The sequence below is a fragment of the Cyphomyrmex costatus genome, unplaced genomic scaffold, assembly GCF_001594065.2.
Source record: "Cyphomyrmex costatus isolate MS0001 unplaced genomic scaffold, Ccosl1.0 scaffold18, whole genome shotgun sequence".
Classification (NCBI taxonomy): domain Eukaryota; kingdom Metazoa; phylum Arthropoda; class Insecta; order Hymenoptera; family Formicidae; genus Cyphomyrmex; species Cyphomyrmex costatus.
The window spans coordinates 1637290-1709378 of NW_017275824.1; the positions used below are offsets into that span (position 1 = coordinate 1637290).

The 72089-nt window shown below is 28.3% G+C and overlaps 4 protein-coding genes across 5 annotated transcripts in view; 2 read left to right on the forward strand and 2 right to left on the reverse strand.

The window, feature by feature from the left end:
* Positions 1-441: 441 nt before the first annotated feature.
* On the reverse strand, positions 442-16301 carry LOC108772112 (uncharacterized). Its single transcript, XM_018537566.1, has 27 exons — positions 16100-16301; positions 15247-15685; positions 14987-15134; positions 14606-14879; positions 14083-14253; positions 13921-14018; positions 13691-13825; positions 13316-13614; positions 13169-13254; positions 12960-13084; positions 11939-12151; positions 11622-11856; positions 11400-11532; positions 10942-11316; positions 5351-5595; positions 4081-4516; positions 3802-3949; positions 3434-3707; positions 2966-3063; positions 2741-2875; positions 2349-2647; positions 2201-2286; positions 1987-2111; positions 1596-1808; positions 1291-1525; positions 1071-1203; positions 442-964 (listed from the first exon to the last, which is right to left on the reverse strand). The coding sequence occupies exons 1-27, from the start codon at positions 16299-16301 to the stop codon at positions 580-582; spliced, it is 5745 nt and encodes a 1914-aa protein (XP_018393068.1). The 3' UTR covers positions 442-579.
* An 8663-nt stretch (positions 16302-24964) lies between these two features.
* Positions 24965-27383, reverse strand: LOC108772119 (acyl-CoA Delta(11) desaturase). The gene is made up of 5 exons (XM_018537574.1): positions 27131-27383; positions 26768-26898; positions 26188-26393; positions 25828-26010; positions 24965-25328 (listed from the first exon to the last, which is right to left on the reverse strand). Exons 1-5 carry the CDS (start codon positions 27381-27383, stop codon positions 24965-24967), a joined length of 1137 nt encoding a protein of 378 aa, XP_018393076.1.
* A 19592-nt stretch (positions 27384-46975) lies between these two features.
* LOC108772208 (acyl-CoA Delta(11) desaturase) lies at positions 46976-67626 on the forward strand. Of its 2 annotated transcripts, none has more exons than XM_018537698.1 (6): positions 46976-46988; positions 60581-61119; positions 63148-63278; positions 65083-65288; positions 66714-66899; positions 67172-67626. In XM_018537698.1, exons 2-6 carry the CDS (start codon positions 60843-60845, stop codon positions 67485-67487), a joined length of 1116 nt encoding a protein of 371 aa, XP_018393200.1. In that variant the 5' UTR covers positions 46976-46988; positions 60581-60842; the 3' UTR covers positions 67488-67626. The 2 variants fall into 2 exon arrangements, with proteins under 2 accessions (XP_018393200.1, XP_018393199.1); XM_018537697.1 differs by lacking the exon at positions 46976-46988 and adding an exon at positions 47088-47166.
* Positions 67627-69767: 2141 nt separating this feature from the next.
* Positions 69768-72089, forward strand: part of LOC108772188 (acyl-CoA Delta(11) desaturase) — a 3147-nt gene continuing 825 nt past the window's right edge. The window contains exons 1-4 of the mRNA XM_018537678.1: positions 69768-69978; positions 70385-70515; positions 71093-71298; positions 71567-71752. Coding sequence (XP_018393180.1) covers positions 69804-69978; positions 70385-70515; positions 71093-71298; positions 71567-71752 — 698 coding nt within the window. The 5' untranslated portion in view covers positions 69768-69803. The remainder of the gene's footprint in view (positions 69979-70384; positions 70516-71092; positions 71299-71566; positions 71753-72089) is intronic.

The following is a 72089-nucleotide window of genomic DNA, read 5'->3' on the forward strand; positions in this document are numbered from 1 at the left end:
TGGTCAATTTTTAAAAGTGCATTTGTATACGTTTATGCAATTGTAGAATGTGCTTTTCATGACAATCAAAAATTTATATAACTGGGGAAAAAATCACTTGTTAACAATATAAACGTGCTATATTTATAATCGCAAAATTATATTTCTATAAAATTGTATATATTTCAGTATCAAGATTTATAAATGCGTTGCATAAAAGGCATATGCTTCGCATAAATGCATATTGGTACTTCATATTTAACATATCTGATAACTTTTTTCACAATTACTAATTACATGACAGAATAAATTTGATCACACACAATGCAATTTTAGCGTATTAAATACAGTTTTCTTGTTCACTGTACTTTGCAGGAAAATTTGATGTTTTTATTTGTAATAGTTTCATTTTCTTTATAGTAATTAACATACAAAAATCACAATTAGTTATTTTCAGGCTGTCATGATTTTCAGCAGTTGATGCATCGAGTATTAAAATTAAAAAAGTTGTCTTCATGCATAACTGTTAAAAATCGGTGTGTATTAAGTCTTCCTTCCTTTTTAACTATCTTGTATATCAAAATACTTTTGTTGGTACGTTTAACGGGTTTTATTAAATGGCCAGTTTTCTGAAAACCATTTATCAAATTTTTTGATATTTTTAGCAAGCCACCTGATATTCTTCGAGACTGTCTCGAGAGTTTTAGCTCGACCGTCCGCACCGGCACCGGCTTCAGGATATTTTTCAAAGAAAGCTTTTATCTCGTCTAGTTTCGTTTGTGTAGCGAAGGAACTTGTAATGGATGGTATAAGATCACCAAGATATCGATCATTCAACGTGTATCTGTTCACTAAGAATTCCCAGTTCTCGCGCACCCAATCCCATACTAACAATGTACCGTCGGGATTTTTGGAAATCATAATCAAGCATTTCAAGAAATCTTGAGCACGGACAAATCTTTCATCAGTTGCTCTGATAATATACCTAAAAAAAAAATTATATTGTATTTTGGTTTTTTTTTAAATTATATTATTTGACTTTTAATAAAAAATGTGTTATAAAAATTGTTGTAAGTAAATTTAATACTCACTCCTTTAAAACGTCGGTGGATTTTATTCCTGCTAATCCTGCCATTATTTTATTTTTCTCGCCAGGATCAGTCTCGTCTTTAAATCTTTCAAACATGATACTCCATTCGCTTGCATCAGAATGATAGCGCATACCTAATAAAAGATTTTGCGCATTCCATTAAAATTTCTTAACACTCAAATAATATATAGGAAATGAATGATTCTATTAGATAGACTAACCATAGTAATAAACCAATTCGCGAACATCAGGATGCTGCGGCTTCTCCTCTATCAGCCATTCCTTAAAAAGCTCTCCGGCTCTTTTCAAGCATTCAGATGAACCCATTGCACAAGCCAATTCAATTACTGTTGGTCGCACTCTATTATCAATGTGCGATACGTCTTCTTCAATTGTGTCATCAACGTCCCAAGTTACATCCTTGTAAATGGTGTCTACCAATATCGAGACGAAGTACTAAAATGAATTATATAAAAATAATATTTGCAACGGCACAGTAATTTTTAACGCTTTTGATTGACATTACCTTAAACGTGTTCGCAATAAATGGCTCAGTCGAGGAAGTTAACAGAATATACATCGTTATCAGTTTCGACTTTGCAACCGCCCATGGAAGAGAATGATACTCCTCGGTGAGATACATACTTATATTCAACACGGTATCGTATTCGATCTCACCGGCCTCAGCTAAACTAAACATATCATCCAAAAGATTTGCTCGATCCAACATTGATATTCTCTGTAATACAAAGAAAAGAAAAGTATATGTAATAAAAAAACTTTCGAAGATATTAAAAATAATTTGTTAATTTGTAAGTCATAGTTTTTATTTAACGTTTGCATTAAATTATAACATTATATATATATATTGAATAATATATATTATATAATAACATAAAAATTACATAATGCTTTACCGTATGGTGGGACCGAAGTAGTTCACTGAATGTTTCCCATTCTTCGTTATAATTAATTCGATAGAAACCAACTTGACCAGCATTTAATTTACACCACTTCGTACGTTCGTCGACTTCGATCATCACTGTAAAATATAAAATTTTACAAGAGAAAATAAGGAAATGATAATAATTCGTGCAAAAAGATTGTAAATTATGTGATTAAAATTCAAACCTTCATTTGCATCCTTATCAAACCATACAAGAGTAGGTACTTCGTTTCTATTAGTGATATAAACAATAGGTATGGTCCATCGATATCTGAAAGATGTAACATAATTTTGAAATAAGATAGTCGATTAGTATTTCCAAGATAAACTCACCCATAAGTAGATTTTGAAGGATCGGATTTGGCATCTTGATCGTCTAAAAATCGTTTCTGGGTTAATACATATTTGTTTTCAAACTTTTTCACATTAATAACAGGGAAGCCTTCTTGTCGAGTCCAAGTATCCATTATAGCTGTTACATTTAATTTGTTTCCAACCGCATCTTGTAAAACCTCAAAGAGATCAGCTGTCTCTGCGTTCTCATAGGCAAACTTATTCAAATAGGTACTAATAGCACTGAAGAAGACATCAGATCCGAAAAAATTTTCCATCATACGGATTATAGATGCTCCCTACAATAGATAGTTTGAGTACATAAATGAAACAATATGAAATTAATAAAAAATGCAAAAATGATTATCAAACAATGTACTGTACTCACGTACCTTTTTATAAGATATTCCATCAAAGAATGATGTAATATCATCTGCATTTTGGACATTATGAACTATAGGATGAGAGCTCAATTTTGAGTCAGGAACGAAGACATTCTGCATTACCTCAACAGGAAATGCTTCCATCTAAAAACAGCATTAGATATTATACATACGTGTAATATCATATTTTAAACATTTATGTCAATCATTTAATTAGATTATTAAAAAACTAACATATCCCTGATTTGGTAGAATCGCATCTGAACATTTAGATGCCATGAATGTAGCAAAACCTTCGTTGAGCCATAAATCATTCCACCACTTCATGGTGACTAAAAAAAGAAACTTACGTTTTCTTACGTATTTATTAATCCACAGTTGATTGGTATAAAATATTTACCGAGATTTCCAAACCACATATGTGCTAATTCGTGACAGATTACATTAATGACATCGCGCTTATCATAAATGGAGTTACTACTGTTATCATAAAGCATTCTTGTTTCCCTATAAGTCACTAAACCCCAATTCTCCATAGCGCCGGATATAAAATCGGGAATGCCAGCCATATCTGTATAAATAAATAAATAGATAAAGTTTATATATAGAATAAATCTATCCAGATCATTAAACATATATGATAAATTTAATTTTATTTCAATCACTTATTCGTTTTTTTGTATATCATTCTTGCATATTTACCGAGTTTTGGTAATGGATAATCAATTTTGAATAAGTTTATGTAATATTCGACAGCTTTCACGCCAATATCCAAAGCAAAATCTCTTTTCTCCTTCGATTGCAGTCTTGTGGTATAGACAGTGATCGGAAATTTTCGATCATTTAAGCCGTTTGCCATTCTACTTGTGCCAACAAAGTCACTGATAATAAAACAAGCCAAATATGTGGACATAGGTACAGTTTTTGCGAAAGTCACTGTTGCTAGATCATGTTCCGGTGTATGTAATTGTGTACTCTACAAAAAATGAATTCTCGATAAACTCTTTAATAGTTTTATAGTATTTCGAAAGAAATAGCAATTATTATACAGCAAAAAATTATTTGAATACCTTTATATTCATATTGGATAAGGCACTGTAGCAGTCATTCATAGGATGAACCAGTTTTATCGAAAATTCCGCCTTAAAATTGGGTTCATCGAAACATGGAAAAGCTTGTCTAGCATAAGTTGGCTCAAATTTGGTAGTCGCAATGTACCTAATGATTTAAAAAATGTACGGAATACATGTATTATAATTTATTTTACTATATTAGCGAATAGAAAAATTAATCAATTTTATTACAAAGTTTGTGTATTTCTTATTAGTAGAATAAAAAATTTATATTACCTAGTTTCTTTAATTTTATCATTTTTATATTGATATTTGCTATTATAAAATCCGACTATTTTGTCCTTGAGACTTCCATCAAATTCTAGGCTCAGATTATATAATCCGGATTTAATATCGTTTTCAGTTGTTATGATAAATATTTCATATTTAGTAGGCTTGCTGACGGAAGAAATATTAATTTCATAGTCTTCATCTAGTCCGTACGTTATTAATTTTACAGATGTAATATTGAGATCTTTTTGATGTAGAGCTATGGACGTTCTGTTGTTGTCTTGCTTAACATCAATGAGGATGGTCACCTTTCCGGAAAATGTGCCTTCTTTAACCTTCGGATGCAAGTACAGGTCATAATGGATAGGTACGACTTCTTTTGGCAATCTGAAGTTTTCATCGGGATTAAACATTGTTGTATATGCCTCTGGTCTATTCGAATCTACAAACAAAATTAATATCTGTAACTTTAGTTATCTTTAGTTATCTATAAATAATTATAATTTATCGTTGTACACAGATAAATCCTAAAGCAGCAGTCTTTACTCTGACAGATATCGCATTTGATTGATCTTACATGATGATGTAAGCAATAAGGGAATAAAATACTGGCTACTATTCCGTAATATAGGTTGAAAATAAAATTTAGCTACTGTTCGATTCAGCCCAAAACTTTAAGGAGAGCTATAACCAAGTCGAAGCGAAAATTAATCCGAACAAAATATTTTTGGAAAGTGATGTGTTATTTTTAATGGGCAATAATATAGTAAAATAATATTTGCATTATACTGCAAATATTATTTTAAATAAAATATTATTAATAAAATTTACTATTATTATTTTTTAAAGAAGTATATAAACAAATCTATCTTCAGTAATAAAGCAATTTCTTTATTTTTCAAAAATAGACTTCAACAAATTTTAAAATATTGGAAAATGCTCTATTTTGCTGTATCTCAAGAGAACATTATCTATAAAGGAACTTTTAAATCTACCGCCAAGCAATCATGAAACTCGTGTCAGACAGAAGCTTGTCACTTTGCCGACTGTGTTGACAAAATGATAACTCATTGATTAAATTTTCATTAAATGTACAAATATATATTCCAATTTGTATTTCGCGTTTTGTCTTTTTCTCATGATACAATTTTTTTTAGAAACTGTGGATCTGAGACGTGATTAATACACATTATTACGTATAATACAAGAGCAATTTTTGATCGTGGAAACTATTCCACTGTGTCACTAATATTAGTTGAATTTTTCGTTCTCTCACTGTGTCGACTGTTGCTCGCTGCCTCGACAGTCTGGTCCAGCAGAACGACTAATATTGCCAGACAAGTGCAGATTAAACTCAAGATAAAGCAGGCACCGCAGGTAAAACAGAGGAGAGCGGAAATGGTATTGTTATTACAAAGTGGCTCCGATATCTTTGCTGGTGTTGAATTGAGACGAAGAGCGCCGCCTTTCGGTCGGCTTTCGACTTTGTTGTTGCCCATTATTGAGAGACATACAACGAAGGAAAACCGAATAATTTAATTTAGTATCCTTCAGAAGTTCCTTACACAAGATGTAAAGATGATCAAATATCTATAAAAAAAAATTTGATAATTGTAAAATAAACAAGTTGAAAATAGCTGTTCATAATATAAAAAATGAACATAAAGTTTTTATATTTTTTAAAATGGATAAAAAATCAAACGAAAATACATTTAACTAATATTAATGTAAAATATTAAATAAATATTTGAAAATTATTTTTTAGTTATTGTCCTATGTCCTATTGTTTACGTAAAGTTGCCCTGTGTCACGACGATGATACTACCTGTTAACATTTGTACTACGACGCTCGAGTAAGAAGATAGTATAGTATGTACAACATTCTGGGTTTTTATCATTTGAAATACAATTACTAATAATTAATATTCAGCAGCCCGCATGTGCAATTGACTTTTGAAATTTACGATATGTAAGTGTATTGAGGCGACAACAAAATGATATATTGTGAAGCAAACATTTCGTATTACTTATTCATTTTAAACAGAATACAAGAATTATCTATAATATTATCTATTTTTAAATCACTATTTATTACAATAAAACTCATTTTCTTAACTTGGTGTTTAGAATTCAATAAATCTCGCATTGTGCATTATAAATTTAAATTTAATTTACCTTTGTAATTTACCTTTTTTAAATGATTTTTTCATTAGCAGAACTGGTGCGCATTCGGTGTTGTTTAAAAATCGTTGTGTGTAAATCGATAATATACACTACTCAAAAGAATTAAAGGATCACTCGTTCCACCCTACAAAAATAGGCAAATTTCGAGATTGTTCGATTTCGAGAAGTTATTCTATCTCAAAATTTATCTATTTTTGCAGGGTGGAACAAGTGATCCTTCTTTGAGTAGTGTTGAATTAAACCGCGAAATTCTTAGTACATTTTATTGTTATTTGATACAATATACATTACGCATTTTATCAGTTGAGACATCTCACTTTTATATATTCAGATTACATTTATTATCCCTGTACTAGAGACTCTACTAAAAAATTCCTAACATCTATCTTCATCTATCGAGTAAATGCCAAACCATTACGCGCATAATTACCCCACTTTCCCCATTTATAGCGAGTAGGATCCATTCTGTAATTGTAAAAGTAACAATAAAACTAACCGATTAAATATTTTTTCCATATACATGATTGATAAACACGTATGCTACAATTCAACAATCAAATTTTCTCCGAAATGTCATAATACATTAGAACGGTTGCAACATTTTCTTTCGATGAGTTTCAAAATGGAGATTGCTTGCCGAGCGATTGGTTCTTACTTACGAGTATAGATTTAACATTTACGTAAATCCTGTCCAAAAGCAAGGTTGAGTTTTAAAATTCATTTTAAAAAAAGTTTTGCAACCGTTCTGTTCACAACAGTACATATATCGAAGATTTTTTTCGTATAATGATGCCATCATCAAAATTTGTGTATTAGGATATATTGGAGTAAAATAGGCTAAAAGTTATTCCAATTTATTATGTTCTACTTTACTTTAAAAATTCTAATGTACTTACATATACAAATTCCGACGACATCATATTCAGCATAAATCTCCCTAGTACTATGTACTAGTATAATACATACACTTTTCAAAAAGAAAAAAATTATTTTTTTCATTAAACTGTATAATTATATAAAGTAATTCAAAATTCAAAAAATTAGTCGTGCAATTCTAAATTAAAATTTATTAAAAAATTCTTGACTTATATTTTATATGCTGTAGACTTGTAGACTATAAAAATAAGGTCTTGTTATGCCGTAAAAATATTGAAAATGGTTACAAATATTTCACCTCAATTTATTCAATATTCTGGCGTGCTACGAAAATTTTACCAACATTGTATTTAGTACGATAAAGATCTTTGGGGAATGGTATTTTGAAGGGAAAAAAGTGACTTTTTGTCGAACACGATGTAACTGATCAAAATGGGTCTTTGTGCTCCAATTTTACGTGACGTAGGCAGCATCTATATGAGCTTAATGTGGGTAATAAATGACGATACAAACTCTCTCGGTGACTTGTTAGAAATAAATTATTGCAGTTAAAAGGTACATGCGCCACAGTCCACTGCACTCGGTATGTGAGATAAATTAATATGTGGCGCACTATCTATAGAATGCACACGTGTTCTGTCGCGCATATAAACTTCAATTATGAAATATAAGATTTGTTGAATCATTTCTTCATAATACTATTACGAATTAGTTGAAAATTTGAATTTTATATAAATAATAAGTGTACAATTTTATTACAAAAAAATATATTATTATTATTATTAATGTAGCAGAATTTATAAGTGAAAATTTTATTCAATCGAAGTCAGGGTATTGCACTACTGTGTTTTATATTTAATTATATATAATTATATAAAATTAAATATAATTACATATAAAAATAATATATTTTATATATATAAAATTATATATATATATATATATAATTTTCATTGGGTAGTTCAAAACAAATTGTATTCTGAAGATAGTAATATTGTCTAACAGTATAAATAAAACTGCGAAATATAATAAAACTCACCTTGCTCGTTCTAGGACACTTTCTAGGACACGTAACTTTCGTATTCGGATTAATTCATCAACACGTTACCCGCATATCGAGTGACAAGCTGATTACTATATGAAATACAAATGAGAATATGCAATCCCTCGTAGAGTTTTTATAGCAAATGTTTTTATCTCTGTGCGTCTGGAAAATTTCCATGCTACATAAAATTTTCCAATCTACCCGATTGACAATAATCCTGTTGCTTTTAGTAGCATTATTTCTATTAACTCTCTTTCGTTTTTGTTCTTTGATTTCACGTCTCTTTCGACAAAGTCAAGGTAATCACAATTTGTTGTGTTGATATTATAAAAATTTTAATAGAATTCTGAAAAGTAAAATATGTTACAGTCATATAGTTATTTATAAAAAGTAATCAGTTTTACTTTTCAGTTATTTTTCTATTAATTTTTAGAAATTTTTTTTGCATTGCTATTTTAAGAATCTATACAAGAATCTTATATATTTATAGAATTACTAAATTATTTTACAGAGTGTGATGATTATCAGGAATAAATATTTTTAAATATGTTAAAAATTATTGTAAAATTTCTTAGTAATTTGTTTATTTCAAAAATTACTGTCAAAAATACTCAAAAATATTTCTCTAAAAGAAGTAATTCTTTTTTCTATACAAATAAATTACAAGAAGAAATGTAATTCTATCAATTGATAATATTTTCTAAAAAATATTTATTCCCTCTTTACAACAATGCGATACGTTCTATCACAAATGTCTCTGAGAGTTCTTTCGACTTTAACGATTTCATTTTCACATATCCTACTTATTTAAAAATAAAAGCACAGGAAAATACTCAGAATTCTCTATTCTCTCATTATTAATTATTATTTATTATTTGAAAATTATAAATATAATTATTTTTTTGGACAAATCATACATACTTTGTTTTCGTGTATATATTTGCTTCTCATAAGCTTTTTTGATGGACGTAAATTAAAATACAAGAAACACTACGCGAAGTACAAGAAATACGATAAAAAGTACTTAAACACAATACGAAGGAGACTCATAAATTAAACATTTTGTGGAACCGTATCTTAGTTAATCTATCATTCAATTTCACTTCTCGATCTCCTTCTTGCTCGATTATCCGAGAGAAACTGCGCGTTTAAGTGCTGTTGGTGACGATATGCAAGAGCCGAACCTCTGACGAAAATCGTTCTTAATTGGATATTACACAATGTCGGTGACAGCCGACTTGCATTCAAATTCGCTAGCAAAATTGACTTGAATTAACCGTTGCGTACACATAAGCGTTCATTAACATTCGTCGAAATTGATGTAATTAACGACTCCCACCCTTCTGCTTACGAGGCGAAGCTAATAAGTAGAGCGTATTCATATCGTATTTTTGAAAGTATAATTAGGAACGCTTTCATTCATATCGTCGCATATAAGATTAATTTATATAGATATGTGTGAATGATTTCTAGTACAATTAAAATATATTTTTAATTTTTTCATTGTAGTCTTCTATAATACTTCTTAATATTATAAAATATGTTTATATAAATTTATAGAAACATGTAAAGCAAGAACTCTTAAAGTTGGACGTTATTCTTGAATTCTTATAATCTAAGTACATTAAAAATATTAATTTAAAAATAATAGTTATGTAATACAAACGGACTAGTAAAATCTTTGTTCACTAAACGATTTTATCTTGTCCAGAATGTTCATCACATCTTTTTTCTTCAAAATAGCGCTTTTACCGTATATATTTATTTTGCGTTTTAGAATATAATAAGATAGATTTTTGATATATAAGTTTTGTACATCTGAAGAGAATTGAATTATATAGCTGAAACATGTGATATTAATTTGTAGATTTGGTAAAATAAAGTTTATTTTTTGATTATATCATAGTATCTTAGTACTTTTATTTAAATATTTGATAAAATGTTCCTATTTATCTGACTCTTACTAGTCCTTTTGTATTACATAACTGTTATTATTAAAAATATAATTTAATTTATGCATCAAGTTTTGTGATTGGCTCTTATATATCTTGTACTATCTTTATTTATTTCAAATTCGTAGTGTCATATTTATTATTATCGTTTAGTATTATAAATTTTAAAGTCACCATGTTTTAGAAATATTTTAATTTTTAAACTATATAAGCAATAAAAATCTAATTTTTATCACAAAACTTATTCAAATATTGTATTTAATTTTTTCAAAATAAACAAGTTTAAAAAATACATCATATTCTTCTCCATAATGTTTTATTGATTACCAGCCATTTGAAAAATGCGATTAATCTTAAAATAGATCCAATGTTTACGAATTTTCAAACCTTGCGTGTTGTGTGAGACAAAAAATTTACATTTAAAGATAATAATCACTGATTAACAATAAAATGTAATATATATGATCAAAACTGCCTTTATATATATTTAGCATATTTGCAGGTAATTATTAATATGATAATTGTGTGACTAGATCAAAAGATCGCAGTGTAATTTTAACGTTTTGAATAATTTCCTTGAAGACCATATTTTGTAAAAATGATGTTTCTTTTGTGACAATGTTTTTTGTAATAACATACAAAATCACGATTATCTTCAGGCTATTAGTTAACTTTCAATAATTGAAGCATATCATATCAAAATTTAAGAAAAATTTGTCTTTAAGTATATAATTGTTAAAAATTAATGTGTTAAGTCTTTTATCTTTTTCAACTGTCTTATATACTGTTTTTTTGTACATTTAATAGAACTTATTAATCGGCCAGTTTTTTAAGAACCACTTATCAATTATTTTAGCATTTTTAGCGATCCATTTGATATTTTTTGATACTATCTCGAGAGTTCTGGCTCGACTGGCAGCACCGGCACCAGCTTCAGAATATTTCTCGAAGAAGGCTTTTATCTCATCTAGTCTACTTTGTGTAGCGAAAGAACGTGTAATAGATGGTATAAGTTGACCAAGATAACGATCATTTAGACTGTATCTGTTCACCAAAAATTCCCAGTTTTCGCGTACCCAGTCCCATACTAACGATGTACCATCGGGATTTCTGGAAATCACAATCAAGCAATTCAAGAAATCTTGAGTGCGAACATATTTCTCATCAACTGCTCTGGAAATATATCTAAAAAAGAATAGATATTATCATTTAATTTTTATTAAAAAATGTATTTTAAGAATTGTCGATTCACTGGATTCAATACTAACTCCTGTAGGACCTTAGTAGAGTTTATGCCTGCTAACCCCATCATTATTTTATTCTTTTCACTGGGATCGATCTCGTCTTTAAATTTTTCAAACATAACATTCCAATCATTCTCATCTGAATGATAACGCATACCTAATGAAAGATTTTGCGTTCTATTAAAACTTCTTGATAATTAAATGATTTTAGGGGGGGGAATGAATATTTATATTAGATAGACCAACCATAGTAATAAATCAATTCGCGAATATCAGGATGTTGCGGCTTATCTTCTATTAGCCATTCCTTAAAAAGCTCTCCGACTCTTTTCAGGCAGTCAGGCGAACCCATTGCGCAAGTCAATTCGATCACCATCGATCGCAGTGTTCTGTCCATGTGTGTTAATGGCATAACTTCAGTCATATTATCAATCCAAATGACATTTTTGTAAGCGGTGTCTAGCAATATTAATATGAAAGACTGAAAAATGTATTATATACATTCAAAAAATAATATTCATAACGGTATTAAAAAATTTTTAACGATTTAATTAATATATTGCCTGAAATTTGTCTGCAATATTTGGTTCAGATGAAGAAGTTAATAGAGTATACATTGTCATCAATTTTGATTTCGCAACCGCCCATGGAAGAGCGTGATTTTCCTTGATAAGATATACACTTATATCCATTACAGTGTTATATTCAATCTCCCCCGCATCAGCTAAACTAAACATGTCACTCAAAAGATTCGCTCGATCCAATGAGGATATTCTCTGCAATAAAAAAAAGAGTAGGTATAATACACTGCTCAACAAAATTAAAGTATCATCTGTTCCACCCTGCAAAAATAGGCAAATTTAGAGATAGAATAATTTCATAAAAAATCATCGTATCGAGATATTTTTAAAGCTTGAAATCTTTACTTTTCAGAACAGTTATTTAAGAAACAGTCTTGCCGATATTTCATGAAGTTACACAAACAAAAATGAAGATGCATCAAATCTTGAAATTTTATACAAAATTTGTGAGATTGCACGGCGCGAATTAAAAATTGTGTACAAATAATGCGATTTATTTTCGAAAAATTGAATCTTTACCTTTAACTTGCTTTTTTCTGACTTTTGTGAGATTTTTTTCATTGAGTTATTCAATGTTAAAATAAAAATGACCTTTTTTGTTTCAAACCGCATTTGCGAACAATTTTTAGTTCGCGCCGTAGAATTTCTCAAATTTTGTAAAAAATTTTGCCGTTTAACGCATTTTTATTTATGTTTATGTAACTTCACGAAATATCAGTAAAATTGTTTTTTTTTTTTAAGTATCGGTTTGAAAAGTAAAATTTTCAAGCTTTAAGATACTTTTTCAAACATTTTGATACAATGATTTTTGACGAAGTTATTTTATCTAGAAATTTGCCTCCTTTTTTTGCAAGATGAAACAGGTGATGCTTTAATTTTGTTGAATAGTGTAAGTAAATTTTTAAGAAGAATATTAATTAAGAAGTGAGAATAATGTATTAATCGATAAAGTAATAATTTTTTGGTTATAATACTTGCGTTAACGCAAAAATTGCAATTTTACCGTGTGATGAGAATGAAGCAGGTCCTTGAAAGTTTTCCATTCCTTTTTGTAATTAACTTGATAAAAGCCAACTTGACCTGCATTTAATTTAATCCATTTGGTACGTCTGTTGACCTTAATCACCACTGTAAAATATAAAGTTTTACAAAAAAGAGTAAAATAAACGTAAAAACAATTCGTAAAAATTATTGTAAATTATGAAATCAAACCTTTGTTTGAATTCCTGTCAAACCATACAAGAGTAGGTTTCTTGTTTCTGTTAGTGATATAAGTGATGGGTATGGTCCATCGATATCTGAAAGATGTGATAATTTTGAAATAAGTTTTATCGATTAATACGAAATAAAGTAACTTACCCATAATTTGATTTTGAAGGATCAGATTTGGCATCTGGATCGTCCAAAAATCGTTTCTGGGTTAATACAAATTTATTTGCAGACTTTTTTACATTAATAACTGGGAAGCCTTCTTGTCGAGTCCAAGTGTCCATTACGTCTGTTACGTTTAATTTGTTTCCAACGGCATCTTGCAAAACGTCGAAGAGGTTTTCGGTCTCTGCATTTTCATAGGCATACTTATTCAAATAGGTATTAATTGCACTAAAGAAAACATCAGATCCAAAGAAATTTTCCATCATGCGGATTACAGATGCACCCTAAAATAGATAGTGGTTTAAGTATATCAATGAAATAAAACAATTATTACAAAAACAAGGTATTAAATTTGCGTACTTTTTGATAAGATATATCATCAAAGAATGATGCAATATCATCTGTATTTTGAATATTATTAATGATAGGATGAGAGCTTAATTTTGAATCGGAAACAAATACATTCTGCATTACTTGAACAGGGAATTCCTCCATCTAAAAATAATATTTATATATTATTAAAATATATTTATCATATATTCAATTGTTACATTAATGTATGATTATATCATTATTAGGAATTAACTAACATATCCCTGGTTTGGTACAATCGCGTCTGAACATTTATAAGCCATGAATGTAGCGAAACCTTCATTAAGCCATATATCGTTCCACCAATTTACAGTAACTGAAAAAAGTATATCTTGCGTTTTCATGAATCCACACTTAATTGACATATGATATATATTTACCGAGATTTCCAAACCACATGTGTGCTATTTCGTGGCAGATTACGTTAATTACTGCGCGCTTATCATAAATGGAGTTATTACGGTCATTATAAATCAACCGTGTTTCTCTGTAAGTCACTAAGCCCCAATTTTCCATAGCACCGGACTTAAAATCGGGAATCCCAACCATATCTGCATAACAGATAAAGTTTTATATGTATTTATATGTATTTAAGAATTTAATAAATTTATTGAGAATTTTAAACTTATATAACAAATTTTATCTGTATTTCAATTAATAATTTTTTTTGTTATCTATTAGGTGTACAAATTAGTTCGGTCTGATTTTTGTGTTCAAAAATACATTTATTTCAAAACAAAATGAATGAACAAATTAATTATTGTCCATCGCTGGTTACTACTTTTTCCCATCTCTCAGGAAATTTCGAATTCCATCTCGAAAAAATGACTCGTCTTTGGAGGCGATCATCTTTTGGAAAACGGACCGAACTAATTTGTACTCCCAATATTGTTGTATATTTACCGAGTTTTGGTAATGGATAATCAATTTTGAATAAGTTTATATAATATTCGAAAGCTTTCACGCCAATATCCACTGCGAAATCTCTGTTCTCCTTTGACTGAAGTCTTGTGGTATAAACACTAATTGGAAATTCTCGCCCATCTAAGTTCTTCACCATTTTACTTGTACTGACAAAGTCACTAATAATAAAAGCAACTAGGTATGTGGACATACGTACAGTTTTTGCAAAGGTTACTGTTGCTAAATTACGTTCTGGTGTATGCTCCTGCGTATTCTAAAACAAAAAATAATTCCTCAATAAACTGTTCAATAGTTTAATTGTTTAATATAAATTTTCGGAAGAAACGATAATTTTTTAATTGCCGAAAATTATCCGCATACTTTTATATTCATATTGGACAAAACATGGTAGCCATCATCCATAGGACAAACTAGTTTTATCGAAAATGTTGCCTTGAAATGGGGTTCATCGAAACACGGGAAAGCTTTTCTAGCATAAGTTGGCTGAAACTGAGTAGTTCCAATGTATCTGTTGATTAAAAAACGTACAAACTTATAATTTTGCCACGGAATAAAAAATATATTAAATTTATCACAAAATTTGTGTATTATTTATTTGTAAAATAGTTAATTTATATTACCTGATTTCATTAATTTCATCACTTATATACTGATATGTGCTGGAATAAAATCCGTCTATTTTGTCTTTTAGACTTCCGTCAAATTCTAGGCTCAAGTTATATAATCCAGATTTAATATCGTTTTCAGTTGTTATGATAAATATTTCATATTTAGTAGGCTTGCTGACGGAAGAAATATTAATTTCATAGTCTTCATTCAAATCGTACATTATTAATTTTGCAGATTTGACGTTAAGATTCTTTTGATGGAGAGCTATGAATTTCTTGTTGTAGTCCTGTGTGACATTAATGAGAATGGTCACCTTTCCGGAAAATGTACCCTCTTTAAGCTTTGGATACAAATAAATATCGTAATGGAGAGGTATGACTTCTTTCGGTAATATAAAGCTTTCATCGGGATCAAACAATGTTGAGTATGCATCATCTGGTCTATTCGAATCTGCAAACAAAATTATAATCTACAATTAATAATTATCTATAATTATCTAAATTATCTATATATTATATAATAATTATCTATACATATATTATATAAAAAATGTTTAAATCTACCGCCAAAAAATCACGAAAATTCGTGTGATATACTCAAGAAGCTTGTCACGTTGCCGGCTGCGTTGACAAAGTGCAAAACATGTGGAGTAATAAACTTTCGTTAAACGCACTATAAATGCATCCTGATTTATATTTTAGAAGCGATTTTATAATTTCTTTTGCGAAATAATCTCTTTTTTTTCCAAACTTATGGATTTACGACGTAATCAGTAAACATGGCACATTATTAATGCAGGAGCAATTTTTGACTAATTACTCCACTTGATACTGACAACAATTGAAGTTTTACATATGTTCTTACCATGTTGATCGCAACTTGTTGCCTCGACGATAGTTTGATTTAGTAGTACGATTAATGTTGCCAGATAGATGCAAATTAAACTCAAGTTAATGCAGGCGCTGTAAGAGTTGCTACATCGAAGTGACTCCAATTTCGTTGCTGATGCTGCATCGAAGTAAGGTGCGCCGCCTTTCGGTCGGCTTTCGACTTTGATGTTGCCCATTGTTAAGGTGCATACAACGAGGGAACCCGCGTAATTTAATTTACTATCCTCTGTAAGTTCTCAAATACTTCAAGTAAAACGTAAAGAATACGAATATCTGTAAAAGGAAAAGTCGATAAATTGCAAAATCAACGATGCTTCTTGTAAAGTTTTTAAATTTTTTAGAAATATGTTTCAAAAACAAACGACAATATGTGTAATTTTTTTTTAATTACAGCTTTAAAATGAAGTATAATATTTATAGTTGTGCAATTATTTATTTTATTACAAGTTGGGACTACTCTGTACATTTTGTTATTTATTTCATTTTAATTAAAATTACATTTAAAATAGTCGATCTGTAATCATAAAAACAACAATATCTACAATTATCTATATAGCACACTTTATTTCAGAGATTTTCCTGGAAACAGAGGAAAGTTCTCAGGACACTAGAATGCCTTTAAAACATCCTGCAGAACATTCCTTGGAGATCTGTGCTATACAAATATTCGATTGAATACTCTTTATTTTCTAATTTATTTACCTAATTTATTTGACACGCATAATTGGTAAATATGTGTATGATGAATCGAACGATCTGATCTTTGTGTTTCAATTTTACATGAGATTGCATCTATATGAGCTGAATATGCAATAAATATACGACAATACAAACTCTCTTGTCAAGAGACTCTTGATGATTTCTTTGAAATTAATTATTAAAGTTAATTATTAAAATTAAAAATTATTAGAAAATGTTCCACGCCACATTATGAAGTAGCGAATAAAGCCTACCTTGGCACGCTACCTCGTTTACGCTTTCTAAGACATGTAACTTTTATCTTTGGATTACTTCATCGACACGATTATTTTATCTACGCATATCAACAAGTTGTTCAACTCAGTTAAAGTACCAAATCTAATTGTGAGAATATGTAATTGCGGTATTTATAACAGATGTTCTTATCTCTGTGCGGATGAAAAATTTCCGTTCTACACAGAGAATTTCTCAATCTACTTGATTAACAAAAATCGACTACTTTTAACATCTGTTTCAACTCTATTATCCATCGGAATCATTTTTAACTAGGTCGATGTAATCATAATTTAATGCGATGATGCCGCAGACTTTTTAATTAGACTAATGATAATCAAATAATATTATGGGAGATAAGAAACATTCTTTTAGAGAGTCAATAAAGATACATTATGTATATTTCGGGTGTTTCAAATTATCCGTATCATCCTTTTATCTTCGCAGAATAACGTTCAATCAGAAAAGTGGTCGGACAAAAATTGTAGGATTTAAAAAGATCTATTTACTGATCTCCTATCAGTTTGACTTTGGGTGGCGTTACCAAGTCAAAGTTACGACAATTTTTTAAAATGGAAATCCCCATTAACGATCACCAGTCACAAGGCGAGGTTAATAAATAGAGATCTCCTACATCGTATTTTTGAAATTAGAAGCGCTTGATTCACTTATATTATCAAATTATGAGATTAAACAATATGGTCAATTTCATGTAAAATTAGAATTTTTTTACAATTTCTCCTTTTATATAATATATATTTATATAAATTTTTATTGTTTTAATTTATGATCATTGTTATCAAAGATTTTAATTTATACAATTCCAAAAGTAATCTCATATTATGGACTTTTAATATTAAAACCAAAAATAGAAACCAACAGGGTAAATAAGAGAAGAGTGCAGTATATAAAATAATGAAGCATAAAAAATTTTTTACAAAATAATTAAAAAAATTTTTACTTCTTTATTCCCCAAAATTTACGATATTATCGGTCATCCAAACAATTTGTACGTTATCACTATGGGGTTCTGTTTGTTGAAATACAAATTAGTGTGTGTATATCATCTGCTTGTCAAAATTGAGTTATCAATAAATTGTCAGATTGCACAGCATAAATCTGTTAACAATATATAAATTGTTAGTACTCAATAATAACTAAAATAATTTAAAATAGAAGAGTGACTTACTCTGACAAACACAGACACAGTCTTAAAGCTTTGGATCACAATTAATAAACATTGAAAACAAACAACATCGCAAACGTAATATAACCAAAAATATATATGTTGCGTTAGGGTGTTATATACATAACTGATCAATTTAATGGGGGATGCCCCATATCGGTCAACAGGATAAATATTTCAAAGAGAAATATAACCAAACATAAACAAAACACTTAAGAACCAATATAAATAAAATACTTAAAAACAGTTAAGTTAAATGATAGATACAGAAAATATAATTATGCGATAAAACCTATTTTACATCCATTAAAAGTAAATAAGTACAATGTAAGCCTTTAGTGTCAGAACGCAGGTTAAAATTATTTTTTTTCATATAAAATAAAAAATTTCATTATTGTTTTCGATCGCCACATTAATTCTACCATTTTGATAAACAATATTTAGCTTATTTTTTTATTCAACGTTTATATCGAAAAATTCGACCCACAGTGTAGTTGTGCTGGGTCGCGTACAAGAGTAAAGTATATTAAAGCAATTAATTAACGGGATCATTTTGGTCTCAAAATGTTTCTAGAATTATTTGCTCTAAGAATATCCAGAATCCGATATTTTGCTCATTGTTTAAGTCGAAAAATTCGACCCACAGTGTGGCTGTGCTGGGTCACGAACAAGAGTAAAGTACATTAAAGCAATCAATTGCCGGGATTATTTTGGTCTCAAAATGTTTCTAGAATTATTTGCTCTAAAAATATCCAGAATCCGATATTTTGCTCATCGTTTACGTCGAAAAATTCGTCCCACAGTGTGGCTGTGCTGGGTCGCGTACAAGAGTAAAGTATATTAAAGCAATCAATTGCCGGGATCATTTTGGTCTCAAAATGTTTCTAGAATTATTTGCTCTAAGAATATCCAGAATCCGATTTTTTTTGCTCATCGTTTACGTCGAAGGATTCGATCCACAGTGTGGCTGTGCTGATTTAAGACTAAAGTTGGCACGTCCATCCATTTTTCAAAGAAAAATAACTGCAAGTGAAAAATCAAGTACATATTCTTCAAGGGCTTTTTTTTGCTAATTTAAATTCTACTTCAAAAACACTAAAACCAAAATCCCCCTTATATTCCATCCGCCAGATTGACGAAAACAGATTTTAGAAGACTGAATCAAAACGCCATTTTGAACTTTCAAGTTTTAAATACGGATTCGTAACGAACGTCCCCAAAAACCACCTGTAACCAAATTTCAACAAAATCGAAGAATCTTAAAGATTTCAGTAACATTTCCGTCCGCCATATTAGATCAGCTATTTCGATCTTTCAATTTTTAAGTACGGATTCGTAACGAACGCCCCCTAAATCACCAATATACCTAATTTCACCAAAATCGAACAATCTTTAGGATTTACGTTAATTTTACGTCCACCATATTGAATCAACCAGTTCGAATTTTCAATTTTTGAGTTCAGATTCGTAATTATCGACCACGAATACCCCCGGATACGGAACCACATCAAAATCAGAGAATACCAACAGCCTCAACGAATAGAGGCTTCAAAAAAGCGTGACACGCCAATTTTAAGATAATGATGATGATATTAAGATTGTATCCAATTATTTAAGAGTGAATAAATTTAAGAACTACGAAATAATATCAAATTTAATGCTTTTTAAATAAAATTTACAAAGAGAGTCATTATATTTTTTAAAATGTTTTGAGAAAAAAAATAAAATTTGATGTTTGATTTTTCTCTCTAGGTAATGTTAATAGTACTGAAATGTCACGACTATGAGATTAAAATTTAATAAATACATACTTCAATATTTTATGTGCAAATAAAAAAATATAAAAGAAATAATAAAAAAATTTACTTATTTGTTCTATTTAACATAAAATTGTCAATACATGAGTCGTGATATTCGTAAAAAGTTATTACGTACTTTACGGATACATTTTGTGTATATATACATTTATGGTTACAAAGATCATAATTGCAAAGTATAATTACAATGAGTGCGTATACAGTTAATATACTTTACTTTTTTGTCACTTACAAGATTCAAAATCTACGATTCTATAACATTACTTTATAAATCTTTGCGATATATCCTTGTAGGATTGTGAAATATAGGTATGAATGATCTATTACGTATGTACATCCGGTAAATCTCATTGCAGGAATCGTAAAACAGTCACGTCCGACTCTCGGTAAACTGTCAAATGTCTGACCGAGGCTTATGCACACGAAGAAATATATCTTTATCACGATTTGCGAACACGTAACGCACGATGCCAAGTATGTAACACGGATAGGGCGAAAATCTAGAAACAACAGAAATTTCATAATATAGGATTACGTAAACTTATGTCGTAAAGGTGCGCCCGTTCTAGGAATATGCATGATTAAGCAAAGCAATTATTAGCACTTTACGGAGGATACACAATCCGTGCGATCTACGACGAGAGATAAATTGCAATTTCGTCACTCGGTACCTCGTGTTTGTGCTGCGCTCCTTGTAAAGTGAAACGTGGGATAGGACATTGACTCTCAAGTAATAGATAAGTAAATCGCATACGTAAGCAAACGTGATTAATCTGAGATTGTTATGTAACAATATATCTATGGAATACTATAATTCTTACATTAATCCATTATGTATTGTAAAGTAATGACAAGTACAACATGAAAACAGCATCGATATGTGATTTGTATCGATAACAATAATTTATTCATATAAATACAGCGTTAATATATACATATATATTTTATATACATATACATATATATATATATATCGATATAGTCTTAACAAAACCTACTTCGTGTAGAACTAGACCGTAACTATGACAAAGCGTCATTCGTTTTGACGTCTTAACTCTCATATTGTTAACCATATTATTTCCCCTACAAACTACACTTTTAAAGCTTATGGCTGTGCTTAAAAAAGAAAAGCGAAAAAAGGAAATCTATATCGATTACGCTACTCTTTTGAAATTTATGCTTAAAATAAAAAAAAATCGTGGCCTATCTTGCGCTTGAATTAGTTATAATCTACGAATCTTCTCTTGTGTCAAATGATCATTTCGGTCGCAATAAAAAAATCTAAACCATCACAGTAGATATAAATAGATTTGTATGTGGATAAGTATACATACGAGAGCACAAATTAGTACAGTTGTACTGATGGCAAGTATTTATGGTAATATAAATTCGCAAAAAAGTCTTGTAAAAAATATTATAATAAAAAGAGCAAAAACAGTTGTATAAAAATATCACTGTAAAAGACAGAATAAATTAAAAAATATTTCTGCCAAAACCTAAGTTCTTTTTGCAGTTACAAAATCATGCGATATTTTTTAAATATTTTTTAAATATATTGAAGTGATAAAATTTTCTAGTAAAACGCACTTCAAAATAATCAAAAACGAGCGAATATATTTTAACAATTTAATAGTATAAATATATAATAATAAGTCTTAAATTAATTTTAATGCTTAAGTGATTTGTTTGCAAGTTTAATCTCGATATCAAATAAAAATTTCTTTTAGATATCATATATATTTATTAATAAATTTGATTGGACGCAGTGCGCATTGTTGCACATTAAAGATGCCATATATAATTGATGTAAACAGAGATTAATTATAAATATACGCTGAAAATATTTACTAAATCTTAATACATATTTCTTTGAATAGTACTCAATATACTTAACAATAAATAAATATATTTATTCAATAAAAAAGTGATTAAAAATTAGTTAAATCTAATTAATGGTTTTTGTATCAAGTAAATATATAGTTTTACATTTAATAAATATTTACTTCAAGTTTTATAAACAAATATTTATTAAAATTTAGTTTTCTTTCAGAATTTAGAAACCGATTAAATTGTTTTAGTTATGTAATACGCTTTAGTATGTTCTTAGGTAAGCTATATTACTTTATAATTTTCAATATATATATTTCTTTACATTCAATATAATTCTTTTACATTCAAAATAAATTTGTTTACAATGATTTGAATATGTACCAATGTGTACTGTTGCGTCCAATCGAATTTGTTATTTCTTTAAAATATCGTATGCACAGAATGTTAAATAATAGACATAATTGATAGGAAAAAAATTGCTTATTCATTCTCAATCAGTTATTACCTACACACATCCTACATATATTATATTTATATTATTGTAAAACCTTATATAGAATATAAAGATTCACAAAAAATTATGTGACTGCTCGATTACTGAAAAAATTTATTCACTCGCAATTATTGTGCGATAGTGGTTTTTGTAATATAAACACCATTTAATCATTCGACATATTTGTTACGAATTGGTATAAGATGATATAGAATTTAATTATTATAATCATCACGCATTGCGCAATTAGTCTTACGCGTTCGAATAATGTGTTTTTATAACAATCGTTTTGTGCAATCGCTATTTGAGACTATGCGATCGAACTCGAATTTAATACACGGTGATTATTTACGGAAGACAGGCGCAATTCGGGTCCGTGCCGCGCAACATCAAATCGCTTGTTAATTATATAAGTAATAGTGATTCGATTACCATCGCGTCACCAATGAAGTTATGTCAGAGTTGATAGCCAATCGCCGATTTCTAATCGCATCCGCGTGTAATGCTTTTATATAATTTTGTGCGTAAAATTTTTTGACTTTTGAAATATTAATATCAAAATATTTATAATTATATGACAATGTGCGTGTATATATATGTATATGTATAATACATACACATTGTCATATATACATATATATACATACACTAAGAATGTTAATTTTATTCTATAATTATGAAAAATTAATAAATGGAAGAATAAAGTAAATTTACAATTTAAATTGAAAAATAATAGACTATATAGGTCACATACACACACAAGCTGGATGTTTATTGCTAAAATTTTATAATGATAAAATTTTATGATTGTAGTAAACAATAAAATAATTAATAATGTTTCATTGTTTATTACAATCACATAAATTTTAGCTACACCCAACTTGGCTTATAGCCCATTATTTGATTTTTAATCTAATTGAGCCTCAATGTCATTGTTCTTTTTAGTAAATTTATCATTTGTAAGATTGATTTTGGATATCTACTCGTATTTAAAATATATTTTTTAAGTTATGAAAGATTTATAGGTACTTCTATTTTTTAATTCTCGTAATAAATTAGTCTTGATTCATTATCATCACGTATTCCTAATAGAACGAGAAATGCGACTGGCGTGACTCGACAATGAAAGCGACACAATGCCACGGGGAACCTTTATCGTTGTTATATCGAGACAAATCGAGAAATATACTGTTTACTTGTGCATATGTGAACTACAGTTTTCATCTATGATTAAAAAACATTAAAACTAAATCGCTTTTCATATGTATGAATCTCCTATCGTTTTATTAATTTTTGCTTTTTACGAAGTGCGACAAATATTAATTTCAGGCTAATAGTGTCTAAAATTTATTAATTTGATTATTTGATATTATAACAGCATTAGAAATCGATAAAGATCGTGCTCTATTATGTTATAATTATTACGGAATTGACTTCGAGGTATCGAAACAGTTTCGATATAAACGCGGTAAGTCTAAGTGCATATAAACAGTCATTTAGAAGGCCACGAATGAATTTGATTCGTAATTCGTACGTAATTGATTGTACAGCACGCCAGCATTCTAATTCAGATCGTCGCTTGATTATTTCATATTCACGAGATTTCCCTTTATTCCCTAACGAGGTCGAACATTTTTCTAACAGATTTATTTCAAATAAGAGCACGCGCCTTTTATAGTCAAGATTTCCCGATTGAAAACTTTTGTTCGATCAAACCTGGAACTAATCGGTCTAAGAAGTCGCTGTTGCGCCTTAAGATTTTTGTCTCTTTATTGCAAGGTGATTGAACTCGCATGTTTCAATAACCAATTTGAAGAGAGGAACGATATAATAATGTAATGAGTAATATTATACAATAAACATTAATTGACGTCATTATACGATTGATCACTGTTCTTTGGGTGAATATATTCTTATCCGACAATGCACAACGAGGCTTTGTAACGTAGAGCGTGAACGCCCAACGAGTGTAATATATTCCTTATTGATAATATATATATATAAAGTACACACGGTGGCATTTTTTTCACGTTAATTTTATGAAATTTGTATAAGTATTTTAAAATCTGTAAAAAATGGTGATAATTGTAAAAGGTTAAATATCAAGTAATGAGATGAATATGATATTAAAATTACAAATTAAAATGGTTATCATAAATATTAACTTCAAAAAATGTATCTATTCAAAAACTAAATAAAAAACATTGTAATCACAGGCGCATCGTTTCCATCATTTGCATTCATATAAGAACTGTAAAAAAGAAAACAATTATAATTTTTAACAATTATTATCGTTGATGCATCGATCGTTATCAATGGAATATTAATAGTAATGTAATAAGTACTACACAGCTACAAAAAGAAATTATGATTTCTCACGATGTATAACAATATATTAAACCTTCAGATATAATCACCAAATTCATTAAGGAATTTACAATACCATCGTAAACCATAAACATCTGTCAGATGGCTACGTTTTGCGTAATTCCGACCAAGTGTAATGCCACATATAGAGGTTTTGGCGAATCGGAAGGATCCTCAATCGCCCTTATTAATGATTTCAGCCTCCTGCATATCTTCCAGTGCCATATCGGTATCGCCCCACCCCCATATAGCTTCCTCGTGCGAATGATGGTGCTCATCATGATCGTCCGTTCGCGCATATATCGAGCCGTCGCCCGTTCGAGCTGCGCGTTTCTTTATCATACTATATGCTACAGTCTTCAAATCATACGCCCAGCCAATCCAGGCGAAGAAATCAATGAAAGCGGTGGTAAAGTTTGTGCGATAGTTGCCCAATTCGGCAGCCTTGTAATCCCATGGAAACACGTGATGATAATTGTGCCAGCCTTCACCGAAAGCGCCAATGCCGACGCTGAGGCTGTCAGTGGGGCTAATGGTGCTGCGAAAAAGATAACGTTTTCCTTATCGATTTCCGTTTACATAGCTTTACAATTCGTGCAATAGGATAAATGACAAAAGCGGATCTTGCCTATTTGTCTTATCTTGCCTCTTTTTAGTGTTATTTACACTTCTAATGCATTACACTTTATACTGTTCATGTCAACCGAAAAACACTACGCTATTTTTCATATTTTTTACTATCTTTTTCCATGTTTTGTTTTGCTATATACTTATATTACATTTACGCTATTACGTTTAATATGTATATGCGCGTATTGTGTTGTTGTAGTATTGTGATATTAAAATAATGCTTATCCCAATCAAGTGTTGTGTTATATCAGCTATTAACTTATAGTTTTATTTTCGTATGCCTTGGTTTTCTATTTTTGTCTCTTTTAGTGCTTAGCAGTATATTTAATGCTTTTTATATTTAAATTTAATTGTAACCATCGCACGTAATAAAATAAATAAATTAATGAATTTTCAATAATACTCACTTGTCATACGGTTTCATGCCCCATATATGGGCTGCGGAATTCACTAACCAAGTCAGATTCAGTGAGAGTGTGTATCTGAAAAGGGTAGAATACCACGCGTACATAGGTTTCTCGTTCCAAAAGTGACATGGTACCCAGGTGGGAAGTAGGAAGCAAAAAACAGGCATTAGAACGATGTAAAGCCTGTAATACAAACAGATTTATTTTGAAGATCCTTGATTTTGATAAAGTTCATATTACTTAAGTGAACCTTCTTTTCTTAAAGAATTTCTTTAAAAAAAAAAAGAAGTAATGTCATTTGTAAAACGTCATCGATTGATATATGTATTTAAAATTATAAAAATAGTATCTTTGTCGTACCTGCGTTGCCAGACAACGACGGGATCCTTTTCGAGGTCGCTCATATCAATCGTCGCCCCCTTATTAATGACATCAGGGTGTTTTCGAACCAAAAGCCAACCCATGTGCGAAAAGAAAAAGCCTCTTTTTGCGTTATGCGGATCCGCATCCGTGTCCGTGAATTTGTGATGAACTCGATGATCTCTCACCCACTCATAAATATGATTCTATAAAACGTACATTAAATAATAAATATAAAATCATTCAAGAAATTTCTCTACAGAAAAATTAATTTTTCTCACAAACAATAAGTCATATATATATTTTAAACTAATTCTTTAAAAATATATTTACAATATATATTATTTTAAACTATATATATATAACTCTAAAACTTTTAGAGTAAATTGTTATTCTAAAAAATTAAATCTCACTTGTAAAAATTAAGCTACACTTTTTCAAGACTGACTCAGTTTTTATTCTTTAGAGTAAGATTTCACTTCAAAGAATTTAGAGAATACATACAAGACAATAAAATAAATATAAATTTATAATGATTGTTGTATGAATAAGTTGCTATATTCATTGTTGAGAGACTTACTTGGAAAGCCGTAGTTTGCAAGAGCATAAGAATGACTCTCATCGGCCATTTCGCTTTGTAAGCTCGATGAGCCCACAATCTGTGAGCACCTGCTGTAACACCGACAGCTGCGGAAATTGCAACTAATACACCTGAAAGAATAAATAAAATCAAGCTTGCCGACATAAAATTATGAGACTTATTTTCGTGAATAAAATACTTGCAATTATTATTTTATAAAGATTTATTAGTTAATGCTGTTAATATGATATGCGTTAATATGCTTTATATTATTTCTTCATAATTAATTAATGACAATTTATAAAACAATGCTCAAATCTTAAATCTTAAGTCTTAAAAGGTACATAAGTAAACAAAACGTACTCCAAAGGAATGTGTAAAATTTGGCAGCCGTTATTAAAATATACAATCCGTAAAGTGCACCGAGATGAAGATAGACAAAAGCTATCATGTTTCTCCAGACAATCTTCCACTGATACTTAGGCTTCGAGTTTTGTGCCTTTTGGATTGGTAATTTTTGCGTTATCGCCTTCTCTGCCGCTTTTTTTTGCGACACATCCTGCTGAGAAGCTTCAAGGAATAAAGTCGCTGAACTGCCGAATAAATTCGGCGCCATGTTGTTGAGATATCTATAACAAATATTTGCTTTCACAAATTTTCAAATTGAAGAAAGTGCTATATATTTGATAATATTTTAAAATGTTTATAGTATATGTTGAAAGAGAAAGAGAGAGAAAGCGGAGAATAAAAGAAAGATCAGTATGTTGCGTCGATCTGTGTTTCAATTTTCTTTAGTATCTAACTCAAGTAAGTTTAGTGTAACATTAAAAAAAAATTCTCCAAAAACTGATTAAAATTCAATTTCAAATAAGTTCTTCATATTAGAAAATAAATGAAAATTCAAGTTTTAGGTTTTAAGAGGTTCAAGTTTTATTCGATATATGAATAATTAATACATAAACTTTGAACATTGTTTTCGCGTTTTACAATACATTATGAAGATTGCGCATTAATTGTTGTTAATTACTGCTTTAAGTACTAATTGTTTATATGCCAGCAATTTTGTTAATTAAGTACATAATCTTATGTATTTAATTATCAAAATTTATAGAATAGCAATTAGTACTAGTAAAAAGAAAAAGAAAAGAAATCAGTATCACTGGATTATATATAATATAAGAGAAGCTCGTTTTATTATAAATATTTAACTTTTGTCGTTTCTTCTATACATGGCGAAGGATCTAATGTCCTCCATATTGTCGCACCGCCATTAAACGAAGATTCATGATACTTTGATGGCTCTTGACGTGCATTATGTACATCCACGCAACGATCTCGTTATAGCTTTCCAGAATATTATGTGTGGTTAATATGTGCAACGTATACATATATAGAAAGTGCACGTGCAAAAAGAGAATTTTCTAAACATCGCACTTTCAACACATCGAAATATCCGCGGTTTGTCTCGCGGAGAATGATAATCTTGAATTGAGTACGAAGCAGAATACTTCGCACGGGCACGCTGATGTCAACCACGCTACAGCCCTTCACGACGAAGTGGTACGCGATTCTTGCATCAGAATAACCTCGTAATCGCTGGTGATATTACATTAGCGTGCAATCTTGTTGCGGTTCAGCGAAAAGTAGATTTTTATTTTATTAACCTTATCTTTGCAAAAAAATGCGTCAAAGCCAATTATTGAAATTGTAATCTCTTATTTCAAATACTTTATTATACCTTGTGTGTTGCTACTTTCAAAAAGTTATTATACATTACCAATTTAAAGCTAACAATTTTTGTAAAATTAAAGAAGAATTGAGGGATGTGGTAAATAATATAGATAAAATGTCTAAAAATGAAAATAATTAAAGTATATTTGTGAAATTGCTAATAATTATTTATCTCAACGTATAGTATAAAAAAAATCAAGTTCCGATACTTCAGTCGATGCTAAAATAGACGCTCATAATCAGAATTGAATGCGTATTCATATTACTTCTCCTTTATAGTTAATTAGATAGCAATCGTTCCTTCTCCATATATACGTTCTTTGAGATTGACGATGTGATGATGACGCGAGTTATGTAGGTGCCCCACTTCTAAATATTCCTTTCTTTTATTCTGCATTCTCTCGACGTCGAGAGTTTACGGACAATTTAACGGAACCTGATTCACGATACTGCTACTCGTATTATGAATCTTACATCCGGAATTAAATTATCGATACCGCATCGATGAGTATTAACGTTATTATGTTAACATGTATAATTTAATATATGTATATATGTGTAATATATATAAGTGTGTGTAAGCATTGTCATTGTAAATTATTAACGCTTTTTTTTGACAAAATTATATTTTCACTCAAATCGAAAGTATACGTATAATAAATAATTTATCAAAACACGATACCTGCGATTTAGACACAAAATTACTTCTTTAATTTTTCTAATTTACAAAATACTATACGTTTTCTCTAATTTACAAAATACTACACAACTTTAATTTTGCTTGTAAACATGAAGAAAATATTTTTTCATTGGAAAAGAAAATAAAAATAAAACGTAAATCTTTGAAGATAATCGTAAATTTCTATGTAGCATTAGCCTTTTGACACGTACGAAATACTGAAAGTATACATCAAATTCTTTTAATATTTACTGGTGCTTAAATAACAAACAATTTAAATAATACTAAGTATCGTATAATATAATTTTTTAATTATAAATGTCGTTTAATTTATTTTAAAATATATTGTATATGATTTACATTTTCCAATGTACTTTATATGAGAAAAGTATTATTTAACATTAAAATGAAAAAAGATGTTAGTATTACAAATATAAGATTATCAATGAACAAGAACAGTGACTTTAACATACGTTTTTTTTCCTCTTTTTTCTGTTTACTTTACAATAAATATAATCGATAATATTATGCAATATTAGAATATATGTATCTGTATTATTATTTTACTGTTAATTTTCGGAATTGGAAATTAGAAGTAAAAGTTCAAATATCACTATGTTGAAAATGTTCAAGTTAAACAATTATCTGTGACGAATATGTTTGTACAACGTTATTCTGTCAATCAACGTAGACATTTGCAAAACACAAATGCAACAGAGTTTGAGCGAATGCTTGAGAGACTTGCGCTAATATTAACTCTTTACCTAGAGTAACCAGGTTGACGTGCTATTTTCAAAGTAGCTTACGCTCTTCTTCTTTAAGAGTATGTCATAAATTCTTATTTAACTGTTCAATTTATGATACTAGAATATAGCATATAGTTAGAGGGTATAATTCAAACTTTAGAAAAAAAGCTATCAAAAAAGTCATATAATTAGTATAATCGTTAGTATTACTCCGAATTTTAATTTTACATATTTAATAAATGAAATATGTAAAATTAGATTGAAAGAAATTTATTAATTGCAAATCATCATGCGCGTCAGAGCCAATTATAATTCTTATTAAAACTCGCTTTATAAATCGCAATAGAATTCTACTTATAATTGTATGTGCTGTATTATAAAAGAAATATTTAAAGAATCTATTTTCATTCATTCATTCAATGAACACATTCATACAAAAAGATACACGTATTAAAATGTATCAAGTTGTATAAAATTTTAAATTTTAAATTATAATTAGTATGTATTAATAATTAATACTATTAATACGTATTAATTTTTATTTAAAATAATTATTTGTTGAATCCACCGAATATATTTATTTGTACCGTCTTATTTTAATGTAAATTAGTCTTATTGTGTGTGTGTTTTGTTTTATGTTATTGAAAATGACTCGATCGAAGTTAAAAAGTTTAATTGGTAAATATATATTTCATACATCACTTTATTATAATTTAGAGATACTGTAATATTATTTGTTTATTTATTGCTCGTAGCCTTTTTTTTAAATATATATTAAAAGAATCTTTGTATTAATATAGTAGATTTAAAAGCTATCATAATTACAGTCAATATACAGATTAATTTAAATAGGCCTTTGAAATTACAAATAATTAAAGCTAATTTTTTATAAAATTTATGTAAATTATTTAAAAAGTGAAAATATTAAGTATTTTAGCAAACAATTATAATTATTCATGTAATCGTCCGTTCAATTGTATTTGCTTGTATTTCGAATTAGCCTGAAATAGAAGCTAATTCAAAATACAAACGAATAAATAAAAACGCGTCTGTTTCTTAACTGTTGTTAATTAACAAATTCAATTTCGTTTGTTAAAGCATGTACCAATAGTAAACATCATTTTCCTTGTACTTTACTGATCGAAAGAGAAAAGATCTACGTGACTAAAGGTTAATTATGGATTCACTATAAGTCAGTGGTACAGCTATCTCCTCGTTTTCTGCAACTGTACTGCTGTCATGCAAGTGGTAAAGAATGGATAATCCTCGTGAAAGCGCTGCGCGCCATCGAAAACATATATCTTCGTAACTCGTAATCGACACGATTAAAAATTTCATGATAATCCGACGATTTATAATAAAAATAAAGTAATTTTAATGGATTAAAATTATAATTTCACTTTTATTCAATTCTTAACAAAAATGATATTACAAGTTAAACGTGTACCTTAAAATAGAAGAACTCGCATTTTTAATTAATTTTTGCAAGTATAAAATATAAGTCAATATTAAATAAATAAATAAAATAATCCAGTATATAATTAATTCGTTAACAGATAATTAATTTGAAGCTAATAATAATACATATAAAAATTATAAAATTAATATTTAAATATTAAATCTTATAGAACCGTACATGTGAGAAACACAACCAATAAGAAATTGCCATTAACTATCGAGCTGTAAAATTAATGTTCAAAATCCAACTTTAAATGCAAATAAAATATGTATCTTAAAATAGAAGAACTCGCGATTTTTAATTATGTATAATTTTCGCAAATAAATAAATAAATAAAATTAATCTAGTATAATTGATTCAACAAAAATAGTGATATCCTACGGGCTGTGTGAAAAATCAATTAGGTACATGTTACAAACATTTCGATCATGGTTTTTCGATTTGGTTTTCTCTAGTGTAAATACAAATGACAATAAACTACTGCGTTGGATCAAATGTTTTATAATATATATCAAGCGATTACAAGTGTGATTATACTGATCGCAAGTTATGATATTTCGAAATTAAATATAAGGATCTTTTAAGTTTTGTCCGTTTTACAGCAGTGGAATGATATAAAATTTATCAAGATTTAAAAGTAAGACGCTATGAAACATAGCTGGTTATGTGACACAAAAATGTAATAATCGTTACATTTCTGTGTCGCATAGAACCAACCATGTTCCATAGCGTCTCATTTTTAAATCTTGACAAATTTGACACCATTCGATTGTAAAACGCACGATGGTCTCTTCACCAATTGATCACTGTTTCATTTATTGCTCTTACCTACTTTTATCGGACAACACACGGACTTAAAAGATCCTCATATTTAACTTCGAGATATACCATAACTTGTAGTATAACCACACTTGTATGAGTCATAAGACACCTGAAACAACGCAGTATTAGTTTATTGTCATTTGCATTTATGGTACACCGAGGAAGGCTAAGAAGCGTGATTAAAATGTTCGTAACATATATTTTTTGAATGTATATATGTAATTGTATTTGCGCACCAGTAACCGCATGTGAGCTTTTATTGGCTATTATCGTATCCTTTTTTATAATTAACTCATTAATGGATAATTATCCTGAAGTTAACAATAACACGTAATAATCATAAAATTAGTATGCAAAATCTAACGTTAAATGCAATCGGAACTATACTTCTAGATTGGACAGGCTTCACGGTGTATCGGAGGATGCACTTATGCGTGCGTTTCTCTTCCGGAACGTAGGCTTGGCACAGAGAAGTGTCATCTCAGTAAAAGTGCTTGCGGCACTTCAAAACGGTACATGTAGTCGAACAGTACGTTCAAGGTGGAGAAAGGGGACCTATGGTGGAGGAAAGATAGAGAAACGAGAAAGAACATAAATAATGCTACGCTCGAGCAGGAACAGGTTCTCCGGAAAGCAGGCCAATGGCGTCTTTAAGGTCATTGCCAATCGCGGATCGAAATTCCTAGACTTTTATAACAGGCCTGAGGCAAAACAAGCCACCCAGACGGGATCGTGTAGCATCCGCGTCTCACGTTTTCAACCAAACTGACAGGTTTCACTACATTTACCATGTGATAAGGAAATTGTGCGAAAAGCTGACCGCAATGTGTGATTTTTATAATCATTGTGACAAATGCAAAAAAAACTAGCGAGTTGCATTCGAGCATATTTTGTTATTTGTTTATAAAAATAGGAAGTGATACACTATAAGATATGACTGGCCGCATTCAGCAGAATGTCTATTTTGCGACTGTTGAAAGTTTTCTTCGCTTTGATTGGATTATATATTTAGATTTAGAGGAATAGTCCTATCTGAGCAAAGAAAACTGCATTCAGCAGTTGCAACATTCTGCTGAACGCAATCATTAAGTGAGTTATTCAAGTTTTTCACAGAAAAAGAAATGTGATGAAGCAAAAACAATAATTATGGAATATGAATTATTGATAATTGAACTGAAAATTTGAAATGCAGGAATAATTTTATAATTGTATTGTATTATAAATAAAGTAGATTATTCTCCGGATTATTGATGACTGAAAATGAACCAGATGCTCATCGATGATCGCGAAAAGAAACGGAGGATGCTAAAGAGAAACACTGACCTACTAATCCTATAGCACGTAACGTTTTCTCTCGAGATTCAACGTATGCTGCTACACGTAGTATCTGACAAATAACGTACGACTTTCTTTTAAGGCGAAACGTGCGTACTCTTTAATTTGTGATATCGCATCTACATGTTTATCTAATAGTCGTTACTATTTGTGAAACATAACAGCCATACGTTCTTCAAGAAACAGTATCTTCCAGAATCATACAAATTTTGTTTCGTGTCCTTCGTCCTATACAACACAATTACGAGACTACTAATTGCGAAAATTAACATGCGTGGAAGCTGTAGAATGGAGTCAGTACAATAAATTGTATCTCAAATGTTTCTTTGTAATTTAACTCATTTGAAATAAATCATTATTAATAAATCACAACATTTATTCGATGTCGTAGATTATAAAAATAAAATCATTTTCGAAAATTGATTAGAATAATGTTACGGTTGAATAATAAATCTTTATAGGTATATCTTTTCAAACAGATATAAATAAAGACTACAATGTATAAAAATATAAACATGCGAAAATAATACACTAAAGTTTAATGGTCATGAAAGATGACTATATAATTATTTTTTACTACAATGAGGGAGGCTTTCTTTTCGTGTCTGTATTTTGCAGCGTTACCTTTCTGTTTCTATATTTCTATTTCTCCATAATTTTACTTTCAGTTTCACGAATTGCATACAGACGAAACACGAGCAAGTGTTGTAACATAATTGTGTTACGGCGAAATTACTCTCACCCACTAGCACATGAACCGCTTCACTACTTTGATCTCGAACTACATGTTGCGTTTCTTTGAATTGAGTTGCGTGCATCATACGGAAAACACGTTGTTAATATCGTACATTAATAGGATGATTTAACCGTATTGGAAAATCAACTGCACTTTATACAAAATTATTGCATCTATATAAAAATATCAATTATCAATTATATTATCTTATAAAAAGTTATACAAAATACAAGTTTCTTAAAAATAAAAACTGATTACTGTTGCATATCACGGATACTGGCTGTGTAGAAATTTTCATACTGTATCACATAAATTAAAAATTATTTATTACCTATTAATGATTTTCGTCTTTTTTGTTAATCCGCTGATTCTGGGCATTCAATTTGCTTATAAATTAACTAATTATTAAAAAAAAATATTCATTTACATTTAAGGTAAAATATTCATATGATTATACGTTATATACCATGTAATCACGTCTATTAAGAATTATCATAAGATTTTATTCTATTCCACTCTAATAAGTAAGACAACCGTTCAAGAAAGTGTGCCATTCGGGAAATTTGTCAGTGTAACAGATGGGAAGAACAATCAGCAGCAAAAAATTCACCCCGACGTGCAATCGCTGTGCTTAGACGCGATTTTACTTTTAAGTAGCAACTATTTAAATCACTGAGATAAATGAGAAAATGCTATTGAAAGAAAAGTATGCAGTACATACATAGATAAAACTACAAAAAAAGAAGATTTTACTAACAATTTAGCTAGATTTAAAAATAATTTTGTTAGATCAACAAAATAATTTTCATTATTTTGTTTATTATATTGAAAACTTAATAAGCGTAATACTGCAAAAAATATTCTAGCTTATGCGTTTTACATAATTATTTTAATAGTTCAAAACAAAATTATTTTTAGATCTGTATCTATAATTAAATTTTTTTAATATTTTTGCAAAACAGTTTTTTCTATCTACAGTTACAAAAACTGCTCTTTATTACTTCTTATTATTTCTTTTTTACAATAATTTTTATGCAAATGAATAAAAGATTTCCATATCTTTACACGCGCGAAATTATAATCATATGAAAAAATATAACTGTGCAAATAATAATCAAGTGCTTAAGCTCATCGTAGCGGAATTATTTTTTGTTTCAATGAAAGGTTTTCTGCTTTGTTAACCGACAACCAACTGTTACTTACCTATCTATCTAAAAGGCAATGAGCGAAACGAAATTGCAGCGTACCAGCAATAATAAGGATTTTAAATTTAAATGAGATAACGTAACAAATATTTACATAAAGTGATACAAATACATATATTTGTAATCATACTATGTAATTGTAATAGTATTTAACTTTTTCTTAAATTGACAAAAATGTGTAGCACATGTATAAATATTATTGGATAAAGAATAAAATAATTTGATAATTTGAATTAATAATTTGTCTTGCACAGATTTTAAAGAAAAAAAATTTTTTAATATAAAACCCTTTGCTTTTATTGGTTTTAGATAAATTAATAGTTCATCTGTAAGTATATCCAGATAAGTGTATTGCTAATACCTTTCTCTTAATTTTATAACGTTAGTTATGTCTTAGTGCGCTGTGTATAATTGTCAATTGACAGTTTAAAAGTGAGAAAAGTAGACGAATCAACGACTTACGATTTGAGCGGCGAATGTACGCGAGCAAGATCACAAGTGCCTTGATGCGGAGTAAGTTCGACAAGAAACACGAGAATAGGTGACTCTCTGGATGGTCCGACTTGATGGCGAGTTCACTATGAAATACCAAGATGCTGCAGCGTATGTCCCACTTATCAGCTTTGCGCCTCCTCGCGTAAAATGACGACCGTCAACGAAGCCCCCCGCTCGTCATGTCGGTTGTTCTAAAAAGCAGGGCTGTTGCAGAGGTAAGCGACGGAAGTGACAGGTTGCAAAAACCGAGAGTTGTATGATTCTCGAAATCGATTATTCCTATTGGATAAAAGGCACACCTATTCTCACGTTCTCAATTAACGATTCCGGAGTCACGTTGTTCTTTGTCAATCACTTTACTACTTCAATTGTTATATGCAAATCACGTAGGTACGCAATAATCTATAACTCATAGCAATGTTTGTAAAGTATAATTTAGTATTTTTTTCAGTTATTATAGTTTTTATATATATAACTGAATATCTATATATGTATATGTAAATACTGTATGTGTTTTATATATATATATATATATATAAAGCAGTCTATATTATCGATTAAAGCATATAATTTTTTATATAATAATTTCTTTACTTTTACAGATTTGAAAATTCTTTTCCAGAATTAAAGTATATTCATTAATATGTGTCTATGAGGTGAGGTCTATGCTGAAAATATCAAAAAATTTCAAAATTTAGATCTTTATCATTTCTTAGTCCAATATGGAACTCTCTATAGAGCTGTCATATTTGCACATAAAAGCTACGCATTTGCGAAATAGTCATTTCTATCCACAGATTAGTAATTTGCACGAAAAATGACAGGTTCTTAAAATTCAACTTAGATGTTTAAAATGTTGTTGTTATACGAAAATTTTCGTGTATATGTGTGTGAGATATTAATGTAGTATTGATATATGTAATAATGTGTCTGTGAATCATCATCAATTTTGTTTGTTCACCAATTAAAAAATTTTATAAAAATATCATTATATTCTCACTTCAATTATGAAGCCCTGAAAATTTCAATAGAACTCAAATGGATAGTTAAAAAATTCTGTTGAGTAACGACGCGGTTCCGCATATCTTAAATTGGTAAGTTGATAAAAATGTTAATAAAAATTGTAATTAAATAAAAAATTATTTCAAACCGAATGAGGCAATGCCACAGCGGTCTAAGTTGGATCACGGGTGCTTCTAAATAATTGCGTATGAATTTATATACTACGTATGTAATTCTTCGATTGCGCGCCGAAATTTTTTCAGACTTGAAACCCAACACTAATAATGAACTACCGTAGTAATATCACGAATTATAAATTGATTAAACAATTTAACGATTACTGATGCTAATGTTGAAGAACATATTAAAAACTGTAAATAATTACAATAATAAATAAGGCAAAGGACTCTTAGTTTAAAACATAAAGTAATAGACTAAAAAGACAAATTAAGAGTCATAACATTAAAATTTGATTACGTGATTAAAAATTTTAATGTTATGACTCTTAATTTGTCTTTTTCGTCTATTACTTTATGTTATAAATAATTAATTTTTTATTGCGAAAAATATTACTTCGGCCAGGAGTAAACCCGTGATGATATAATAATTTAAATGTTCGCACGCGAGATTTTTTATGAATTTCTGAATCTGAAAGTTTTTTCTGAAATACGTATCTTATATTTTTGTCTGCAGAATACGTCAGCAAATTAAAAAAAAATGTATAAATTACGATGTTTCAAAGGTTTCCGATTTTACATAGAATGCCTGTTTAGTATCGACTTTAAGTATAAAATTTAAAGTTATTGAAAGTTTAACCATCTCGCAATAATTATCTAAGCGGCTTTAAAAATGGATTTGAATAACAATTTTTCATAATTTTTTTTAACTTTTTGTATTTTCTATTGTACGTGTGAATAACACAATGTATGTAAGTGGAAAGAAAACATGAATCTCGATTCTATTGGTGGGTTTCAAGTTATTTCTAATTTTCTAGTATATATAAAACAAAATTTACAATAAAATATTTTTAACTTTATAAATTTTAATTTATAACAAATGTTTGATCTACATAATATTATTATAAAATTTTATTCTTTAATTGTACTATCATGATCAGTACTATGAAGAATCAAAAATGTAAAACGTGGCAAAATAATAATGTGTAAAGGGAACGTAATCAAATTGATGTGTATTTTGTTTACAATTCACAGTGCAATTTCGTTTAACAATACGTGAGTACGTGATTTTTCTATAGTTCATAATTATTATGCGATTTGTGAAAATTGTTAATTTCATTTATATACCGTACCAGTAAGTTTCCGTCGTAAAATTTATACATATTTTTTACATAGAAAATATCGAAAAAAGTTTTATCAGATTTTTATAAAATTTGTTATTGACTATTAGTTCCTGTGTGAACTATTAGCATCTGTGAATAATTATAATGACATGTCTTTGATTATATATAGATCAAGCTGTAAATGGCAAGCTTGTATTTATAAAAATATAGTGGTATAAGAGTCAAATTTTACATATAATCTTTAGGAGAAGGATGTATGAATTAATAGATCAAGATACAAAAATCAGTAATTTTTCATAAAAGAAACAGTCCTTTACCGCGATCAAGAAGAAATGAATGTTAATTTCATGGGTAATAATTGTGAAGAATTTCTGCAGCAGAAGTCAAAAGAATGCGACAGTTTCATTTATCACGAGGAAAAGAGGGAATATCAAATAATGCTCGTAAATGATATTTATTCATGATCTATATTATTATATATATTTTTAAAAAAATAAGATAATCAAAAGGCTCAGTTGAATAAATCAAGAAACAAAAAACTGCCAATATGATCCAACACTAGTTCTCAGTGTGTACTTTAATACAATTTATTCAGAATAAAACGAAACGTAAACGGTTTACGTTCGATTTCGTAAACAGTGATTTGATTCCAAAAGCAGTTTGATCGCTTCCAAAAATTTATCTTTAAGTCTCTTGTACGTGAAGGAATAAACTTCTATCTGTTTGAAAGTTATTCAATAGAAGAACCGCCTTTGAATTGGAAAAACTGCCAACGATCTTGCCTTCATCGGCTGGATCAAGCTTCTTAAAATACCGCAGATCTATAATGATAAATCGATAATGGACTTTGATTCCATCCCCTTCTCCTCCAGCTCTGAAAACACTTGTGAAAACCTTAATTTGAAACTTCTCTATTAATGCAAATGTCTCATTATAAGGTATCATTGGACACAGCCGCGAAATCGAGGGCCCAAAAACGGACAATTTTTGGGGTCATTCTTTGATCAACATCAACTTTTTCTAGGAAATTTTTGAACTTTTTTTCCAGCATCTTATTTTACAAAAAAAAAAAAAGAATTTTGGCTTTGTCGACAAAGTGTTGTTACTTTCACATTTAAAATTTCACCCAAAAAATTTAGAATTTTTTATTAATACTTTATTGAATACGATGACTGCCCTTTGGATTTTATTTTTAAGAATTTGACGAATAGAATAAAAGGTTGGTTAATGTTAATATAATTTGGATTCCAAAACAGGAGGGAGGTACAAATAAAAATTCTGTTTTCTAAATGTATATGTATCAAGATATGGTTTACCCTTCCATACATACACTAGATTTCTAATAAAAGAATCATAAATAATGCGTATTAAAGATATTCTTTTCTTTAGCACACAAAAACAAATTATGTATTAAATTTAATAAAATGCAAAAAAATTCTCTACTTTAGGATTTTAAATATGTATTTATAAAATATGATATAAAGATCGTGATACAACCTATACTCCGTTCAAGAGAAGGACCTCGGATAGGTTGAAAACTCGTCTGTTTCGCGTTGTTTCTTCGACTGTTTTTCACAGCGTTGTATTGCAGCTTGCTAATACACCGTACCAGAAGATATTATCACAGATTTAAATTACTCTTTATTTATTTACTTATATTTCGTTATAGTTATTCCGAATATAATATCATTAAACATTAGTTATCCTGCCAATTCACAAATTCTACACAATAAAATGGAAGAAGAATTTGATATTGGAATTTTATCGTTACGTATACGGTAATGGATATAGCCCCACTTCACATGTTATATCACTTCCTATATGCAGAACGAGGTCATTCTCTCGTTGAACGGAATATACGTAGACTAAACAAGCAAAAAATTAAAAACAAAAGTAAAAGAACAATGAAATTATATGATGGTAAACGACTACAAAACTCTTCTATTTATTGAAATAAATTCACATGATTTATTTTTTGCAAAAGTTAATTTTTATATTAAAATTTCTTTTTTTTTTTACTTTAGTAACAAAATTATTTTAATTTTACAAATTCACGAAATTGTTATCATACCATAAATAATAATAATTAAAACAGTGTTAACATTGTGTGACTTGAATTAACTAATAACGAGAACTACATTTTGCGATCTTCTTTATCGAAGACAGCGAAAAAACTTTTAGTGGAAAAATATTGGGAGCAAACATATAAACTTTTTATCAAATGCTTTAATATTTTGCACGGGGAATTTTCTTTAATTGTCCATCAGCTTTGTATGTTATCAGTGTTTAATTATAGGCTTTAATATTTTTGCGAAGATATTCATAGAAATTCCTTTCGAAGAGAGTAGTTCATTTCTTTAAAAAACTATGCAGGAACTAAAAACGGAATGAGAAGAAATCGATCATTAACCCAATATCTCACAAAGGATTTCATCAATTAATGAAGTAAATAATCATATAATTATTTAAATTATCATAATTAATGTCAAATCTGAAGATTGTATATATAAAATTAATTTGATAATATAAGTTGTTTCTAGTAATATTTCAAAAAGTGTGTACAGTACGTTACTAATAAGCACATTTAATATAAATAATAATTCTACCTATTTAGATTTCTAGATGAATCTGCAAACGCACGCGCGTGTATGGAATTAAAAAGATGGAACATAATTCTAAAGATGTAAATACCTATCACTTGTCTCTATCCTAATTTTTTTATCATATACGTTGCAATATGAGATTACAAAACGAGATTATTCTTTCATTCCTATATTTGATGTTCCTATGTAACAATAATAGATACTGTACTATACATTTACTATTATTTCAAAATAAGAATTGAGATTTATATTCGGTTTTATCTGTGTAAAATGAATGAGCAGCTAAAGATGATTCAATAAATTTTTTATTATTAGCTATATTAAAATGTGCGTGCGTGCGTGCGTGCGTGCGTGGTGCGTGCGTGCGTGGTGCGTGCGTGCGTGCGTGTGTGCGTGCGTACGTGCGTACGTGTGTGTATGCACGCGCGTGTGCATGTGTGTGATATGGTAATGGCATAATGGACAAATATAAATATATTACAAAATGTTCCGAATTCGTGAAAAATATCACATTGCAAGAAAGTTTTTAAAAAAATAATTTCTAAAAATATTTACCATTTATCATTCCGAGCAGTAATTCTTCGGATATGAAGATTATAAAGATTTAAAACTGATTAATTACAGATTATATATACAGAATGTAGTATCATCATTAATGCGCGATGATTTACAGTGACCGTTTAACTGTAATCTATAATTTATATACAATATTAATGTATAGTTTAAAAGATAAAATTAATTATTATAACACTTCGAAAAATAAAAATTTAAAAAAACAAAAAATAAAAATAATTAATTTATGATAGTACTGCGGTATTTTTTATTAAAGCTGCGTGTTTCAAGACCGACAATTGCTTGGCACGCAGTTTAAAAAGACTACATATATCAGTATATAAACGTGAATGTATAATCACGCGAAATTATATATAAACTAAGATTCAGCTAGACTATTATAAGCTTCGTATTCGTATTAGTTATGTTGTTACATTGACGGTCTTTTTTGAATATTGCATAAAAATTTTTATCTTTGTACTTTTAATATTTATTACTCTTAGGACCAATTGTTCCACCTTCCGATAAATTTTACCTGTTAGGTAAATATAGCCATCCACGCATGTAATTGGGTAATCTTACTACTGACTTAATAGATCAAATTTACCGAAAGTGTACATAAACAAATATTTTAAGTAAGCACAACCTTCCTTATGATTAAAATTAAGATTTGCTTTCTTCTTTTCGCTATTAACATACATGTTGAAAGAAAAAGAATTGATAGTAAAAAAGTTTTTCTATCAAATATTAGATTTTTGCTATTTTTTGCTATTTGCTTTCAAATAAATTCTTGTTCAAAATTAACACAGTAAAATGCGAAAGTTAAAAGTCACACGAATCTATGTGTCTAATATTTTAAATTAATATAATGAAGATAATATTAAATTAATATCGCACAACTTTGATCAAAACTGTTTCCCGTGCATATAAATTCATTATAGTGTGAGACATCTCACTGCTATGCTAGGTGTAATGTATGTAATACCTATACACAGTAAGCATTCATGTTTAACGATTATTCTATAAAATATTTACATACCTATGAGTTACGCGATATGAAGCGATAATAGTCTAAACTACTATGGTAGATGAAAAAATAGAAAATAAAAAATTAAATTAAAAAATAATTAATACAATAAATTAAAGTAATAATTAATTATAGCACATTTAAATTTAATCGATTATGTGATTCAGTACACAAATGGCCAAAAGTGAAAACTGGTTACAGATTGAAAACTGTGAATTCTTTCTTTTTATATATATATATTGTATATATATATATATATATTAATATATTATAAAATATATCAATTAATTTGTTATAAATCTGGCGAATCTAAAAAGCATAAATGTGGCGAAATTTTAGGTTTTTTAAATTATACCCTAATATCACCTATATCGCTCCAAAAAAGAATTAATGTTTTAACAAAGCGTACACAAAGTTAAGATCAAGAGAACGGAATTTCACGTCCCTTCGTCAAACATTTGGTGTGCATAAATTGTCAATGCAATAGCATTGGACAATATTGATTTAGGATTGACAAAGTGGGCGCTGCAGAACTTTGTTGTCGAGGTTGTCCTTTCCGATTGAGATCTCAACGGCAAAATTAATGTATTACGCAACACGAATTAATTATGATTGAATAAAAACATTTTCTAATTATAAGTATATAAACGTGAGTATCAATTTTTAATGTCAATTAATAAAGATTTCTTTTGATTGTTAAGTGCTATTTTTATCAAAGCTTTTGACGACTTGAAACAATTAAATCAAACTCCACTAATTTTTTTAAAGAAACTTAGTATTTTTTCCCGGAAAAAATACGTTTTATACATAATTATATGTAATATATTTATATTTATATATAATTATATATAATTATAACTGAGGGATACAAATATATAAAGTTATATACATATAATTTTATATAATTTTATATAGTTATATAATTTGAAAAATGTTACGAAGATTTCAGTAAGGTTAGCTGTGTATAACTTTGAAGTGTTTGGAATTACTTATTAAGATTCTTAATATGTATTCACAGAGAACGCGTACTGTGCGGCAACTACCTCAAAGTACCGCATCCACTTTTTATATAATTATATATAAAACGTTTTTTCCCGGGAGATCTTTAAGTTTTCGTAAAAAAACTAGTGGAGACCGTTTAATTGTTTCAAGTTATCTAAAGTTTATTAAAAATAACATTTAATAATTTTTACATAATAATGTCGATTAATAAAGAAAATCTTAATTAATTGATATTATTTTATATAAATGTAATTTATAAAACATTTTTTCCCTGGCTATTAAGACGCAAAGAACAAGAATGTCCTACTTACAAAGTACAATCTGTTACGTCATTTATTGTAAATAAGTGACTTATTATTTACTCATTCCGTTCTTTAATCCGTTATATTTAATTTTTTGAAGTGGACGCGGCACTACTTTGAGATAGTTGCCGCACAATACGTTCTCTGTGAATAATAAAAATCTTATGAGTAATTCCAAACACTTCAAAGTTATACACAGCTAACTCTGTATTGAAACATTTTTCAAATAGAAAAAAAATAGCTCACACGACTCCAGTACATACATTAGTTTCAAATAGTATTCTTAGAATTTTAAACTCTTGAAATCTTAAATCGTAAAATTTTCCAAATTATAAGAATTATAATATTACGTTATATAGTATAATAGTATCTATATATATTTATACGAAAACGTAATTGATTAATATTGGTTTGTTTGTTGAAATTAATTTGCGTTGTATATGTTAAATTAGTGCAGCGTATATATGTGAGTATATCAGAATAACCATATAAGTATTGCAAATATGAACTAGAAATTGATTATGTATAAAATATGTCACACGTTTATATAAAATAGATTCCATGATAAAATGCAACTATCTTGACACTCACGTGTCAGGCGACATAGTATGATCATCAATATAAATTAGGTCAAAAGTCTTAACTTGAATATAGTAATTATATGGTAGCAAGTAAAATTATATTATAAGCGATAATAAAGTGAGAAATAAAAAGAAAACCGACAAAAAAGAGCCAATGACCAACAACGAAATTGCATTATGATTTGACTGAAAATAGGTGACCGATTCACACCTTGCCTTAAGCAAGGGTTGCGCGGTGCATCAGCAACACCATCCCCAGGGAAACACTCATTCTCTCCCCGACTGCGATTCACTCTGATTCGCGATCTCGATCCTCTTATTATACCGATTTCTGACTTGCATCGCAAGGAACGTGGGTGGATGTGCGTGAATGTTCGAGCGGGTTGAAGTTCTTCGTTCGCGAAAAATAATAAAGGGAAATAGTAAAGACAGCACCGTACCCGGATGGTTCCGGCTGGTCCGATTGATCCGTAGCGCCACTACTGCCATGCCTGCAGTCCTCGGCGAAGAGGAGAATATCTACTCACAGTTCTCTCGGTCGATAAGTAATGTTTGAAAGAAAAATTAAAGAAATTTATCTAAATATTTCATAAAAATTGTTATCCTAATTTAAATAAAAATATTCTAAATTATAAAATTATTAAATTCAAATTCAAATTTAGATTCTCTTAAAAGTCTGCAAGATAAAGCAATTCACAAAAACCTACTTTTACTCTTTTAATTTTAAAATTTTAAATAAAATCTAAATTAATTTTTGTTAACTATAATGTTTTTAACTTTAATCTTAATAAGAACTTATAAAAACGACTAATTTTTCAACTTTCTTATAATAACACTGTTGCAACAAAAATTAAAATTGTTGATAAAATATCTAGAATAATTTTAATTTCCTTGGAAATTTAAAAGTTCTTCTTGAAACAAGAATTGCAATTACGTGATGATTTTTCTGATCGGTGCTGCCACATGCAGCATATCCGCGAGTGTAAAGTAATAAAAATTATATTAGATTGTCTATAAATTTATTGTATAGAGCAATATTATACATAAATATACTCAAAACATTACCGCAAAATATTTACATCGGGCATTTTATTTGTGAAATTCATATTAAATGATTAAATCAAATCTCTCTCTCATAAGTATAAGTAATAAAAAAGAATAATATTAAGTTCAAAATTTTAAACATCATAATCAGACATGTTCATGCAATCTAGTTTTTAATTGTCTCTTAGTTTGCCCAACATAACTAGCATCGCAATAATAATATAATAAAATAATATAATAAAAACGTTTTCTGTGTTTTTTCGAAATGCGCTTGACAATGCATGATATATGTGATATTGATTGAAATTGTGATCGTATATTGTCCGTCGTACGATACAAATTATTATGACACGAGTCTCGTATATCAATAAATTGATGAATCGGTTTCTTTCACACTTGAATAGATATATATAGTTTTATTAATCTTAATTGACACGCAATTTGATCGTCTACATATATCTGTACGAAATACAATATATACATATATGTACATATATTAAGTTTTTACGTTACATGTACGTATATTATGTTTTTACTTAATAATGTTAATAAAAAGAACAACCTCCAATAATCTTGATTTTCATTAATGTTATCAAGATATCAATCCTGAATAATATTGAAGGGATTTTAGCCAACATTTTTCTATTTAAAGTAGTGTTTCTGAGATATTTGAATGGATTCTCTAAAATGGGACATCCTGTATATTTACCGCATCGTTTAAAACTTAATTTATAAATCTTTCTTTGATGATTGGTAATTTCGAGAATTGGATTCCAATGAATGCATGATATTTGCTTCAGAAAAATTCAAACATTATTTATCTATATGAATTCTGTATTCTATATTTTATTAGTAATATCTGAATTCTATATTACATTAATTGTTTATATTTGCATTGCTTTGAAATGGAAATTTTACTTTAAAAATAATTATATTGAATATCAGATATGTATCGTGAATTTTGTTCTAACTTTTTCTTTCTCTCCTCTCTCTTTCTCTCTCCTTTCTCTCTCTAGAATTCTTTTAGTTGATCATGGTTCTTCAATAATCCTTATGGACTGGCGCCATCTACAACGTTTAGAAATCTGACAATGAATGTACCGGTACCGATGAATGCTGGCTGCGATGTTGCGAAACGGGGGAACCCGGCCCGGCGCCGTGTAAAAGCCGTCACGTCGCTACGGCGTTCAGTTTGCATTTGTGCGCGCGCTTCGTTGGCAGGTAGCCGTGCATTTTCCTTGGAACTTTCCTTTGTGGAACAGTGAGTAATTCCCTTGATAAGAAAACGACCTGATTAACTGATATAGGTATACAAACGCGAAAGCATGGATAGGAAATAAGTTGAAATTTGAAAAATTTGCACCTTCAATTTGTATTCACAAATAAGATGGAGTATAAAGGAGTTAACACGGGATCTTTGATTCCAGTGATTCGCTTGTGGATGCTGAACAGCTGATTTGGTATTGTTATCTCAGACTAAAATTTTCGATCGCTTTGCAAGAAATAGCTGTATTCTATGAAGATTGATTATTCTACGCTAAAATAACGTCGTTGATTTTTTCTCGTCACCCAAAATTTTGTGCACATGCGTAATACAACGGTAAGCGATCAAATTATGATTCTGAATCAAATTTAAACTAAGAGGGTTCCGGGTTTGTGGAGTAGACTTATCGTGAACGTTTTATCGCACAGAGTTCATAAAACGGGGTATGGCGGCGATAGCTTTATTAGATTGTGAACAGTCTTAAGGAGAAAAGCAAGTACTGCGTTATATTCTGGTAAGTGTGTCATTCTCAGGATTGGATACAGATAGGCCGTGTTGAGATATATGTATTGTCAGTACTGAAAATCTGTAGTTCAGGTTACGTATATAATAGAAAAAAGTTCTTAAATCTACCAGAATTTTAAATTAATTGAAATTCTGGTAGATTTAATTAAAAGTACAAATCAGACAATTTATAAATGAATTTATTAAATATTTCAGTTGAGGTAACTAAATTACAATAATTAGAATTCTGAATGATATGGGGAATTTGTTTTGTTTGTACTCTTTGTGTTGGTACAATTAAAACACTTTTTCAATGTACATCATAAATTTTTAGTATTAGCAGTACATGTATATCGCAACATGGTTTTAGATAACTTATTTATTAAATAATACAAAATAAGGCCCAATAAGTATAAAACAATAGGAGTAATAATCAGGGCAATGAGCCAAAAACTAAACGCAATAGAAAATTTTCCAATTAAGTACACGGAAAGAATTATATCTTAAAATTTACCCTGAAAATATGATAATCGTGGGACAACGTTATATTTCGAAGAAATATTGATGTAAATCTCTCACATTCATTAATAAAACTACAATAAGATATAAAATAGGTAAGATAAATTTTACTGAAGTGCATGGCAAAAATCTTTAAATTTATTGTATTTTGTACTATAATTACTATATTTTCAGGGTAAATTTTAAGAAATCCTTCTCTCCGTGTATAATATAAATTTAAAATTTAATACAGACGTTTCGACTCCGATCGGGTCATCTTCAATGTAACAAAAATAAATTATAAATTTCAGTGTCGCTAATAGATAAATACAATGTCAGGAAATTATTGGCATCTTGAAATTATTTATTAAATATATGTATGCATACACTTTTTAAATGCTCGGTTTATCTAGATCTATGCAATATTCATTTGTGACACTGCAGACTTAGTTTTATTAATAAGAAATTAGTATTATTAACAGAATTGTGTTAGACAATTATATTTTAAATCAACATTATGTGAAGTATTCGAAGATCAATCACGATATGATTTGCAAAATCGCGCATCACGGTCGCAAGAGATCAGGCATTAATTATATTCATTTCGATTTTATTGCCGTCTATCAAGTAATCTACTTTAGACATGATACGTGCGTGTATGAGTTACAAAATAACCGTGCATTATTAATAAAATATGTGCAGGTATACACATATATAAATTATACATATATGCATATACATGTACATATAAAAAATTAGAAGTCAGAAATGATAGTAACAACTTCGATAATAATAACTAATAACCAATATTTCACAAAGTGGACACAGTAACCGAAAAATGATACTCATGAACATTTTTCGCATATTCGGAACTGAGAATGATGTAACAAGTTTGTTGAGCCGCGTAAATTAACTCTTATAAAGGATATGGTATGTGAGATCAAATTTTTCAACGATTGTTGTAACTTACGAATAATTAAATTATAATAAACAATTATATTAAAGTTACGTATAAAGTACACAAAAAAATTAAATAAGAAGAAGCTTACAAATAATATTTCATTTCTTCAGTTTTTAGAGAAAAAAGAAAGAGAGAAAATTGATCAAATCTTCGTTTAACAAGTGTTCATGAACACATTGGCTATAATCCATATTTAATGTCAGTCAGACAGAATTTTGATTTCATATTAATTTTTTTTTAACTTTAATAATTGATATATAAATGCTACTGTTTTTTTTACGTCTGCACTTTATTTAATATTGTTTAAAATGCTCTCAGAAGCGTAATGATATGGATTACTATAAACTATTCAATATTGATTTCTTATTTTAGATAGATCCGTTACTACATTGTTATTTAGAAACTTTTTATGCTGATATATTTGTTGCAAGAAATAACATATTTCTAATACTATGGCCGATCTCGCACTACGATATCGCTGTATTTGCTTAATTCCAAGATACTGTCGTTTCTGCAAATATTTTTTGCAGACATGACAGTAGCGTATATATGTCATCACTTCATTTTAAAGATAAAATTAATTATAACATTAAAGTTAAAAACAACATTAATCGATATTGATGTTATTAGAGGTTTTAATCAATCGATATCAGATGTAAATAATATAAAAGTAATTCTCCCCCTTCTCCAATATCAATCTGTTATTTTTATTATTTTTGAGAAATGGTCAATTCCTAATGATATATATGGTATTTTCAAATTGGTTTTATAAGTAATACACATGAGAAAAAATTTGGGTGAATTAATTGAAATTCTGGTTGACAAAAGACGAAACAGACATTCTAGCTAAATCTACTGAAATTCTAGTTGTAATAATCGAAATTCTGATTGATATAATCAGAATCTTCTGGATCATTCATTTTTAATCAGATATTTTTCTCAGTGTATAAATTTTTTCGATATTATCTCACCGTGCGGTTTCTAACAGCACGTTTCGTTGTGTAGAAGAAACGCTATGTTCCCACAGCGTTCAACCGTTGTATACTTCTTCACTGTCATATTCACCTTGTGTAAATGTAAAACTCAAGTACGTAGTGAAACATGTATTTCTCATATTTAATGTGTCGTATAATTTCTAGTCTAGCCAGCTCTTGAATAGTCTAAGTCCATCGCATGATGATTTATTAGTTTAACTTTACCTTTGATGTAACGTTGATTGTTATTTTATTATTACATTTACTACTTGAAACTTTTTCATATTTTCAAGGAGTATTCATATTGAGTAAAAATAAAATATGTATTAAATGAAATTATTAAAAATTTTTTTTATTCTATATGTTGCGCGCTCATTAAGTAACCAATATCAGATTATTATAAATCATCATTTTTATATTTTTTTGTGGTATAAAAGTTGAAATATGAATTGTGTAATATTAATAATTAAATTATATATAATTACATAATGAGTTAATTAACTATACGCTTGTTAATTTTTGATTACACATAGATAGTAATCTAAATTTCATGTATGTATTTATGTCTTTGTTATAACAATGATTTCATTTATACACTTTTATCTATTTTTTTATCCACTTTTATTTTTATATTTATTAACTTTAATATGAAAATTACTTTTATAGAAGCTCAAAAGTAAAACGTATCTAAATTTTTATTATAATCTGTACTCGTATCTGAATCAAATTACTTTAGTCTTGATGTATAGATGACATCGTGATTTATGGTGATTTATGGCTTTTTATTAAAAAGCAAATACAGCATTATTTGATAATTGCAATTATAAATATATCAGTGTGCTGTTTACGAAAGTTTCTATCTGTATAAAAACGTTAATTAAGTGAAGGACTCTTAATTTCAAAAATATCATTGTATAAAGTAAAAGAAACGCTTTATCACAAATATTCAAATAAAAGTACTAAGATGACGTTAATAAAATTATAAAATTTACTGTAGCAAACAACAAAATTTACTTGCATACATAAATGGGTCGATATTACACCTCGGGCTGAGATAGTTGAAATCAGTGGCAACTTCAAATTAAGATTACGATTTATCATTAGCTTTTCCCAGGTGTACCGGTACATTAATTTGAAGTTGTCACTGATTTCAATACAGGTTCCGACTATCTCAGCCCAAGATGTGAGCGTTTCCTGTTTTATTTATCTGACTCTTATTTTATCCTTTTATTTTATACAATTATATTTTCTATCTGTATGCTGATATCATAAACTTATTACTCATATGTCATTAAGTTAAATAAGAGATTAATCAAAATTTAACTGTGTAATAGAAAATCAATTTAAAAAATTACAAATCTAACTATTGGTTATCAATTTGCTGACAAATCATTTAATAATCATTTACTTACTATATACGTATAACAATAATGCGAATATACGCATATGGTGCAAACTATGATTTATTAAGAAAGAACAGCTAAGAAAATTTATTATTTTATTCGCAATATTTTTATAATAAAGAGATAAAAGATTTTTTGTTACTTTCATGCTAAATAAACATGCCGTCTTACTTACATTTCACGTTCATTATTATTGAATCGAGAATTTGATTTATTATTGTTGAAGTCAGCTTTAAGGCTTTTTTAACCGTGACAAATACTGGTATACTCTCTGGTCACGTAATGTGTGTAACATACGTAATCTGGGCGTGGATTAGAATACAAGATTCACCGCATGAAGACGCATTTCTTTCTAAACCTGCGTGTTGCATACTATTGTTAACCCTTGAACCTTAGCAATGATATTTGTTTGTTATTTGATACTTATGCAAATTCCGTTGAAAAATATACTTCTACCATTTTAAACATTACAAAAATCGACATAAAACTTTTTTCTCCTGTTTTTATACATATATTAAAAATTAACTAATTTAAAAAAATTTTATTAAAGATAATTGATTAGTGTAGGAGAGGGCAGTCTCTTTATACCATTAATTCTTCAACAATTGACATTATGACAGTTTCAAATTGCATTTGCGTGGCTTTGAGTTTCAACAGCATGATCATTCTTTGAGATTCTCTTCTATATCATTTTATATTAACGCAGCTAGTCTGTTTGAAACAAGCGATAGAAAGTCTCGGTAACGAGGAGTGGCAGGATGAAGAACGATTCGACCGTGAACTATAAATTTTGATTAAACACAATCGGACATAGACTTCGTTCGAAGAGCGCGCTTTCAGCGCATTACATCATTTTATTCTTCTTTTATGTCGTTTGTTTTATGTTTAATGAACAATAAAGATAGAATGACACAATATCGCTGATAATATAATCATAGATAATATGAAGGTGATGTCCCGAACAGATGGGTTGAGTCGTTTGGTGAATTGCAGAATAAATTGCCGAATTGTGCAATACCTTTCACGTATGTTAATCGTAAATATTACAAAAAAGCGCGCGACGGAATTCTCCACGATTCTATGATAACAGTTTTTGCTTTAATACACTTTGTCACGAAATCATTAATGTACATGCATTTAATTACCTTTTCTTACATCAGAATTTCAGTTCACACCACACGTTAAAAGGCTTTGTAGCACATTATATAATATATACTTAATATTATATTTTATGCTTGATATTTATAGAGAAAAATGATGTTTTCTCATATATATAATTCATGATTTTATTGTAAACCTCCTGATAAGAATATAATAATAGAGATATAAATATTATATATATATATATGTATATATATATTATATACAGAGTGTCATTAATCGATTAAATCATCTATCAAGAGCAGGTAGAGTAGATCGAACTGAGTCGAAAAGTTTTATACCTTTTTGCAGTTTATGCAATATTTAACGAGATATTAGCCTTAAAGATAGCCGAATAAACGTGTTCGTCCGATCTACTACTGCCGAATATCCGCCACCGTTATCGTTTTGTTATAATAATAATAAAACGCAATTATTCGTTCTTCATTTCGTTTCTCAGCTGTGTTTGATCACTTTATTATATTTATTTTACTAATAATACTTGTTTGCCACTAACAATTCTTAATCATTCTTAAATTTAAAAGACTGATCAGAATTTAGCTCGTAACTCTACGCAATTACACTTAATTAATTCTCGTTGCTTTAGTAATTTCTGCCTTCGCGCAGTGCATTAAATTAGCTTTTACCGTGTGGGATCAATTAAGAAAATTGTTCAACGTTTTTAATTTGTTAAAGGAGATCAGAGCTTGTAGTTGACGTAGTGTGATTGTCAAAATATCTATAACTCAATCAGTATATGGTAGAAAAATTTTGTTCTCTTTACTGCAGATTGCTCATATAATATTAATTTGTTGTATAAAATGATTTGCACCAAAAGCATTGTATATATTATTTACAACAACTTTTAAGAAAATGAAGTTGGTAATTTTTTTATTATTCTATTCTATTGGTTAATAAATTTTTGGCATTATTAATTACTATATTCCTGTATTTATAGAAAATAACATGTCTTAAAGAATTTTGCTACAATTATCCTGGCAAAGTTTGTGAATACAATCTCTTTTACTAAAAATAATTATGTGAAGTAGATTGACCACCAAATATGAGACGGGGTTAAGTGACAATCAATTTTATATCTTTAGATCGACATATTTACATATACATATAAAGAATATGTTTAAATATATAAATATATTATACATTTCATATATGTAGATATATGCATATGTTTTTTTATTTTTTAATGTAGAAACTACAGTACAGAAACAAATTACGGATTTTAGGAATGAAATAACAATCTTACTTGTATATTAAAAAATATATATTAATATAGTTATATTATTATTTCCTAAAATAGAAGAACTGATTAAAATAAAAATTATATTTTTTATATATTGTCCACAACAAATATGCTACTGCAAATCCTAGAACGTATGACAACCAACCCAGAATACAGGACTACTTTTGCATCATTTTCAGCTTTATTTAAAATTCAATAACGAAATTTGTACGATAATTCAAGATTCATAACATCTTTTTTAATACTTCAAATCACTAATTAACACTAAAAATCACTAATCAAAAAATATGACAACCGGCTCCGATCTCCTCTACACATATAAATAAATTTTAATATTATTTTAATAGTCTATTACTCTCCGATTGAAAGATCCGATCGCAATAAATCGATCAAAGTTGCGGTCACTAAGATAATGCGATTGTGGAAATAGATATCAAGGATAAATTTATCGATGACACACCTTGTAAATACCCTACATATGTTGGTCGTTTTTTTATCGGATTTCTAATGAAATTATTGCACTTAGCATGAAGCTGCATTATTACAATTCCTGAACAGGAAAGAACTCTCGTCTACTATTGCAGTGTGTTCCACGATGTATTTATAGCTCATTAGACTATAAAAAAGTACACATGCTTCACCTCTCACACATATCAAATAATAGAAAATTGAGAAATAACTGCTTTGATGCAATTCTCGATACCTGAGAGAAGTTATGAGCAATTATTAAATATTACAATAAAAAACATTTACATAATCTAGAGCATTAATAGTACGATTATTAATCCTCTGCAATACGCGGGGACTTTTTACGAAGTATAGAACAAATCATAATTACGTAATACGTCAGTCGCTGCCCGCCTTTGGCGGTAGTAAAATGAGTCATGTCGTTTATAATGTTTTTAATTTACGTACAATGATTCATTATACCATTAAGTCATTCACGAGACAGAGAAAACTCGATACTTATGCAAACAATCTATAATCAATATTGACCTTTTTGTTATTATTTGGTAATATATTTGTAGGTAGGTGTGATAAATTATGTTGATTATCTAAAAAATGATCATAGTTTTATAATAAAAGATGTGTAAGAATTGGTTATCGAATATTTTGCAAACAATAGTATGTGCAATGTAAGCTTAATAATTATTGTTTTTATTTGACTGATACGTGCTATGGTTTACAAAAACATAATACTACGAAATACATCTTATATTATTAAAAATAAACAAATGATTATTAATTAAACTGTGGCAAGGAATGACAAATCAATGCTCGCAAGTTCAAAAACAGAATAATCGTTTTTATTAAATTATAACAAATTTCTACAATGTGTGCGTTCTAACAAAAAGTTGTAAAAATTGTTTTTTATAATTTAAAAATATTTCAACAAGATAATTCACTGTTAAGGATGAATACAATTCTGTAAAATAATCGTGATGATAGAACGTGAACAACTTCTATCACCATTGATGAAAGAACTTCAAATCAATCTTCTATACTTAGGATCCATGGCGCCACTGAAGGCGCATCTCTCTCATTTTCAACGATATAACGGGTGTGCAGCAAAAATGAATTTTTTTTATGTTAAAGCGTTACATTATTTTCTCTAATATAGAGATTATGATATTTTTAATTTATTAAAGAAATAATATAAATAAGGTATATACATAATTTTGTTTTTGACTATGTATATTTAAAATATATAAATAATAATTTTTTCAAATTATTAAAATTGGTATTTTATAAGACGTGCATTCGAGTAAATTCGTGATCCGAGATGTTACAAAAAGTATAGTTCACAGACAATTAAATAAGCTAAGCAAATACCTTAATTTTAACGAAGAGAGGCCAACATTAGAAAATGAAATGCGCGTTGTGACAAATACGTTGGATGCATGTATACGTAACATACGTTCATCATTGTCAAAGATTGAAAGTGCGATATTTGAAACCGGCGTGTATGCGAATAAAAAAATATATAGTACTTTTCGTTTGCACATTATTGCATAATTATGTCAAGGAATAAATATTATATATAATTCTTTACTGAATTCAGCGGATTAATTTTTTGTAATTAAGTAACAAGTTTTGTTGAACAAAATGCAATATAATTATTTGTAATATTACTTATGTGTAACAAAAATATAATTTCAACTTTTTTTTATCAATTTGAAGTAAAAATATTTGAAATATTATGTCGTTAAATCTTTAAAGTATATACTTTCTAACATACAGAAGTTTAATCTCTTAGTAACTTCTGGTTATTCATAATTACTTATGGTTAGGAAAATTTTGTAGAAATAGAATTTTAATTACAAATATAATATTACATAATATCTTTTATTTAGCATTTATAGCTCTTTTTATTTAACATTTATATTTTTGCAATGTATGCATACATATTGCATATGCAACCTTGAGTGTAATTACAATCGTAAAAGAGATTAAAAGATAAAAATGAAAAAAATGCTATAAAAGAAAACAAAGTAAACAGTTAACCTAAATTAACATTAATCGCCTCCTAAAAATTTGATAATGTTGAGATTGTGTGCGTATAAAGATGCGAGATCAAATTGTTTGTTTCGTTGCAATGACGAATAGAAGTCGAGCTTATGCCCTTAGCGACAGTTGCATATCACGTAAAATTTTGTGCAAATAAATTTGGATTCTTTTTCATGTTTTACATCTTTTTTATGCTAATTTTAAGTGTGTACAAATTTTACTTTGAAAAAAAAGAAGTAAATTCTTTTTTATCGTGATAATATACAATAGAAATCATGAACAAAATAGATTAAAAGCAAATTTTGTCTATCTTCTATCGCTTGGACAACTTGGAATGAAACCTACTATTTTCGTAAGGACAATTATATTTTATTTATTATAGTGATTAAAATGCCTTTAGCTACTATATATTATATAAATCAACTTTAATTGCTCGTTTAAAATAAGCCTTGATATTAACTATATTGTTTTACAATCACACGAGCCAAAAATTCTTACAATTATATTTTGTAATGTATTATATATCATCAGAAGATTATGAAAATAAGAAGTGTTTCTATACACTTTATTCCAATTATTATTTACTCAAATGCCGTATAAATATAAATACTTATGCTTTCTTATTTTCAAATTTTTGCAAAATTACAATGAATGCACATATGGTATTCTCCCGTGATAGCTAGAAGTAAAACTGCGTAAAATTATTCATTGAAAATGCTATTACAGCTTTTTATTATTAATTATTATTAATTATACCCACAAGTTTCGCACACTACCATGCAGTGTTGACTCGCATTGTTTCTTTATTTCAATTTAATATCGCTTTTTATTTTAGTGAAACGCAAGTACCGTGAAAAAATTTTGTAAACAGAAACATTAGATATACGAAGTGTGTTCTTGTAAATGTTTATATTTGATCTATCTTTTTAAAACTGATTTCTATATTTATATAAATTATCTTTGTATTAGTCTGTCGTGTCAAAAGGAGCGTGATACAAATCAATTAACAGAATCCGATATAATAAATGTATACATTTAATGATTTTTAAAAATATAAAAATGTAAAGAAGAGACATAAGAAATATGTAATAAAATATAAAAATTAAAGATATAAAAAAATTATTTATGTAAGTTATAATGTAAGTTATGAATTGACCTTTAGATTCAGAGTGGAATCGTCTCGTAAAATAAAGCCGGTTTCGTGTGAGCCCACATCCACCAATATAATTAACCCGATTTGTGAAATACCTGAATTTAAGACAATGCTTTCTTCCTTAAGAAAACAGATATACTTCTAACTTTTAATAAGATATGAAAATATGATTATCTCGTTTATTAGTTTAAATTGTAAAAAATTTAATGTTATATTAACTAACAATAATTTAACTTTATATGAGTATAATTTATTAACAATTTAATACAAAATATTTTACAATTATTTAATTGTATAATATTATACAGTTATATAATATTTTTTTAATAAATCAATTTAGGTATAAAACGTGAGGTATAAATAATTTAAGAAGTATAATTAAGAAAACGAAGTATATTAAGGACATAAATAAAAAAATCTTAATATTTTTTTTAATTTTGGATTTTTAAAACTTGAACTAGAATCAAAGTTGATCTATTAGTAAATTGTTATTTAAGTTTAAAACACCGAATATTACATATAAAATATACATATATATGAAAATAAAAGTATAAAAAAAAATAAATTCAATTTTTATCGTAATTTTTATCAGATATTATTATTATACGCACTAATGCCAACGTACTGTACTCTATAAATTTAATTTACATTTAATGATAAAAAGTATCCCCTCTGAAATTTTTTGCATTCACTTCATGTTGACTTAATATTCTAAAAGTAAACACTATTAGTTTGATGACAAATTACTTGAGTAAATAAAGCCGACAAGACGGATATTAAGGAATTTTCGATGACGTCTTTCAATAGCTTTAACATCACTTGTTTCTATTCAAGGATTTATCGAAAGCCCGCTTAAACCTACTGTAAATTTGAGTTACATGTATAAGCATCGATCTATAATCGATTTATTTAATTAATGAATTATTTATCAATTGTCGGCTTTAAATTTTTGAAAACAAATTAAATAAATTGATGTGAATATGAATCATGCAATAAATTCAATAAATTAATATAATTTAATTTATAAATTAAATATTATATAACATAGTGACACTTATATATTAATGTTTAATAAATTGTATCTATCACATAATGCGCGAAATGAAATTGTTGTATCAATGTTGAAACAAGTAACAATATTGATGCATACGATAAAGTTGTATGTATCAACATTTTTTTATTTGTTCCTTGTGCGAGACGATTTATCGTAGAAAAACTTTACCGCGGTAAAACACGCGTGTTTTGCTTAGCTTAACCTTGTTGTGTTCTTTCTCTGAAGGACAAGCTTAGTCGATCAAAGTCACATCATGTAATGGTTATAACGTCAGAATATTCTTACGTGTTCAAGAATCGGCGACGCAATAAGATACAATCAGTGTTCTCCAATAGGATTACTAATTGATAAAATTTCGAGAAACTGAAAGAGAAAACGAAAAACTTACAAAAAGGAAAGTATTTTCTGTTTTAAATGTTTGCAAAATACCCCATTTTAGATTAAATTTACATATCAAGAAAAATAGTTTTTAGGATTTTTTTATTAACAATTATGTAAAAATTATCTTAATTTTTGGTAAAGAAAAATATAAACATTATATAAAATTTTGATTTAATTTTTTTTATAATTAATACTTACAATAAATTTTAATATCTATTTATTTTATTTAAATTATTTAGATTTATTATTACTTATTATTTATTTTATATTTGACTGTAATATATTATAAATTCAATATTTTGTCTAATTTTAAATGATAAAACTGCGTATATATGTACAAAGTTATCACATAATACATAATGCATATATCGTACTGATACGGATAACTATTGTTTTCGAGTTGGAGGCTGTCGATCGATCGGTCAGTTCTCTTGTTATTTCTCGAAGTTTGACATTGACGTTCAAAGTAACCAATCATCAATATATATTTTATCAAAATACTGGAAAATATTGCTTGTATTATTCGTTCCCGGTACGTCTCAATGATATTAGGAAAGTCTGTTATCTTGTAAGTTTTGATAAATTATTAGACACAATCTACTCTTAATATTGTATTAAATAGCAATATATTACTATTATACGTAATATGACTATGATAAATCATAATTATATTATTTTAAATAAGAGATAGTAGTATTTTTTATTCATAATTAATAATACAATAATAATTTCTACCTAATATAAGGTGAAATATCGTAGTCAGTAATGCTAATATTGCTAATTACTTACATTTGTTATATGCTATGTGTGTAATGCATGTTAGATATCATAATTACTTATATGGTAAAGAGGGATTATATGATCTTGTGCAAAGAAAGATACTGCCAGTAAAATGTTCACTGTTAATTAAGGACTAAAGATTCATAAAAATGTTGTATAAAAATATAAAGATTTTACCAGAAAAAGCACACAGAAAGAGGAAAAAAGTAATTTTGTTAAAAATTATGAATAATTTAAAGACTGATATTTTTGGTATATGAATTGTATAAAGGTTCTAGTCTCTTAAAGCAATACTACGTTTTAAGCATTGACGACAAGTGTTTTACTGCATTGTTATCATATGTTGCAAATTAGAATGCCAAGAATATTCACTAAATTCTCATTTAGAAGCTTTATCTTTTTGACGGTTACTTTGTTTTTTAGAATAGCAATTTACATTACAAAATATTATATTTAATTAAACACTTTTTTGATATCTGAATAATTTTAAATATAGTTATAAGAAATATTAATTTTTGTGTCTCTATATTTTCGATATTCTGATTGATAAAACGTGACTTACATTGCTAATATGTTAATTGTAAAACTATTCGCAAATGCTAACGTGTTATAATGCTCGACATACAATTAGGTTGAGAATATTTTTGTAGATTGCACCTGTCGTTGTTAAGTCAACGTGGAAAATGTTTCCGCGGTTATGCTAGGCTGATTTACATGCTGAGATTTACGTAACATATTAACGAGGTATAACCTTGCCATAATTCACATAAGTCTGTGCACTTTTAAATATTTACCAATTTTTTCCAAATTTATTATCAGATCGATATTGAAGTACAGCAAATGTTCTGTAATCTTAAGATAATTCAGTTTCAATATCAATAATGAAAAATTAATTGTTATAGAGTGTCAATCTACACTAGCGTGCAGTGAATTCGTTACTTAATGAAGTTAACACCTTTCATACTTGATTAAAGAAAGTAAAGGATAAAATATAAAATCACCCTAGAATGATCTTTTTTTGATAACAATTTTAAAGAATACCTAAAACCAGATAATCTTATCGCAACGCAAACTGAGTGGGGTTATCAGTGATCAATATGTAATGTGTCCTAGAACATTTAATGTTAAATTCTCTTCGCTTTCATAGAGAATATTCGCGTATTCGAATATCATAGAATCATCAAAAGAAAGAAGTTAACGAAATGTTCTAAAAATCCTGAAATATATCATTTGACAAATTAAAAATTGCTTTATATGGAATATTATTTTAAAAAATATATTAAACGACATATATTCTTATCCATGTTTTAGATCTGGAGAAGACCATCCTGTGCAGCATAAAACGATCTAAAATCTTGATTTGTTGTGTTTAGATTTGCATGTATTTTATACAACAATATCACGTTCAATAAATCGAATTATAAATATTGGCGAATCTCTCGAAAACTACTTGAGATGCAGAATAGCAACTGAATCGATTCGCGTGCTTAAGAATCAACGGTGGATCTATTGTCAGTGTATATCTTCCAGGTGTTTCTAGCTAAACGATTCTAAAACGTCTATACAGAATACGATGAAAATGTCGCCGAACGAAGAAAGGGTATCACCGACGATATGTCCTAAAGCAGAGACGGATTGTAACATGACGCTGAAGAAGAATCGGTTGGCGAACGATCAATCGGCACAGAATCATAAAGCAACAATCGAGAAGAACGATGAGTCGATTGAGATTAAGTACGTACCGAGGATAAAATGGCTGGATTTTAGCGCGCAATTCTTCATACATGCCGGATTTCTTTACGGGCTGTATTTGGTGCTCACACAGGCAAAATTGCTTACTTCGCTATGGGGTAAGGCGAATTTTTTTAGTCTCTCTCTCTCTCTCTCTCTCTCTCTCTCTCTCTCTCTCTCTCTATATATATATATATGTGTGTGTATAAATATATTATGTATATGTATATGTATATATTTAATCTACTATCAATTGTGTCAATTTTTTATTTTAACATAAAAATATCAATGGTCTTTTTATTAAAGAAAAAAGGTATTATCTTTACATGTTGCTATGCAGCATTTTTAACTTTAATATATGGTACATATCTTTTTACAAATCTTCAATACATTTGAATTAATCGTTAATCAAATTTCGTGCTTTGAGATACCAAATATAGTTTCGTTATCGCTTATCAGATAAATGGAGGTAAACTTGTATAATCTCTGCGTACCCAGCGAATGCTTATTTGGTTTTGCAATTTAATTAAAGCTTTTGATTTTACAAATTAACCAATACTGTTTTTTTATCATATACAAAATAAATAATAACTAATATTACATTATTTATTACACTCCATGTTTAATTCTACGGTGTAATTAATCTTTATATTACTCTGTAACAGAAGTATACCTTGAATTAACTTTTACTCTTTACAATTCTATTTCAAAATTTAACTATAATAATTCTAGCACTTAATTGTATGAATCGATATTACAATTACCTTGGGTTTCCGTAAAACAATCCTTGAAATATGAGTATGTTGGAAGTAAAATTTGATTTACGATAGCGCAAGAATGTAGGTCGCACGGCAATTTCACGTCATTTGCGAGTTAATCACAATAATATCAGCATTGTAATTTTAATGCTGTAACGTGTGCTTGACTGCATCGAGAATTGGTTATCAATTTATCTTCTGTCTGCGAATCTGTCGTTTTTTAAACATATTTTACAATGTGTGTAATGTGGATAGATGAGAGCACGCAATCAATTCGAACGAAATTATGTCGCCGCGGTAATTTATAAATGTCTTAAGTGTTATCAAGTTTTTATCATACTTTTTTAATCGCGAAATGGTGTGTCGATAGTTGAAACAGGAAATAATTATGATTATTACTTCTTATTTTATAAATAATACAAACATAATAATGAAGTTTTTTAGCCTCTATTATTTATATTTTATCTGTATTCTTATAATTATATAATTTCTTGTCACCGTCTTACTTTCTTATAAGTCGAGATCGCTCGCCGATACAACCGCAAAAGCTGGTACTAAACATGATAGCAAGCATCATATGCGAGTATCGAGATATTTGCAATAAATTTATGTCATACATAGTAGAGTATAATTAATTATAATAGAAGTTGAATCACACACGCGACATTGGCCGTGAAAAATAAATGGCAAGATAAAAACACGCACGGCTATGGCTATGAAAGCACTTATAAGGAAAGCAGCTGATAATGAAACGGGTTACGCAAATGCACATGTTTGCATTCGATTGATGTTTAAAGCCAACACTTATATCGAATTTACTGGCGTTGGATCTCGTAAAACGGAAGAATATGCAGCGATAAGGATACCATGTCTCGTATTTCTGCAATGTGTATTTGTGGTTATATTGCTTTGCGATATGTCGAATATAACATCTCTTACATTTAAGAAACACAATAAAAAAGGAAACAGCTGTTACAAAGTAATTAATTAATTTCTACAAATTTATATAATTTATAATTTATTTTATTTTGCTTAAATTTTGGAAATTATATAATATCTATTTTTATAAGAGAGAGACCAAGAATTAATTATTAAAGTCGAGAAAACGTAGATACATGAGTATTTGAAATAAAAATAGACTTAAATAAATTAAAAGGTAGCAAATATTAAAAATTAAAAATATAGAAAATAGAATTAATAATTATTTTACAAAAAATTATTATTTACAAAGAATTTCTTTTTTTAATAAAAATAAGTGATATCGTAAAATCTAATGTAACTCTAATATAAATCTAACGCGTAGTAAAATATTCTAATGTTGCTGCTTCTCTTTAACCAAATGTATACTTTTGAAAATGTTTTGGTGGAATATATTTTTCATAATTACAGTGTTTGTGACCATTTATACATCTGGCTTTGGTATTACGGCTGGCGTTCACAGATTGTGGTCGCACAAGGCATACAAAGCAAAATGGCCCTTACGTCTATTTCTAGTCTTCCTCTTCACAATAACAGGACAGGTGTGTTTGAATCCTTACGTAATAATAATTTTTGTACAATAATAATAAGTCACCTTTTACTATTGTGATTGTGTTATTATCGTTTTCACACCAAAAATGTAATTTGTATTAAAAATTATATTTATATTGTATATGTATACACAAAGTAGAGCAGTGTAACTATTACTTCCAAAATTTTTTCTGTAAAGTCCAAAGGGAAATTTGTGTAATCAAAATTGCACTATAATCACGAAGGAGACTCTATCATATAATAATTTTTATTTAAGTAAGTAAAGATACTTTGAAGATTTTAAGGTCATCTTTATTTCTTTGTTTGTGGTATGTTTTTTTATAATATTGATATATGAGCTTAAAACAAAAATTTAGAACTCATATATATGATATAAATTATAAGAGTATCAAACAAAATTAAAAATACGAAATGATAAAAGATACATTTTCTATATTAAATAAAACTTACTTTTATTTTATTTTATATATACGCGCGTTTTATGTAACATTTTATTTTTATTTTAATCTTTATTTTAATAATCCTATGGATGAGTTTTAAACTAGTTTTGATCTCCTGTATATTATGTTATATAAAAAAACATACCAAACTTTAATAAAATAAAATTAACTTTAATATCTCCGAAGCGCCTTCCGATACTTCAACAAAAATTATTATCGCTACATGATAGTTTCCTTCATAATCATGCACAATTTTGATTACAAAGTTTTTTTCTAGAAGATTTCTTTCAGAACACTTCCTTCAGAAATGATAACCTTTAAATAAGATAAGATTAAAAAATATTTAAACTGATAAAAAAGTTATTGCTACACTCAGTGCGTGTATACAGAATGTTTCTAAATAATTACAAAATTATATATTGAATTGGAATAAAAGTTTGTAGTGCTGCAAACTTTAAAATTCAAAAAGTTGTAACACTTCGTTAAAAATAAAATTTAAATCGAAAAAATGTTTTTTTAATTATAAATCTCTATTTTTGAAAGATCACGCTATGTATCTTCAGTTCCTGTAAGTTTGGTAATTTTTTACATTTAAAACTATTGTACAAGGATAAAATGGAAAATTTTTTTTATTTTATGCATTCTACCTTTTAAAAAAAACTTACAATAATTTTCAACTTTTTAATAACGTATAAAAATTAAAAGTTTTTCCTACAAAATTGGTTTTTGATAATATTTCTAAAATTTTTTATTACTAAATTACGGCGGATTAAATAAAAAAAGTATTTCGACTTTGATTGCCCATAACTCTGTTAAAAATCATCATTCAGGATGATCGCGCGCAAGGGATTCATTATCATTCAAAAAACTGTAAAACATATGACTAGTCTTGTTTTAGTGTTAAAAAAAAAGTCATGTTTTGTTGAACAATATAATCTATAATTAGCCTATTTTTAACATTTATCTTTCAAAAATTACTGCTAGAACGATAAGTAGCAAATATTTCCATACTTATTGTTAGTTTTTTTTTTAAACTTTATTGTAGGGGAGACAAAAATTTTTTAATACATATCGTTTTCTATGAATGCAGGGATACAAAATTAATAATGCCAAAAACTTATCAGACAACAAAATAGGTGACAAAAAAATTTACTTATTAACTTCATTTTTTTAAAATGCGTTGTAAACAATATATATATATAATGAGTTATAAGCATTTTGACATCAATCTCGTACGGTAATCACGCTCGGTTTCTCCTATAGTATTTTAATTTGCCAATTTCAAGGACACCTCTGTATGTATTTAAAAATAAATTGATGATTTTTATTAATTATATTTTATTTTTTTATGCAGAAAGATGTGTACACATGGGCATTGGATCATAGGGTACACCATAAATATAGTGAAACCGATGCAGACCCGCATGACGCAAGAAGAGGTTTCTTTTTCGCTCATGTAGGATGGCTTTTTACAACACCCCATCCTGACGTCGTCGCCAAACGCAAAGCGGTCGATGTGAGCGATCTAGAAGCGGATCCCATAGTTATGTGGCAAAGAAGGCAAAGACTTATAGTATTTGTTACAACATTCCTTTTTTCTTTACAAGAAACATTACCTAAAATGTACACGCCAATTCTAATGAAACTTTTATTAGTTATTAAAAGTACTGGTAAAATGATGAATCACGATGCTTATTATATTTCATCGACAATTATTAATATTTAGGAAAAATGGAATAATGTTTATGGAAAACTGAAAATTGTAAAAAACATTAGAAAAACACACTGTCAAATATTATTTTGCACGTGTGAATAGTTTCTGATATACTTTTGCCTACTGAATCTGCTGTTCAAATTTAGTTAGCATGTCATAATTTTGAAAAAAAGAAATGATATTAAAGAGGTCAAAAATTCAAAGATTTTTATGATTCTTTTGACGTTATAGCATTGGCAACACAGATTTTCATAATAAAAGTATCAATTTTTAGCTTTAAAATGCATTATTTTATGTCAATATATGATTCTTTGTTTTGGAGATATAGCTATTTAAAGATAGTTTTTTTTTTCAATTGAATCATATACTAAATAAAAAAGCAATAGAAAATTAAAAAGGTATAATGTAGCAGAAGAAGATTACAAAAAATCTTAAAATTAAGAAGATTATTATCTTCTTGTCGTATTATATATACTTTTGTAAATTTTATTTTATTATTTTTTCGTTTAGTATAATCCGATTATATTATATTTTGTAAGTACAAAAGCATTTATTTTTCACATAATATGGTATAAGACGCACGAACATGGAATAAAAAGTCTTTTGTTATAATATAAGCCATTTGTTACAACATATGTCAAAGTTCAAGATCATTGGGAGGAGGTCCTCTATTCTATACATTTTTATTATGAAAACAGTTATTTTTAAATCAATATTTCGAAAACAAAAAATCATAACGAAACGAAATGAAAAGTTAAAACTGATACTTCGGCATGGCATTAATAAAATTTAGAAAAAAATTTGTTGTTAATGTTACAACGTAAAAACTTTCAAAATTGTTTGTTTTTCTATTTTGAGATCTTTTTTCAAAGAATTATGATGTGATAATCAGAATTTGAACGATAGACTTGTGTTTAACAAGTAAAAATAAATTAAAAATGATTACTCACATTTTACAAAATAATATTGGACAGTGTAACTTTCTCATACTTTTTCAATTTTTAGTTCTCCATAAAAATTTTAATTTTTTTTATTAAATATTGCTAATGAAACGGATATCTTTCAAACGGGATTCATCATTTTATAAGTATTTTTAGTAATAAAAGTTTTATCAAATTTGGCGTATGTGTACATACATATTACAGTGTTTCTTGTTAACATTATAAAAATAAGTATAATTTCCATATTGTAATTTTTATATTGTTCAGAAATTTATAATGTCATTTTTTTTGTGACAATTATAATAATTTTATATCAATTTATCCATATAGGTTATATATACCTCTATTTGCACTTCTAACCATCGCACTACCAGTGGGAATTCCTTGCTACTTCTGGTCGGAGTCGCTATGGATATCATTTTGGGTGAACTTCAATTTTCGCTTCTGCATCAATTTGAACATAGCCTTCTCTGTCAATAGCGTGGCACACATGTGGGGACAGAAACCTTACGATAAGTACGTATTAAATTAAATCATGCGCGGAAAAAAAGTTACGGTTGCCACAACCAAATAATTGTAATATTTTTCGCCTGTCAATATATGTTGGTTATAGGAACTAGTATTATGGAAGTTACCTACATGGTTGCTCTATACTTAGCGAGGGTAACTGCTACTAGGTGCTTGAATTAATTTTCGCTGTTAACCGGGAGAGGAAAAAAAATTTTTCGTAACATTTTTATCTAGTCTAAATACCAGCTTTTGAAATAGAATGTGTTACTTGCTCATAGAAACATTTCGCCGGTGGAGAATATTGCAGTATCAATCGCGGCGCTTGGTGAAGGATATCACAACTATCATCATGTGTTTCCATGGGACTATAAGACCGGTGAACTAGGCGAATATCCGTTCAATCTTACTACCGCTTTCATTGATGCATTCGCACGGATCGGGTGGGCCTATGATCGGAAGCATGTTTTGCCAAGTATGATTCGTCGTAGAGCATACCGATGTGGCGATGGAAGTCACGTTTGGGGTTACGGCGATGTTGACATCTTGAAAGAAGATCTAGAAGAATTAGATGTTATGGACAATCACGAGTTATGAGACTGAAAAGTTCGAAAAAATATATTGAGAAAAAGCATTTTCTAATATATCATACGTGGACCATGTAAAGTTTTTTGCAAAGATTTGAGCTAAAGTAATATAGGGATTTGAAAGTCTCTATCTATAACTTTAGATTACTATACACAGTATATACCATTTGGAAATATTTAATGTAAAATGTAATGATTATCGGATTAAAAAGAGATACTTTAATTGCAAAATAGTCAGTAAAGTACAGTTGATTTTAGTCAGCAATTAATAAAGGAATTTTATTAATTGTTGACTAAAATCAACAATTAATATCAATATTTTATTTATGACATGAATTTGTCATAAAATTTATTGTAGAAATAATTAATTAATATACATACATTGATCGTTTATTTATTCTTATATTTATAGGATTTGTCACAATGTTTGTTTCGCAATAAGATAATAATAAATTTTATCGCAACAGTGTAGAAAAGAAACGATTGATAAATTAGAACTTTGCATAATCGAGAATCTATTGTTCGGTATAAGGGAAGTCACTATTTAAAATAATATGTACGATTATTTTTCGTATAATTTGTACGTAATCGTTATTTATACTATAGTCGTATAACTGCATTATACAAGTTTCTGTTTTACTTAACGTGAATGACGTAAGATACAATAATATAAACGAGAATCTTATTAAATTAGTATGTTCTAAATAAAGAAAAATCTGATAAAATTGTGTATATTCTAGAAATATTTTTCCTTAAACATTTTACTAGGAAACTATAGACAATGTAGACATTCAAAATTTATTGTTTTTGATAATTTATACGATTAAAGGAATCAAAAATAAAAATAAAATTATATGTTTTATCAACAAATCGTTTTTGTATTTTATAAGTTTTGTTCAAAAATAAAATTTTAATTAATATTTTGTAAAACACACATCAAGACACAGTAATATTGATATAATTAATATCAAATATAATTCATCTTTAAAATAAAATTGCTTTATGTTTTAATATTGTAATATACAGAATGTAATATTGTAATATACAGATTCACGAGGAAGGGTCAATATCTTAGGCGGCGATAATATCGATCATTTTAAGCAAAAATGTTCATTTGAACATGTGTCCTATTTCGAACAGTTTCCGAGATAGGACGAATTCGGTGTTTTATTCTCATTATAAAACAAGGAACAACTCTAATGTTTTAAAATATTTCAATTTTAAAAAGCCGATTCTTTATTCTGCATTGAAAATAACACAAGGTTTTCAATATAATATTAAATATTTAATAAACATGTTTATTTCTAAATAGAAGCTACATTTTTAAATATAAATTCTTAATTATTTTTTAAATCTTTATCTCACAAACGAAATTATAAATTATACGCATAATTTTATTATTTTAATAGGTTACGTAAAATAGTAAATATATAATTTATATTTTACGGATATGTTTGCCAAACGTAATGAAGATTTCGCGACGTACAAAAATTAAAAAATGGAAAACGAGAAATTTTTTATAAGAAATTTAAGAAATTCATCAAGTGTGTGCGCAATTGACAGACTCATCGAAGTTTAATATGCAGGAAATGACGAGGTAAAAGCAACTTATTTGTGTTGGTAATGAAATTCTGAATAGGGTCATAAGGCTAGTCAGAATATCTTTAACATTATTTTTGCCATGTAGTTCTTTTCTGATCTTTCAGAAGCACGTTTCAGTACGACGTTGTTTAAAAAAGTAAGTAAAACAGATACATGCGTATCTCTTTCAGAAAAAGAAATGTATATCGATGCTTCGTGCATTTTTATTTCAGTTATATTTATCTATTAACTTTTCTTCCTTTTTTCTGGTTTTTTAAACCTTCAAAAAAAACATTTCCTCGTTTCTCCAAATAATTTCTAAATTGTTGCATTCTAAATATATTATTAATTAAATTATGTAAATTAATATAATTATAAATAACTATAACTCTATAACTATAACTATTATATAACTATAAATTAATATATAACTTGCCGTTATGTTGGAAATGAAATTATTTAAGTTATTTTGTATTTTTATGAAGTTCTCTAACTTTTTTTTATTATTGTTTGTAATTAATTAATCATATTCTATTTCTTCTATTGTAATATTTTTTAATAAGACATTAGGTATAAATTATCATTATATATTTTTCGTATTATCCAACAACAACAGATTCTTTCCAGTGAGAAATGATAATGGAATCGACGTCAATTCTATATTAATTCGATTCCATTGTCATTTCTCACTGTGTTTGCAAAGATGTTGATATTAATTTTAGAATTTTTTATCTCAACAGTCGACATGAAGGAAATCAAGGAAGAGAATAATAGTAACAATATCAGTAGCAGCAATAATGAAATGAAAAAACGCTCTATGAAGTGGACTGCCGTTCTATTTTATATCTATCTTCACGTTTTTGGAGTTGTTGGATTATATTTTCTATTTATCAAAGTGAAATGGATGACGGTATTCTACTGTAAGTATTGTAAATCATTACAAACAACAAATGACAGACATAAAATTAGTAAATTCTTTGTGTGATTAGATCATTTTGTAATAGAGCTAAAAATAAGAATTTTTTTTGCAAAGACGTATTCTTATTAAGTTGCTATTGCCACCAAGTATCCCTCCCTCTCTGTGAATTATCAGTTTTAAATATGCATTTTCTACAAATAAAAACCATTTATCAATGTATTTTTAACCGATATTCATAATCTCTCTTAATGTTACAAACTAAAGTTGTATAGCATTTTAAAACATTACTTAATACGATCTTGAAATAAGGACCAATTGTGAATATTGGTCTTTTTAATAATATGTTTATTATTTTCTTTTCGATGGCTGTTTAACTATTTAACTGTCTCCTATTTTGTTGATTTTAGTTATATTTCTCGTCACAAGTAGTTCCATTGGACTAACCGCGGGTGCTCATAGATTGTATGCACATCAAACATTTGTTGCCACATCGCAACTCAGATTGTTCATAATGCTTGCACATACTATCGCAGGCGTGGTAAGTAAACAATTTATGTATTAAGTAGTTAATATTCATAGTATTATTAGTTATTATTCATATATTGCAATAATTCAATAAATGTCAGTAAATATTGATTAATCGAAATACAATTATGTTAATAATGATAAAATTAAATTTATAGAGCAAAATAAATTCCCGTTTTTTATAATAGCAGTTTGTTACTTTTAATATCTTTTTTTACATACATTTTCATGAGTATTAAGCCCGTCTATATATCATCTGTATTCATAGTACATTAAACATTTTTATTGTGCCGCTACATCGTTCTTTTGAAAAATTTACAAACTTCAATAGTTTTATTTAATATGAGAGATATAGTATAAATATATTTTTAATAAAACTAAATTGGGTAGTTATTACTATCACTTGTACATTGCATGACATTGCTTTACTGTAAAGATTTAAGTCATGTTTGTCAGCATACTTGGGATACTTATAATACGTGATAGCGAATATGTTAATTAACTAGGATAATTGCAAAGTCACTGCCAATGTAGAAACATATATGCAGTCACAAAATTACAAAAATAATTATATTTGACTTTACACTTAGGGTTCGATATACAACTGGGTATTTTGGCACAGAATGCATCATAAATATTACGGTACTGAAAAAGATCCGTATAATCATAAGAGAGGTTTCTTTTATTCTCACGTGGTCAGTAATCTCTTGTCAGCACCTTCTGATTTGAAAAAATACGCGAGAGACATTGATATGCGCGATGTGGACATGGATGGATATATTTGGACACAACAAAAGTATATTTTTTTAATTATTATATTATAGTTTAAACATAAAATATCTTACTTTTTTTCCTCTCATTTTATTTCTTTTATATATGAAAAATGACGTAGAAATGGGTTTTTCCAATTTTGTATTATTACCTATTTTATCAATATACTTATTTTTTAATTTACTTATAGTTTTTCCTTTTTTTGTTACTCGACTCTCAAATTATATAATATTTTGTTATTAACTGTATTTTATTAATTATTATTAATAATTAAAATAATATATATTACGTAGGTTCTACTGGATACTTTTCATCGTGCTTGGATTTCTGTTGCCTATCCACGTGGCTGTAGTATATTTGGATGAATCATATACAAATTCGTTTTTGATTATTGGCGCAGCACGATTACTATTAACAACAAATATTTCTTGGCTTGTGAACAGCGCCTTGCTGGTCTGGGGCCTGAAGGAAGGGGACAAGTTAATATCTGTTTTTTATACTCTCTCGCTTTTCTACAAGTTATTCTTCGAGTTGCCGAAGAATCATGGTACCGTTCTTATAAAAAAAAAAGGATGGACATTACAAATAGCATTTAGCAGAATTTGAAAATTTGAGAATATTTTTGTCATAAACTTCAAAAGACTATATAAATAAAGAAATAATAGATATGCTTTCTCTCCCCAAGTTTAAATTGTTTTTGATTCTCTAAATGAAATAAAAATATTACATAATAAAACAATATTCAATACTAAAGACTGTTAATGTAAGAACATAACTAATATAAATATGAAGCCTATAACAGTCTACCTTGGATCT

What these genes read in the sequence shown, in the direction of transcription:
- LOC108772112 (XM_018537566.1), bottom strand. Translation starts at nt 16,301, where the DNA reads ATGGGCAACATCAAAGTCGAAAGCCGACCGAAAGGCGGCGCACCTTAC. An exon ending in ATGATATATCTTATCAAAAA is followed by an intron (nt 13,615 to 13,690) that starts GTACGCAAATTT and finishes TATCTATTTTAG; the next exon opens with GGTGCATCTGTAATCCGCAT. An exon ending in CCTTCAAAATCAAATTATGG is followed by an intron (nt 13,255 to 13,315) that starts GTAAGTTACTTT and finishes CACATCTTTCAG; the next exon opens with ATATCGATGGACCATACCCA.
- LOC108772119 (XM_018537574.1), bottom strand. Translation starts at nt 27,383, where the DNA reads ATGGCGCCGAATTTATTCGGCAGTTCAGCGACTTTATTCCTTGAAGCT. An exon ending in ATTTTACACATTCCTTTGGA is followed by an intron (nt 26,899 to 27,130) that starts GTACGTTTTGTT and finishes TTATTCTTTCAG; the next exon opens with GTGTATTAGTTGCAATTTCC. An exon ending in GGCATGAAACCGTATGACAA is followed by an intron (nt 25,329 to 25,827) that starts GTGAGTATTATT and finishes TCTTTTTCGCAG; the next exon opens with CACCATTAGCCCCACTGACA.
- LOC108772208 (XM_018537698.1), top strand. Translation starts at nt 60,843, where the DNA reads ATGAAAATGTCGCCGAACGAAGAAAGGGTATCACCGACGATATGTCCT. An exon ending in ATTGCTTACTTCGCTATGGG is followed by an intron (nt 61,120 to 63,147) that starts GTAAGGCGAATT and finishes TCATAATTACAG; the next exon opens with TGTTTGTGACCATTTATACA. An exon ending in TCTTCACAATAACAGGACAG is followed by an intron (nt 63,279 to 65,082) that starts GTGTGTTTGAAT and finishes TTTTTTATGCAG; the next exon opens with AAAGATGTGTACACATGGGC.